This window comes from Haliotis rufescens, unplaced genomic scaffold (assembly GCF_023055435.1).
Source record: "Haliotis rufescens isolate VD_foot unplaced genomic scaffold, xgHalRufe1.0.p SCAF_23, whole genome shotgun sequence".
In the NCBI taxonomy this organism is placed as follows: Eukaryota; Metazoa; Mollusca; class Gastropoda; order Lepetellida; family Haliotidae; genus Haliotis; species Haliotis rufescens.
This window is the reverse complement of record NW_025963924.1, coordinates 5907915-5965708: the sequence shown is the minus strand read 5'-3', so window position 1 is coordinate 5965708 and position 57794 is coordinate 5907915. Positions and strand designations below refer to the sequence as shown.

The 57794-nt window shown below is 39.2% G+C and overlaps 2 protein-coding genes across 8 annotated transcripts; one reads left to right on the top strand and one right to left on the bottom strand.

Moving 5' to 3' along the window:
• Positions 1–1530: 1530 nt before the first annotated feature.
• Positions 1531–53501, bottom strand: LOC124146578 (orphan steroid hormone receptor 2-like). Of its 7 annotated transcripts, none has more exons than XM_046516923.2 (14): positions 53361–53501; positions 29594–29815; positions 26114–26275; positions 20756–20885; positions 20005–20184; positions 17464–17517; positions 16212–16345; positions 13603–13771; positions 11722–11906; positions 10969–11065; positions 9371–9527; positions 8710–8867; positions 5867–6004; positions 1531–4646 (listed from the first exon to the last, which is right to left on the bottom strand). In XM_046516923.2, exons 2-14 carry the CDS (start codon positions 29792–29794, stop codon positions 4213–4215), a joined length of 2199 nt encoding a protein of 732 aa, XP_046372879.1. In that variant the 5' UTR covers positions 29795–29815; positions 53361–53501; the 3' UTR covers positions 1531–4212. The 7 variants fall into 7 exon arrangements, with proteins under 7 accessions (XP_046372879.1, XP_046372878.1, XP_046372882.1 ...); XM_046516922.2 differs by having other exon boundaries at positions 53366–53499; XM_046516926.2 differs by having other exon boundaries at positions 13603–13732; positions 53366–53499.
• A 2616-nt stretch (positions 53502–56117) lies between these two features.
• LOC125383496 (caltractin-like) lies at positions 56118–57453 on the top strand. The gene is made up of 3 exons (XM_048401817.1): positions 56118–56280; positions 56990–57027; positions 57205–57453. The coding sequence occupies exons 1-3, from the start codon at positions 56118–56120 to the stop codon at positions 57337–57339; spliced, it is 336 nt and encodes a 111-aa protein (XP_048257774.1). The 3' UTR covers positions 57340–57453.
• The last annotated feature ends 341 nt before the right edge of the window (positions 57454–57794 follow it).

Genomic DNA, 57794 nt, shown 5'->3' with positions numbered 1-57794 from the left:
CAAGATGGACAATTGATGGCAGAATATTCAATTTTAAACATTTAATGGATCAGCCTCATTCATATCTAGCATTGGATCGACTTCTGGGTCTATAAGTATTTTTTTACCTAGACCTAAAGAAAAATTAATTTTATTATTAATCAAAATATTTATATTAATTATCAAATTATGCATACTAAAACTTCCAATCGTTTACACCCCGAGGACCAAGTCACATGATACTAAATTACCGTAGTGTCCTGTTTTCACTAATAACTGCGTGTTGTCTTTATGAAGCCTAGTGAACCAGTTAATGCTCCATTGTGGTGGAACACTGGTCCCTTGATGTAACCTGCATGGGCATGTAATATGCTCAAGTCTTTGATTTAGAAGTTGGTAGAACATGAATATTTAAACTTTAATTGCTACAACTTCTCTATTGTTTGTAAGGACGTTGCAGGGCTCAATCTTGCCCCTTCACAAGGTGAATGCTACTTCGTGCCCCTTCACCAGGTGAATGCTACTTCGTGCCCCTTCACCAGGTGAATGCTATTCTTTCCCGTTTATCAGGTGAATGCTCTTTCTTGCCCCTTCACCAGGTGAATGCTATTCTTTCCCGTTTATCAGGTGAATGCTCTTTCTTGCCCCTTCACCAGGTGAATGCTATTCTTTCCCGTTTATCAGGTGAATGCTATTTCTTGCCCCTTCACCAGGTGAATGCTATTCTTTCCCGTTTATCAGGTGAATGCTCTTTCTTGCCCCTTCACCAGGTGAATGCTATTCTTTCCCGTTTATCAGGTGAATGCTCTTTCTTGCCCCTTCACCAGGTGAATGCTATTCTTTCCCGTTTATCAGGTGAATGCTATTTCTTGCCCCTTCACCAGGTGAATGCTATGTCTTGCCCCTTCACCAGGTGAATGCTCTTTCTTGCCCCTTCACCAGGTGAATGCTATTCTTTCCCGTTTATCAGGTGAATGCTATTTCTTGCCCCTTCACCAGGTGAATGCTATGTCTTGCCCCTTCACCAGGTGAATGCTCTTTCTTGCCCCCTCACCAGGTGAATGCTATTCTTTCTCCTTCACCAGGTGAATGCTATTTCTTGCCGCCTCACCAGGTGAATGCTATGTCTTGCCCCTTCACCAGGTGAATGCTATTTCTATTTCTCGCCCCAGGTGAATGATCAGGCAAGCAGTAGCCCTGAAACATTACAAACATGAAAAAAGATGTGATTCATAAAAGTTTCAAGTCTTTACACAGTATGCTTTCTGCATAATGAGAGTCTACACTCAGCCAATCAAAACACTTCTTACAAATACAGTCTGTGTCTCCTAGGGTTGGAGTCACTGAGTGCAGGGAGCTCCAATCCAAGATGGCTGCCATTCATATGACAACCCGAACAGACTGATGACAACTGACTTTGAAGGTATTCTAGAAGGGTCGTGTAAGGACATCTTGTTTGTTTGTTTGTTTGTTTGTTTGTTAAATCCACAAAACATATATATATATATATATATATATATATATATATATATATATATATATATATATATATATATATATAAACCTATGAACCCCAGTCTATAACTAGAATAAGACTGATACTTTTTGACATTCTGGCCTGTGTCAAAAACAGCTTTATTATTGTGTAATATCAAAACTGAATTAGAAACCTGCTTTCAGGTTATTGTGAATAAATATCACATAATATCATGCTATGGGCAATGGCTGCAACCCGTGAAACGAGTAATGGTTGTCTGTCTAAAAATGAGAACTATCGGATGAAGTGATTTTCTGCTGCCTGTCATACAGTTTTATGATATGGAAATATGTAAGTGCCTCTGCTTTACATGTCATGGTCAGAGAAAACAACCTTTATATTCAAGCTGGAGACAAAAGAAATTGAGAGTCTTTGCTTTCAACACATCAACATATAAGGTATTTACAGTGTTCTGAAAAGACAACTCACGGCCCCTATTGAAAAAAGACACAAGAAACCATGATAATGTCACTTGAAATATCACTACAATCACATTATAAACTGAACTGGCGAATCTTGACAAAAATAAACCGAAAAATAAATTCAGTGTTAGAATTAAGGGAAATCTAAGGGTCCTTGTCTAATTTGGCTGTTGTCGTTAATCTTAGGACATGTGTTAGACCTAAACTTCTTTATACCTAAACTTCTTTATACCTAAACTTCTTTATACCTAAACATCTTTATACCTAAACATTAACTTGTAAACTGCAAACCATGTATCAGTTAATTATGCATATGTATCGCTATGTCTCTCTCTTTCTCCCTATCCAACTCCCTCTCGTGCTTATCACCCCCTAGCCCAAGGGTTTGACAGTGCATATTATATATATTATATATTTTGCATGTGAATAAAAAAGGAAAATGTTTTTTGAAAGAATTCTCCTCTGGAGTTTTTTTTGTGATTGTAAAAAAACTGAAGTAATCATTTTGTTGACAGGCTCCTCACAGCGATTGCCTGTTCGCTCCTCACAGCGACAGCCTGTTCGCAAATTCTATACTATCGCTGCCACCCATCACAGCTCCCGACTGTGCAAGGCAGCCACAACCATGCATGGAGCTGACCTCGCAACCACCAGACTGTTATGTTTACAAACAGGTGATGACTGTCGTGACACTGAATACTCTTCACCACTTGAAATATATTGTTTGTTTATCAATTTGAATTTCTATTTCATTTCAGTAAGTAGCATAAGTGAATATGCAGGGGGGAAAGGTCGCTGTTCCCTTGCAATCTCCAACCAGCCAACAAATGTAAAATGAGGGAAATAGTAAGTCAGTCGTAAAACCTTCCCAAAGATATACCAAAAAAATACATGTTACTACATTTGGGTTAGGAGGAACATGCTCAAAACTTCTGAAATGGTCACTTGCACCCTGGTGGCAGCGATGATACCCGAATGGTAACGAAGGTGTCACACGCTGCGAAGGAGCTTGGATTAGTAACCGAGAACAGAGTTTTCCGCTGTTAGCAACATTCCAACATAATTACAGTTGGTGCAGGTGCATCAATAGGCTTAATACACTGTACCCATATGGGTAATTGAACCCATGTCTTAGGTCCTACCTACGAAAACCTTAACCATTAGACCACCCCATCAGTCCTTACACTAGTCGAAGAGTCAACAGAGATACAGCTACAATTTCAAAAGTAGTAACATTTTCATCTATACATGTTTGGGGCCAGAGGGTTGAAAGCCTGGCCACAACCATGGATAATGCAGTAAATTGACCGCAAAGACGCCCAGTGGATATATAATACATTGATATGATTCAGTGCAATAACCATCAAAATAAATACTTAGCCATGTCTCCTCTCAAATGCTTAGTCCCTAGTTGTCTCCCCTTGACTTGGTTTCTGATCCACTAACAATCTTGGCAGTAGAGATCAAAGAAAATCTCAGACCCGAGGTGTTTATAGTCTGACTCTTCAAAATATCTTAGCAAAAGCCGTATAAAATTGTTCTTAAAATTCGAATTCAAATGATTTTACCATATTCCAAATCCTGAACAGGAATTCAGCACAATGACATTTCAAAAGATCATAAAAGTATGGCCATCTTATATATCTTACTTCTCAGACCATCCAAAAGATCTTAACGACCCTTTCAATAGGAACTTTGACCCTTCAAAGGATCTTCACAATGTGATCATTCAAAAAAGCTTAGTAATGAGATAACTTGTGGAACAGAAACCAAGAATCACACTGAAGATGATAATGATTATTTATCTTCAAGATAATCACACAGGCAAAAAATCAAAATCAGGTTCCGCGCGTCTGTAGGTGTCCCTCGTGTCAAACTTCACCACCAGTAGATAACGTGTTCCAGATCACACGAAAAACAGAGCATGACTTATTCTCACTGGCAACGCAATATCAAGTATTCTACAACATGTCACAGCACCAGGGTATACGTTAATAGATCCAAGCTATCTTAAATAATGAACAGCCTCATCTCTCATGCTGTTGTCAGTTGCAAGAAAGAATCCAGTTAATTGTCTGTTCCATAGCACTTTATAATGGAGTTGCAAATCCTGTCAAAGGTCAAGGACGCCTCCTTTCCAAAAAAAACCAAAAAAAATATATATTAAGAATTGATCATGCTCACATCACCTGCTGGTGAAAATAAAATGTCAGCTGACTTTAAAAATGAACATCACTCCTGACCAAAGTAACTGAGGTCAAGGTCATGTGTATGTCACGCGCTTGTCCCCGGGGTTATTGTCTGTGCCTGCAGGACCTGGGCAGCTGGCCCGTTAATCACTGAAGCGTTGAAGTCTTGCAAGACGGTGCCTTGTGCGGGCAGACCGTTGACAGAATGAATGCTGTATTCCGTAGCTTGTCCCTGGGCGGGTGAGAGAAGCTGCCCTGTCATCTGTAGGTTGTACTCTGCAGTCTCCATCCGCAGAATATAGGGAATTATGCTGTCGATTTGAACGCTGCCAATCAGTCCGGAGAAGAACAGCTCTTCCATTGTGTTTGGGCTGAATGTTTTGAGTGGGGGAAGACGCAGCAACAGTTTGGCTATTCGCTCAGAGGAGGATCCCATAGCCTGGACATGCTGCACAAGCTCCTTACTGGTCTTGTCCTGGAGCTTCTCGATCTGACGCTTATTCCGGATGTTGGGGTTGTCTGAAGGATGAATACAGTTAAAAAGTGAGTGATGTTGTTAAATGTTTCATTCAGCTAATTCAAGCAGTATCACAGCGGTCTGTTATTTGTATTGGTTTGTTCGTTGTTTAACGCTGCTCTCAGCAATATTCCAGCTACATGACAATAAATAATCCAGTCTGGACAAGAAAATCCAGTGATTGACATTATGAGCATCGACCCACGCAACTGGAAAATGATGGCATGTATCAACCATGTCAGCTAGTGTGAACACCCGAACCGTTAGTCGCCTCTTACAACAAGCATAGTTGCATTTTACGGCAAGCATGGGTTGCTGAAGACCTTTTCTACCCCGGATGTTCAGAGGTCCAAGACAAGTGAGTGAATGAGTGAGTGAGTTGGGTTTGACACTGTCTTAAACAGTATTTCAGATATATTATCACGGTTATGGTGCTTCAGCTTAATGTGAGAGATGAGTCAATTGTTATCTTCTGCCACTTTGGTGACACTCATGTGTGCAGGTATGGTGCTGACAAACCAAGAGCCATTAAGACTTCAACCCCATGAGTAGCGGATCCTGGCATGGCTAAGGGACACAAACCCAGGTCGCAAATTCGAATATGGTTTAACGTCACATTAAAAAATAATGCACTTATACATTGACATCCATGGACGTGTGTAGTTTGTACTAGTCCGGACTAATGCCCCTTTTATAGTGCAATCCCACTGTGGTACCATGCTGCAAGGAGGCACGGGTGGCCCAGTCGTCTAAGGCGCTGCGATTTGCTGTGCAGAGTTGTGTCCCTTGGGCACACCAGAAACCTATGATTGTGTTTTCGAATCCCAGTTCGCCCCGATTATGTATCTAGGTTTGTCGGCACCATACCCGTGCTCGTGGGTTCTACAGAAGTGGTAAACGTCTGAGACCTGTATCACTTGGGGCTTTCCTCCCACATTAAGCTGACACGCCGTGATATAACTGGAATACAGTTAAAAACAGCATTAAAACCCCAACTCAATAGCAACTGTTCAATGCTGCAGTTGAACATGGATACCCCAGTTACACACAGTATGCCAACTGACTGTCCTTGTTTTATCCCCTTAATGCTGAGCGTCAACAGGGTAACAACAAGAACCATCGTAAACGTCTTTTGGCATGACGTGGCCGGGGATCGAACCACTAGTCTTTCATTCTGGGAACATGTTTAGGGAACCGAAGCCAGTTGAGGAGTGGTTATTACCTGAGAAGAAGAGGACCAGAGTCTTGAGATAGGCGTACTCAGCTGAGGTGACCTGGAGCTGGGACATGGCAGTGATGTAATCCTGCAGGCGAATGATATGCTCGATCACAACCTTCACCTTGTCTTGGTCGGCTTTCTCTGGAAAAGGAAAGTCAGAGTAACAACAAGAACACAGCATTATCACTATCCCCTGCCATGGGGCACATTAGAATGAGGCATTTACATCAATACTGATTTTCTAAAAGTATGCATTGCAAAAGGGATGCACAAAATCTAAAGCAGGAGAAAGGGGGGTAACTCCAGAACAAAAATAATTACGGTATCAAATGCTAAACTTGTCTTGACAAGTACCTCTTAGATAAGCTTGCAAAGTTTATTTCATGTAACTTCATTAGTTTCTGAGGAAATATGTCCCCATTGCAGCAATTATGCACTAAGTCAAATAACATAGAAAAACAATTTTACAGCACTAAAAGTTTAGCTCAATATTGACAAGTATGTCTTAATAAACATGCACACTTTCATGTAGTTTTGCATAAAACTTGTCCTCATTGAAGACAGGGCCACAAAATAGACCAGTAGCAAGGGAAAAAATAATTTATGGCACCAATTTTTGAACTTAGTCTTGATAAGTATCTCTTAGATAAGCTTGCAAAGTTTCATTCACGTAACTTCAGCAATTTCTGAGAAAACTTGTCCACCTTGCAGACACTATCACTAAGTAAAATAACATGGATCAAGGGTCGTAACTCTCATTACTGTAACTTCAGTAGTACTAATTTGCACAAAGTTGAAAAAACATGTAGCAAGGGCCATAACTCTGTAAAAAATGAATAGAACCAATTTTCGAAATCATTTAAGATCATGAACAGTACTGTAATATCAGTGTGTAAAATTTCATTTCTCTAACTTAGATAGTTTTTGAGAACCAAATCCATTTAATTTGTGTGAGCGAGTGAATGTTGTTTAACGATGCAGTCACCATTATTCCAGAGATATCACATAATAATTAATAGGTGAGGTGAAATGGTGTTTAAAGTCGCGTTGTGACTGCCTCTGTGGTCTAATGGAAGAGCATCTCCTCAAAGAGCGGAAGGTCTGACGTTCAATACCTGTCCACGTCATACCAAAAGACGTTAAAAGATGGTACTTATTAATCTGCCTGGCATCGGCATTAAGGAGCTAAAACAAGGACTGGTCAGCTCAGAGTCAGTATACTGTGTCTGAGTGGGGTATTTATGTTAAACTGCGGCATGGTATCTCAGTGGGTTTAGCACCATACAATCTGCATTAGTCTGGACTAGTACAAGCAGCCACACACATACATACACACACACACGTCACTATATAAGCGCAATAATCTTAGACGCAACATTAAACCCTTTTTCACATCACATTATAGTCTCGTTATATAATAAATAACTTATATGGTCACAAACGTATGTGTGTGGCTGCTAGTACCAGTTTGGACTCTGCCTTCCAGTCCACACTGCACTTATTTATCCATTTTATGCCGAGCGCCAGGCATGGCAACAACAAGTGACATCTCTTAAGATTTTTTAGTATGATGCAGAAGAGGATCAAACCCTGGACCTTCTGCTCTCTGGGCAGATGCTCTCTCCACTACACCATGGAGCCGGTGAGCACACAAGTAATCAAGACGGCCACTGATAGACTTATGTTGAAATTGAGAAAAATACATTGACAAAGCAAAAGCGAAAGCTGACAGCATAACAAACAGTTCGCATCATTGGCAAAGGAAGATGCAGAAAATTCAGAGCGTTAAACTATCTGAAAATATAGACATTAGGGGTATATTTCGGATTTTCAAGTTAGTCTCAGTGGTATGGAAACAGGAAACAGTTACTTTATCCAAAATTGGGAATAATTTCTGAAACCAATTATTAAACCTTTTTGTCTTTAAAGGCCTGGTTATCAATGAGACACAATCTTTGCAGAGTAGTTTTAATAAGCACCTCTTTTCCCATGCTCCATCTTACTCTGACAACAGATATAACTTGCATGTGGTCTTAATAAGCAACTCACTTTTTATAATTTTCTGAGCACCCAGAGTGTTTATTGTGGCAAATATGGTATGTTTAGAACATGCTCCAAATACTCTGACAACAAGTTCAACTTTCATGAGGTCTTAATAAGCACCTCCCTTTTCAATTTTTCTGAGTGCCCAGAGTGCTGCTTATTATGGCAAATACGGTAGGCATAGAACATGGTTCAAAGCTGAGAAAGGATGCTTGAAGCATGCAGGAACACAGCTAGTCATGCTTGTCAGGAGGATGACGTGTGAGCTTACTATAACGGTAACGCTATTTTTCAGGGCATTATCATTTGCAGAAGCCTGAGGTCTTCCATTAACTGCCCGACGAAGGAGGGCAGTTGAAAAGACCGAGGGCTTCTGCAAATGATAATGCCCTGAAAAATAGCGTTACCGTTATTATAGCTAAAATGGATGGAATTTGTTATAAAATAAAAAGAAACAACAATATCGGTTTTGAAACATTTACTACAATCAACACCAATGTCACTGACCAACTTTTACAAATATGGAAACGTAATAGAACAAACCAGATGACGTCACTATTGAACGTGAAGCCATCTATCCCTATCCTATGACGTCACCTAACAACAGGCGTGATAATGGCCCGTCGTCAAGCAATATGAGGGCATTATCAAGTTACAGTGGCCCGCTCATTTTTGATAACATGCGGGCGGTTAAATGATAATTCTATCCATTTCAGCTACAAAGCAGATTAGTGCAAACGTGCAGATGTGGCAAGGGCATGCAGCGTACATGGAGACAGAGAGTGTTAGAGAATGCCCCGAACCTGTGTTAGTGTTTGTACCTTGCTGCAGGCTGGCCTGGAGATGGTTCAAGATGGCCGCCAGGATGGTTGACAGGCACATGGTGTTGGAACACTGTGCTAGGCCCAGGCAGAACAGCTCACTCCAACACGACCGCACAATTGTTGTCTGCAGGTCAGGGCTGAAATAATCAAAGATGGTTACAATAGTAATCTGACTTCTGGTCTGGTGGCCATTGTATATTTGGATTAAACCACTGGTGTGTATTGACTACACCTCTCCTTTCCTTCTTCTTATTTTCAGTTGGCTTAAAAACATTTCACATAGGGTTGAGAGCCCATTAACTTATTTTATCTGAAATAAAAACCCTTATAAAAATATAATATCCAACAAGGGGCATAATATTACTCCAAAAAATTCAAAACTCAAGAATGGCAGTGTTTGTCCCCCTTGAAGATTAGAATTGGTCTTGAACAACCCATGCTTGTCATAAGATGCGACTGACAGGATCAGGTGGTCAAGCTCGCTGACTTTGCTGATGCATGTAATTGTGTAGATCGATGCTCATGATGTCAATCACTGGATTGTCCACTGGTCCACACTTGAATATTTACAGAGCACCGTCATATAGCTCGAATATTGCTGAGTGTGGTGTTAACCAACAAACAAACAAACAAATCTTACTTGAGAATCTGAAAGGCGTTGATTGAGCGTGTCCAGTGCATGGAGAGAAAGAGAAGGCGTGACGCACTCTCACATATGTAATGGACATTCAGGTACGCGGGCATGGGAGATGGAGTCGTCAGGTTGAACTGGAAGTTGGATTCGGAGAGAATAGGACCTGAAAACAGAACCATTCATCATGTACGCATTTTGGCCAACATAAAAGTTGCCAGATTACCTAAAAAAAAAACACAATTATAAAGGGCCGGACAATTCACCAACTGTGCGATCCGATACATATCAAAATACCTAGCTCATGATCCGATACGTATCACGATACTTGCATGTGCTCTTATCTGTGTGCTTTAGTAATGAGTCCAATAGGGTGACAAGAGTTGCCCCCCTTTGACCAGCCTACTTCCTCAAGTATGCAGCAAGTATCACAATATCTTGCACTGCATCTTGGCAATGCTTATATAATGTCATGCAACAAATGTACTCTAGGGTTTGTACTGGATTTCTGTCACAAAATATCAGGCACTTTTCAAAGTATTACCACAGCTCCCTTCCCAAAATAACGGCCATGCAACAGATGCATATGGACATGATATAAGCTTTGGCCCTCTTTGTCCTATCTGCTTGGATTCAGGCACATTTGACTCTGAATAGCAGCAGCAGATCATTGAAAGGAAGGTAACTCTATGGTTACTAACCGTAACTAAATAAAAAATAACAAAGGTTTTGAAAATACCTATTTGTTTTCAATCAAATAACATCAGTTGGGCGTGGAAAACTCAAGGCCTTTGTGATTTATTTATTATGTGATATTTATTTATATTTCATGTTATAAGGCACTTAATTTATTTATATAAGATAATTAGCGATAAATCGCAAAGAGCTATGAAGATTAAACTTGTAGTTTATTTCACGAAAAGCATTGTTCTATCATGACGTCATTTCTGAAGATTCGAACATGGGCTCGCAAGTTGATGATATCGTATACTGGGCGACTTCATTTTTGAGAGTGAACGCAGATAAATGTGATGGCCGAACAATCGCATCCAAAAGTGGGAGAGATATGACAATCGGTAATGGGAGAAAAGGTACATGTAATCATCGTGAGAATTGTGAGAATATGTGGGAAATATCCACCTATGCATAAATGGACTTGTTTGACATTGCTGAGGCCGGATTTTATTGTGGGAGTAATCATTATTTAATGAAAAACTTGAGTAAATATTTTTAAAGCTTCTAAATTTTATCAACATCCTTAAAGAGGCTGTAAATAATGTTGATATCTCATAAAAGAAATAAATGAATCGTGTCGTTGTTTATCATACAACAGTAAAACACTGGAGGTAGAATAAACCACTCAGGGATGCGCCCCTCATGGTTTATTCTCCCTGCAGTGTTTTATTGTATAATAAACAACTTCCACTTCCATTTTTTTCTTAATTAAGGCTTTTTGATGGCATAGATATGTAAAAATAACCTTAGATGTATGACGTCATAGCTCCTCTCATAAAGATGGACATACTCTCATATGGACATACTCTCATTATTTATTAAGTAAATTTATTTATTTTGATGATGTACTCAACTGTCATTTTTCGACTCACCTTCGATGTCGATGACGAAGCTGCTATCTCCTGACTCCGTACTCATGCCAGATTCATTGAGGCTGGTCTCTGACACCGACTGGTCCAGCGTGCTGCTCTGTAATACAGATTCACGATCAGCTGGCTGATGGACATTCGCTTATCAACTTTCATCCAATCTGTCAATGACCAGGGCCCATCTGCACTATGGCGATCATAATTCCCATACTTATGGGCTCAGGGCTAAGATTGATTTGTGCAAGTAGGCCCTGAACGGTAACCTTCACTAAGGTACACCTGCCCATCTACAACCTTAGGTAGATCGTCTATACTGTGTCAGAAACACGTCCATCTTCCCCAGGCAAGGGTGTTAACTGACTATAAAAGTCCAGTTTCCACCCTTGCCGAACTAGGCCAGAATTTCTGGGCTCGATCATAGCACCACCTGTGGATATTATGTGGACTTATGTCCCTTTGATGTCCCTCCTATTGACCAATCAGATTCCACTCCACCTCTCATATCACTTGTATTTGCTTCAAACAAAATGGTGGCACCCAGTCAAGATGATATGATTGATAATCAAGATCTATATTTTAATAAAACGGGACTTACAAAGCGCCTTAGACGACCTGGCCACCCGTGCCCCCGATAGTAGGTCAGAACGTGCATGACCACATACACATATTTAAATGGACACATATGAGCGACTGCTACAAAAAACAAGTCAACTGCCACTACCGACTGCTAAGTTGTAATGAAGGCTGTTCTCCTACCTGATTAGACTGAGGCTGCACAGCCTTGGCAAGAGTATCAAATGCCTTGGCCACTGAGTCTGTGTTGGTGTCCACCTCCGAATCTCCGTTTGACGGCGTGAGTGGGTCGCCACCTTGGCTCTGATCCCCTTCATTCTTCCCCATGTTGGCCAAGGTGGTCACGACGCTGGCCAGTGTACTCAGATCTACAACAGAACATTTCCCAAACTGAGGCTTGTATATCTTGCCAGAGATTAACTAGTATTCCTTGGAAGGCAAATTGGGATATCGTAAAGTTGTTATTTTCCAAAATCTAGATCATTTTAACATTGCATTTTGTGAGATAATTCAAAACTAAGCATTAAGGTTCTTCCTTTGTATTGGTTCTGCTACCAGTGAAATACAAGTCACCTCAATAAAGTCATTACATGAATATTAACATGAATTGGGATTAATTATTAATTTCTAGTTGTGTGCTTGTCTGTTGTTAAACATTGCACTCAGCAATATTCCAGGAATATGACTGCGGTCTGTAAATAATGGACCAGACAATCCAGGGATCGACATCATGAGCATCAACAGGGTTAGAAACTAACAGTTTTTGTCCACGAGTCCTTATAATGATACCATATAGCAAAACCCTTAAAATGGGCCAATTTTTACTAGTCCTTAGGATACCTTTACTATTGGGCAGTTTGGTAAGGACTACAGGACTAGTGCCAATTTCTAATGCTGATCAATCCACAATTGTGATATGATGACATGCACCCTATCCCGTTAGTTGCCTCTAACGACAGCATAGTCGCCTGTTACAACAAGCATGGGTTGCTAAAGACCGTTTTTCAACCCAGATCTTCACGGATTCTATTAATTCCAATTTTTAGACATTCCTGAAGACATTGGGCTGAATATCGGTCTCTGAGATTGAGATAAATCCCTGCTTTGTACATACAATGGTATAGACTGTATAGATCACTGTGACACTGGCATGCCTGTGCATGGGTGGTTGGTTGGTTTATTATTAAACGCCGCACACAGCAATATTCCATCTATATGAAGGCGGTCTGTAAATAATCAAGTCTGGACAAGACAATCCAGTGATTAATATCATGAGCATCAATCCAAGCAATTGGGATCGATGACATGCATCAACCAAGTCAGCGAGCCTGACCACCCGATCCCGTTAGTCGCCTCTTACAAGCATAGTCGCCTCTTCACGGGCCCTGTGTATGGTATATGATTGGTAAATTGGTTTCTCAACTGCAGAGTACAATTTGTTTTGTTTTTGTTTGTTTGTTGTTTAATGCACTCAGCAATATTCCAGCTATATGACAGCGGTCTGTATACATGGTATATAATCAAGACTGGACCAGACAATCTAGTGATTGAAGTAATTAGCATCAACTACCGGTAAGTCACCGATCCTGACGACCCAATCCTAGTTGCCTCTTATGACAAGCTTAGGTTGCTGGGGACCTATATTCTAACCTGGAATCCCCTGGTTAGAGTACATTTTGAGAATGATGAATGGAATCTTGTTCTTATTACAGAGCTAAGAAATTCATGATAACCTTACAATCTATAAATACACAATAAAGAATAACTTATATAATATTGCAAATTATAGGACATTTGCTGATTGACATGACATGCGAAAAAACAACTTTTTCCTTTTTAACTACATAAACAAACATTTCCTACTATCACGATACCCATGTAAACATGGTAACTGTCGTCATGGCAACCTATCAAATGAAATCTAGCTGCAGTGACTGACGACACAAAACAACCAGTGTCAAAATAATTACAAGACCAAACATTTTCGATTATCACAACAGTTAACATGTCCAGTTAATACACTAGTATAACCATGGCAACTGTTGCCTAGCAACACAGACTGACCTGTGTTTGCAGTGGTGGAAGGCATCTGGGAGCTAAGAATGACCATGCCCTGGTCAGTTTGGATGACCCTCTCCTGCAGGTTGGCCAGTAGGCTCCCTCCGACCGCCTTGGCCGTACCATCCTCAGGGCTCTGGAGTTCATAGTAATCTTGTTGAGGGGTCGGTATAGGCTAAATCATATCACAGTCATACTCTTTGTAAATCAGTTGGCACATGAAAACATACATCACACTGCAGCTGTTGATCCTTTGATCCAAAAAGCAGTAAAAATACATAAATGACAACAAAAAAACAACACTGTAACCATGGTAACAGTTTACGAAACAGAGCAAAAGAAAACTAATCATGAAAGCCAAAGAGACACAAACCAAAAATTGAAGATTAAAGTGTCCCCTACATTCAAATACTGTAAGGGTTATGCTATTTTTCAGGGCATTATCATTTGCAGAAGCCTGAGGTCTTCCATTAACTGCCTGACGAAGGAGGGCAGTTGAAAAGACCAAGGGCCTCTGCAAATGATAATGCCCTGAAAAACAGCGTTACCTTTATTATTGCTAAAATGGATGGAATTTGTTATCAAATGTAAAGAAACAACAATATCAGTTTTGAAACATTTACTGCATTCAACATGAATGTCACTTACCCACTTTTACAAATATGGAAACGCCATAGAACAAACCAGATGACATCACCAATCCCTATCCTATGACGTTACCTAACGACGGGCGTGATAATAGCCCGTCGTCAAGTAATATGAGGGCATTATCAAGTTACAGCGGCCCGCTCATTTCTGATAACATGCGGGCGGTTTACTGATAATTCTATCCATTTTAGCTATAATACAGAATAAAACCCCTTAAATTATCAATGCATTTTCATATTTGTGGTATGATACATGTCAACATTAGCAACAAGTACCATCTTTAGGTATGATGCGGCCGGGGATCAACCCCCGGACCTTCTGCTCTCCGAGCAGATGCTCTACCACTAGACCAGTGAGGACAGTCAGGACACCTCCATAGAAGATTTTGTCAGGTGAACTTTAATATCAGCCAATCAGTGTTAAGTCTTCTAATTTCTTGATACAAGTAAGTCAAGCATTCTGGCTTCTCAGAAAACAATTTAAACAAGGAGTTCTTATTCGAAGAAAAAAAGCTGTGCTGTTATCATTATAACCATGATAACATTGATCTGGATATTTAATACATCCTGTTGGTTCTAAGCTCCATGGCATCCACACCCAAGAGGATGTGCCAGAGGGTATATATTGGTTCTGTCGCGGATCAAATTTACGAAGAGAGGTGGTAATGAAATAAAGCCAAATCATTTAAGAAAGCTGACATCTGATTGGCTCAAGAACCGACACGACCTTCATGTAGATTGGGCAGTCAAGTCTGCTCGGGATTCACCTGACGCGACCTCCAAAGGAGGTGACCTCTGGTCTTCATACAGAGAGGCATCATATCGGAGTAAATGTTTGGATTCTAATGAGATTGAGGGCTTTAACATTGTTTCCGAGTATTTCAGGTGTATCACTCTATTTCAACTTAATGTGAAGGACACAGGCTGTGGACAATCTAGTAGCACGGGCATGGAGCTGACACACCACAGTCAGAGCCAATTTGGCATTTGAACCCACGCCCTCCAGTGCACCGTTCCACAAAGCGAACGCAGAGCTACGACTGTTGTAAGTCTATGTTGGTTGGTTGGTTTGTTGTTTAACGCTGCACTCAGCAATATTCCAGCTATATGGCGGCGGTCTGAAAATAATCGAGTCTGGACCAGACAATCCAGTGATTATAATCATGATCCACGCAATTGGGATTGATGACATGCATCAACCAAGTCAGTGAGTCTGACCACCCGATCCCATTAGTCGCCTTTTACGACAAGCATAGTCGCCTTTTACAGCAAGCATGGGTTGCTGAAGATCTATTCTACCCCAGATCTTCACGGGTCTGTAAGTCTATGTTAAAACATGGGAGTTACGATCATCTTAGGGCTACAATCACTTTGTGGAACAGGGTCCAGGGTGCCGTTGTACGAAGTGATCTTAGCGCTAAGGTGATCGTAACTCCCATACCTTAACATAGACTTACGACAGTTGTAGCGCTAAGGTTGTTTTGTACAACGGCGCCCTGGTGAACAGTTTCTGACATGATCCACCATGGATACCAAATCCTCTATATGGACCCCTATGCAATAAAACTGAGCCCTTATTGAGTATTATAGAATCAGTTAGAGAGGGGATGGAGATTCACTTAAACATTAGAATTTCTTAACAGTTTTCTGTAAGAAATTGACCCTAAATATTCTAAATCTCCAAGGTATCATTTATGTAGTATCCTTTAGTCACTTACTTTACACAATTTCAAATATCAAAAGTTAAAATCATTTCAAGTGAAACTGAGCCATTCATCAACAATGATATCAGTGATCCAGTAACCATGGTACCCCTTCTTCAGTCTCATTTTCAGAATTTCAATAAGTTTCAGTCAAGATTCCTTGTAACAAATACATCATCCTCAATAAGGGCTAGTAAGCAACAAAACTGGGCCCTTATCCAGCATACATATAAATAAATTATAAGTAACCAAGATATGAACTCACTTTAGCTGCAAAGGTAGGGATTGCTGCTGAGGGACTATTGAAGTCCTTCCGGATGTAAATCCTCTGCGTAGACGTAGCAACAGTGGTCTGTATTTTATCCTTCTGGTCCGGAGGCTTGCGTTCCTGCTGCACGGCTGTACACAAAGAGACACCTGAGTCAGTATGGGCTCACAAACAACACGGCTTTTGTACACTACAGAAACATATCTGCCCAAAGGTCAATCCTAGGAAGGGGACACCACTCTTGCTGTGCATCCTTAAGTACTGACCTCATTTCAGATAGTCATCACTTAAATGTGAAAGAAATATTTCTTGATAAAATGTTAGTGAACGACTCAAGAACGTGAATAAACATGTTTAGTGCAAGATGTGGGCATTCGTGAACTAGCTTTAACAACAGCCAAATATTCCAATCAATGGCTTGAGGTGATGACGGGGGACTACAATTTAATATGTGTCAGTAATCAAGGCAGTGTGTGAAATTGTCCAGAAATAGTGGCCAGGTGTGCTAGCTCTCCTTAAAAGTTACAAGCCAGTTCAAAATTTCACTAACTTACATATGCAACCCTTTTTCCTTCAGAAAGATTGATGCAAATATTATGAAGGGGGATAACTCTGATCTCGCAACCTCGATTTGTTCCGGATATTAATTTGAATTTATGTTTTTGATGGTTGTTTTGATCTCCAGATGCGAAAAACTCTTTTCTTATTGATCCATCTGAGGCGCGCATACAAAAAAATCACCGTTAAACTTTCAGTAGCCAGTCGGGCTAGGGACATTTCAGAATCTTTAGCCCAATCAAAAGTTTGCTAGCCATGGGCAAGCAGGCCAGCGACTATTTCGCACACTGAATCAAGGCATAAATTGGAATAATCTGGCATTGTTTTATTACCGTTTGAACCAAGAGTGACATAGCAAAATCATGTTGCGACAATTCGAATTTATTCTTTACCGTGCTTCCTAAAGGGACATTTCGTAGCGGAACACCAGAGAAACAAGACATGGCTTTGTAGTGGAACTGTCATCAGGTTTTCAGGTCTAAGCACGGACATATGACAGGTTCTAAGCTAATCATTGTAAAGCAGCGGGTGTGTGGCGAGCATTTACACCAGAAATCTGTCAACATTTTTCAGTGCACGAGCCAAACAATAAAACAACAGAGCTTCTGTCTTACCAAATGCAATTTTGAAAAAATAGCTGGTGGCCAATATATTTTGTAGTGTACAGAAAGCCATGAACATCGACTCTTACCCTCGATATATGGAGGAGCCTGAACTTGCAAATCTGCTGACTTATCGGCGAATGCTACAACAGTAAGTGATATCTCAAATAACACTTCAACAAGAACATCGAAAACCTAGAGGAGGTCACAGTTTCCGACTCACACTCACAGCCCTCTATCAGCATAGAAAACAACATCAAGAAACATGCATTTTGATGAGTGAGTCACATCGGTTATTAATTGCAAAAGGACCTACAAATATTTATCAATTTTCAATAACCAACTTTTTAATTGATTGTGATTTTCTTTTAAAATTATCTTTTTGCACAACCCTCAATTCTAGTTATAATGAGACTCAGAGCCTGTTTGTACTCTAGTCTCAATAAATTTCCAATACATCGAAACAGTATTAATGCTCTTTGTAAAATGGCCCCAGTAAACACATGGTAAACAAATTTCTGCATCACCAAATCAGGGGTATGGAGTAATGTCCCTTTGAATATATAAGGGATGGTCTTCAATCTATTTATTTTCAAGTCCAGGGGACTAACAGAAATAATTTTGGTGGGCCCAAGCAATGAACCTGGGGCCCCTAGCTGGTGCTTCACATCATGTCCTAAAAGACCCATGAAGATCCGGGGTAGAATAGGTCTTCAGCAACCCATGCTTGCCGTAAAAGGTGACTATGCTTGTCGTAAGAGGCAACTAGCGTGATTTGGTGGTCAGGCTCGCTGACTTGGTTGATGCATGTCATCGATCCCAATTGCGTGGATCCATGCTCATGATATCAATCACTGGATTGTCTCCAGACTCGATTATTTACAGACCGCCGTAATATAGCTGGAATATTGCTGAGTGCGGCGTTAAACAACAAACAAACAAACAAACCAACCAACCAACCAACCAACCAACCAATCATTTCCTAAAAGATTATTGATAACAAATATATGATATGATTACTATTTATCACTTGTTTATCACATAATTCCTTTCCTACATATTGATATATTATTCAAAATTCTGTTTAATTTGAGAAGTTTGAGAAAAGTGTGATCTCCTCTAAGACTGTCACAAAGTAACAAGCACAAAAAGAATACCAAAATCTTGCCAGTAGTAACCATGGTAACTAGAAAATCATTTCTGAAAGCTGAATCTGCATGATCTAACATGCATTGCAATATTCATGATATTCTTATGCAATAATTTTGAATTTTTTTAAACAGTTACCATGACAACCAGAACTGCTGACAAGATCTTTAAAGAATTCATACAATCAGTCATGCGCTAACATCTGAAATTAAAAGTTAAACAGCTCCTGTTTACAGAACAAAATTCATCCTGTCTTGCAATGTTTCAGCACTGTATTACCAAAATGAAGACAAGTTCAATTAATTTCTAAGGAAGAAGCCTTGTGAAATTCTTGACACAGTAGCTAGCCATAACATGGTATGACCCCTATCAATTTCATCAGAAATTCTTCTCTTCAACTCAAGCAACTTTAGCTACTAGTCCAAAGTCTGAGTCTAGTAAAAAACTGTTCAGACTAGTAGTGAGTGAGTGAGTGAGTTTAAAGCCGCTTTTAGCAATATTCCAGCAATATCACGGTGGGGGACACCAGAAATGGGCTTCACACATTGTACCCACGTCAGGAATCGAACCCGTGTCTTCGGCGTGACGAGCGAATGCTTTATCCACAAGGCTACCCGACCGCTCCTGTTCAGACTAGTAAGACAAGCTTATAATAGTCAATGTAATTATACTAAAATAGACTGATAATGATGTTAGGAGGCAAGTTTGGGCTCGTAGACCCTAAAGTGTTTGGCACAGACTGCTACTGTTTTTACAACATGCTTACTGGTCCAAAATCAGATGTGCAGATTATCTTTCATTTTTTTCACATTACACTTCCCAATCATGCCAATGCGATGATATTTGGCCCCAAAAGAGGCTATTCCAACAGGTATGCTGGCAAATTGTATATCAGATTTGTTAATGAAAAGCATCTCTTCATATAATAAAGGTGACGCATTGCAAATACAGCCAAGAACCAGATCTAAATAGGAAAAGATTCATTTCAGCTCCCAACACATTTGGTAAGCTGATAGTGGAATGTGATATGATTGAACGGTGCACACGAAATAGTGACATCACTGTTGACGGTTTAAAAACCTTTAATAGTGTGTAGATAATTTTAAACAAAAATACAGACCACAGAAGAAAATTGCAAATCGCATGTCACACCAATAGGATCTTGTCAAAGGAGCAACATTGGAAAAATTGAAAAAAAGACAAAATTTAATTGAAACAACTAAAAATTGAGACAATAAAACATTTCTTTGATTTTCAGGCTGCAAGTAATACAGGACTGCTATTATCATGCTTCAACTCATTGGCAAATGCATAAATATTATCCCCAATGTCAGCCCTTTTCCCATCTGAAAGCAGACAAGCAAGTTTCATGATGTGTATCTTGTAGTTTGCAAATGCCTGAGAACCAAGAAATGTTTTTTTAGCCTCAATTCTGATAGAGTTCAAAAGCACACAAAGGGAGACAACCATGTTGGGCTTACACTCTGATCTCATTCCCACAGCCAGGCATTTTTGTAGTCGACAGTACTGGCATCGGTTACGATGGAGTTTCGTGACGGGGCAGTCTCGAGCTCCTCGACACGCATACCCCAGCTGCTTCCTGATGCTCCGCTTGAAGAACCCCTTGCACCCCTCACAGCTGATTGCACCATAGTGTCGACCTGTCAACACAACATTTATAGGTTGTTGATTGTTTCATGTTTGACACAACAAGCATAGCGAAAACCAAAACGTTATCATCACAGCACACAATGGAATCACAAATTTCAATGTTCGCGAAAATATTGAAAATGAGTTATGAAAGTGCAAGGTCTCCGTGAACTAACATAACTATTTGCTATTTAGAATTGTTATATCATCACTAGTTTTACTTGGTATTCAAATTAATAATCATAACATGCAAAGACTCAAAGCTATCTGAATGAAAAGGCATTCTATTTGTGAAAATGGCAAACATAAATTAGGAATCACCATGGTTACCATAACCTTGACCTTATACGAAGGTCTTTCACAACATTTTCCGTTTTCCCATTGCAGCCTTCACAAAGAATGACAAGAAGTCTTTCACTGACCTAGAGTAAATGCTTTTGAAACAGACAATCACTTTTTTAGGCTTTGACCTTGACCCTAGGAGTATGAAGGGTTTATCATGTTTATACTTCATGATATCCAAGTCCATACATCGTTTAGTTTCAATTTGTTTGTGAGATTGTTACCAACTGTACACACTACCTGAAGCACGGTCGCCACAAACAACACACGGCTCGTATTTCGCCTCGAACTGTTGTTTCTGTGTGAGCTTGTCCCGGACAGCTTGTTGCTCTTCCCGCAGTCGTTCCAGTCTCTGGGCATGCTGCAACTCCTGCAAACAAAACATTAAACTACATTAAATATATTTCTCATTTTTACCATAATTTTTACCAACTGTGGGGAATCCAGGTTAGCATTGACACCCAGCAATGCTGGTTATAAGAGGCGGCCAAATGGATCAGGTGGTTAGGTGCATAGATTTGGTCGATGGCATGTCAACGTACCCAAACATTTGGATCATTGCTCATAATATATTGCGATACATATCACCATAATTTTGCTGTATAATTCTAAATTTTAAATTCAGAAGCAATCTGAAACATCAGTGTATGAAATGAAGTTCATAAATAGAAGAAAACAAGATGTTGGTACAACATAATGTTTACTCATTCAATAAACACGATAAACATGCAGCCATCTTGGGTACATGCCCTGCGGCTGCAGAGGTATTGTGAAGGTATTTGTCAAGTGTACAAGAAAAACACATGATAAATATCACTATTTGAAATCACCTGATATAACAAGCATTTAAATAAGACATTGTGAAAAGTATAATGGATGAATAAACCTCAATTTACCGATATACTTGCAATACCGCGCACCCTTTACGATTAGCCTAATAACCTAAAGACAATATGTCCGTTTTAAACTACAAGTTCCAGGCCCTGATCTGACATCGTAACTCTAACTCTCGAATGTCATGGCGTTACGAACATTTTGTGGATCAGTGCCCAGGAAAACCAACAATGATGAGAACAAGAGCATCGCATAAGACATCATTGCAATGGATTTCCAAGGATCTGTTGCCATGGTTACAATAGTCATTAATAATTATAATGATTATAAGGACTGATCGATTGCATGGATGGCTTATAACACCTCATATATTATCCAACCATGAACCAATTCACAAGTAATGAGAACATTGATTAACACCATCAGGGCATGGTGACACTAAATCACTGTTTGTTTGAATTAATTTCATCGTGGACTGTTAGTTCCAATTTCAAACAAAAAATTCATCAGGAAACCGGAGACTTTCCAATCATAGTGGCCAACTGATTAATGTTTCAGTCTACATTCAGATAGTAAAGAGTCTGATATCAACCTGGTTGCAAGTAAAGTGTAACGTGTTACACTTTCGATAGTTGCGATGGTTTCAACAGTCGCAATAAGTTATAAATAAAACATAGATTATGTGTCAGACAACTCAGTTTTTACACAGTCGAATTTCAAACCTGAAGAGTGTTGATTAGCTAGGATTATGTCAACTTCAGATTATTAGAGTTATTTCCCTTTGGTTTGAGTAGCAGCAGGGAGAAAAATGGCTGACTTTGAGACTGTCAGCAATACTTTATTCATTTCTACCACATTGGTTAAATATAGTTATATACTTGATAAATATGTAACCCACTTGGCAGCCTTGATTGGATTATTTACAAGTTTAGCCAGAGCAGAAGCGTGTTAATATTAAGTATCGGCGACCCCAAACAAGTTATGGCTACACAAGTTCGCCAGCTACATTACGTGTTGAACACACAAATGTATAAACAACAAAGATTTAATAACTTTACACTTTACTAAAATTTTAATAGATCCAGCACTTATAAACTTTCTGTCTAAACTATTGCAGCGACTATAATTACAAGTAGTCCCCCCTACCATGTATCCAACATCTTTAGTGGTAAGAGTAGGGAGAGTGTAATGTATACTTCAAGACATTCCACATCAGCAGTCGTCTAAGGCAACGCAAGTTGCTTCAAAGAGTTGCATCCTTTGGAGACACCAGAAAACAATGATCGTGGGTTCGAATCCCGGTTCACCCAGATTACGTTCCTGGGTTTGTCAGCACCATACCTGTGCTAGTGGGTTTCACCAAACTGGTAAACGTCTGAGACCTGCATCACTTTGGGCTTTCCACCCACATTAAACTGACACGCCGTGATATAACTAGAATACTGTTCAAAGCGGCATTAAACACAATTCACTCACTCACTCCACATCTACATATTCATAAAGCACACTTTTGTCTAGCTTCTATAAGCTTTTGTTTGATGTGACGTTATATAAATATGATGACATCTAAATATATCTGATACATGTAGATGTAATTAACCCGGTGGACTGGCAACTCTAAAAATTACCAGTACCCCCTAATTTTTGCTAGTCCCATCTATCAACAAATAAAAAAATGTATGAAAATTATTTGGTTTTAATTCTTTCAACATCATGTTCAGTGTTAAGATGTAATCTCTGAAGTAACTTAGTTAGATCTTTACGTCATTCACACAAACTTCAGTCACAATTTTCTCTTCTTTTTTTTAATATTTCGAGACGAAGTCACTACAAATGGATATTTAACCTAGAAATAGACAAGGGGAAACCCTGATGGTAACAGACAAGCTGACTTTGTTCGAAAAATGTACTTAATTGAATATCACCGATGTTTTGTTCAACAACAAAGATTTATAGGTACTTTATTTGCCAGTCCACAGGGACTGGGAGTCACATGAATTACCGGTCCATGCCTAATTTTACAGGTTAAAAACTGGTAATTACCGGTAAACGGAACGCTGATAATGGCACTTGACCGAACTTCATGGAACAATGTCATCACAACACTTGCTTATCACCTCCATGGCTAATACCGATTTGATGTAATAAGCGCCCTGCTCTAATAACGCCCACGGCGATATTTGCAAATATATTGGCTACTGAACAATTCCAATTCCTTCCGATTGATCAATGTACACAAGACTTATTTATTCGTGTATAATACGCACTTATGTGTTATATATATGCACCCTTAATCATTGGCAATTCTGGGAAAATATATCTGTCGTGTATAATACACACTGACTTTTCTTTTGTATCACTTCAGACTGTCAGCATAAACCATGAAATTTACGATCTTTCAACTCTGTTATTTTTCACAAAAATTTTATTCTAATAAGAGCCCCCTATTTCTAATTTTGAGAGCGCCCTGGGCGCTTATTATGTATACAGTATGTTGAATTTACTAAAGGGCTCGCAGAGGTTATCGAAACTGTTAGTATGGCAGCTGGTTATGGCTAGCTGACAGTGAAGAGGACATTTGTGAAATGACAGCTGAGACACAGCTTTTCTGGCACTGACGTTTGTTTGTTGATTATCGCCGCACTCAGCAATATTCCAGCTATATGACAGTGGTCTGCAAATAATCGTGTCTGGACCAGACAATCCAGTGATTGACGATATGCGCATCCATCCACGCAATTTGGATACGATGACATGCATCAACCAAGTCAGCGAGCCTGACCACCTGATCCCATTAGTCGCCTTTTATGACAAGCATAGTCGCCTTTTACAGCAAGCATGGGTTGCTGAAGACCCAGCGTTAGAAAGTGGCACTAGTCCTATAGTCCTTGCCAAACTGCCCAATAGTTAAGGTATCCTAAGGACTAGTAGAAACTGGCCATTTTTAAGGGTTTTGCTATATATTATCATTATAAGGACTAGTTGGCCAAAAATGTTAGTTTCTACCCCTGAGACCAATTCTACCCCAGATCTTCACGGGTCTCCACTGATGTAATAACATTTTGGTTTCATAAGATTTTCAAATACCAGGGTTAGAAATTGGCACTAGTCCTGTAGTCCTTGCCAAACTGCCCAATAGTTAAGGTATCCTAAGGACTAGTAGAAAATTGCCATTTTTAAGGGTTTTGCTATATATTAACATTATAAGGACTAGTGGACCAAAAATGTTAGTTTCTACCGCTGAAATACTATTCAAAAGACACATAATAGATGTTCAGCCCATGCAAAAGGTATTTAAATGAAGCACTATGCTCACAGATTTGTTTTATTACTATCCATGATAGATTATTAATCCCACACAGACTGTTCAAAACAAATGACAGGGTTCAAAATTGAGCGAGGAAAGTAGTTCACCAATGTCCACACTCAGTGGCCTTGTCATCATCTTACGCAACATAGGAGGCACTCCTATTAAAATATATGGACCAAGGTCTGCCTGTTATTCTAAGCTGAATAATCAATAAAGAATTCTATCAGTTTCCACAAACTAATCATCAAGACACCAGTTATGAGTTTTCTTCTACTTATATCAGGCTATTGTCGTCACAGACTTTGCCAAAAGTCTTTGAGTCTACAAGCCTGAAAATGGCTCTTAACATGATATGTTTCAGTTGATGTTAGTGTCCTTAATATATGGACTATTACAGGGGATGATTGTACTGCTGGCCTGTTGGCCCGTGGCCAGTAAGAATTACAAAGGGCTTGCTGAAGCGTACAGTAGATGGCCTATCTGGAAAGTTAAAATTTCACCCCTTCTCCGTGTTTGTTTTATTTTTTTAACTGGATCATCTCAGTAGAATGACAACCGGCCGCCATTTCGTAATGTTATGTACAAAAACTTTCTTATTTGCTCATAAATCTCAAGAAAAAGAGGTAAATGGAAGCCAAGAAGAAAATATTTTCAGAGCCTTCTTGGGTGGCTACGCGTCTTCAGGTTCAGCTACTTTGCGGCCTCCACAATTTAGTTGATGGCCAGTTAGTGTGGAGAAGGGCCAGTAACTTTTAAAAGGAGCAAGCCCTGCTGGCTACATCCAAATTTGTTGTTAAATCTACCCCTGTATTAATAGCTGAGCAGACTAAACTCAACAGAATTTTACGAGACTCAGGCTTCGGACTTCTGGCTAAAGTTGCAGGCTGTCTTTAAGGGAGAGAGAGAGTCTTGTGGTTAAAGCATTCTTTTGTCACACCCAGGACCTGAGTTCTATTCCCTATACATTATGTCTGGTGTCAACTCTCATGATTTGCTAGAATTTTTCCAAAAGTAGCATGAAACACATTCCCCGGCTATTGTGCACACAAGTCTACCACAAGAACCAATAAGAAATTGGACAATGTTCTAAGGGTGTCGATGATTGGAAATTTAGTATCCATAGATCAACTTAGGAGTATTACAATATATCAATTAATAATAAGATCAATTATTCTGTACATGTACAGACAAAAATTACTTTTGTAGACCAGCAATTTCATGCTAAATATGAATGAGGCTGATCCATTAAATGTTAATTTTTTTGTCTTAACCTCTTAATAAATGTAACAGTTTTTGTGGCGGCGAATTAATAATTTGGTAGCAATATTCATAAATTTGTACCGATAGAGTACCGACATAAAAATACTACTGATACATCAATTTCACGATATACGATGACATCCCTGCAAATTATCTGAATTAATTTTGCCAAGTGGAAAAGAATTGTTCCCTACCTTGAGTTTAGCTGCCCAGTCAACTGTGGTGAGGGAACCGGCAGGGACCTGCACGACCTGCGTGGGAAGTGAGCCGTCCTTTAACTTGGCGGCCAGATCAGCAGGAGCCATAGTGGACACTACGACCTGTTGAGTGCCGTTAGCTTGTATGTTGGAACCTCCCTACAAGAAAATATCATTAGGATAATCAGTTCTAAAGCAATCTCATTAAAATCAGGGGCGGTCGAGTGCCTAGTGTTTAAAGCGTTCGCTTGTCACGCCGAAGTCCCTGGTTCAATTCCCGACATGGGTGCAATGTGTGAAGCCCATTTCTGGTGTCCCCCGCTGTGATATTGCTGGAATATTGCTAAAAGGCCTAAAACCATATTCACTCACTCACTCATTAAAATCAGACCTTAGTTCTCTACCGCTACCGCTAAACAAAGATCTGAGGACATCCCATTACAGGTCACGTCAGACCGACCTTGCTCAAACTTTGACCGACCAATAGAATGACCAATCAGAAGGCAGCTTTCTCGTGCTTTACGGCACTAATTTCAAATTGGCGACTACACTTCGAAACATATTTTGACAAATTCTCGATTACAAATTTGAAACCTAAACAAAAGAACATTCTGGAATGGCTAATAGATGGTCTAGATTGTATGGATTCAGCCGTTAAACCCTTAACTATTGTTTGGAATACCCCGTGTTAACATGGTTAAAGTTTTTGAGGTTGTATGATTAGAAATCACATTCCAACTGTGACTTTCATGATCTGGTAAGCGACGCTCTCATTGGTCGGATGAAAGGACGTTCTGACGTGACCCCTAATGGGATGTCTTCAGATCTTTGTTTAGTGGTAGCGAGAACTAAGGTCTGATTTAAATAAGATTGGTTCTAAAGGGGAGACAATCTCTCATTAGTCAAGGAAGGTATGTGGATGATGGCGATTTTTCCCTTTGAAAATAAAATTTCCCCTTGACAAAATATTTTATATTCTTCACCGCTTCGTGATATTCCCCAAGTATGACATGAAATATGCTTAAAACAACACTGCCTTTTGTGTACACATTGTTTGGGCACTTTACCATTTTACAAGCATACTGAACACCCTCTGGGCACAGGTGGCACAGTCGTCTAAAGCGCCGCAATTTGCTGTGCAGAGTGATGTCCCTAGACCTTCTTCATTACAAACAGTTGGTTGGACCGGTATAAAAAATGGTTCCTTTCTCTGGCAACTAAAGTTCGTTTTGGGGCGTCATTAGCAGTAATCTGACCGGGGTTGCTGTAACTAACATTGAGTTGTGCGATCTACCGATCACTTCGCACATGGTTTCGACGAAATTAATGTGAACATTTTTGAATGAAATTTTGAATAAAATTAATAAAATGTATTACAAACATAAGTCCAGATATGCAATAAACACCTTTTTATAACCAGATATTATAATAATAGTGGGATTAAATTGTGTATTTCAGTTCTGATTTGTTGACTGGTATTTCCGGTGTTATGTGATCACAGTGATCAGCTGATAATGTTTTTTTAGATGGGGAAAACATCGTGTCATTTGAAAACTTGAGTTCATTAAAAATGGAAGTAAATTTTGGGCGCCACGCATTAGCGCGCTATAACCGAGTTAGCGCTATATTGAAGAGCGCAATAGCGAGGGAACACTGTATTTCAATTAGAGACTTTGAACATTTTCTGCACAATTATCTCAGAAACATTGCAAACGGAAACAGAAGCAATCATTTCTAAGGGACAAAACTCCTTAACCATTGTCTATTCTTCAGGTTGTTTATGAGTTTTTTCTTAATTGGCAATTATTTCAGGTCATTTGGGTTGAAACAAACAGTCAAGGGAAATAATAGAACCTTTTTCTAAATAGTTGGCAGCAAAACTATAGTCCTGGATTGCAAAATAACTACCAGTTTACCAACTAAGATTGGGAAAGATAATATTTTGCCCCACGTTGGATTTTCTATATATGTCCTTAAATTCATATATTAAATATTAATATTGTATTCAACTTAATGTAAGTGTTGTAACTAGAAAAACATTTCTTCTGTTAAAACAGTGTTATCAGTAAACCTAAAGTCATAAAAGTCATAATTTGAATTACATGAATTTGAAAATGAATATTTCCCGTTTGGGAATTCTTTGACATTTCATGCAGACTTGGGTTCCTGAACAATAAACCGTACATAAAAACAAGTGTTTGAGATCCCTTATCTACAGGGTAAGAAGTGGGGTTGGATTACAGACGGTGTCAAATTCTCACAACTGTTTTCAAGCTGACCATGTAGATAAACACATGTGCAAGTTTTTTGTTAAAAAGAATGTCACTGCCATGGTAAAAATGTAGTCTTTCACCAAACCATCCGCGAAGCCTTATTCAAGGTCCTTATATGGAGGTGGTATGCAAGTATGTATATATTCGGGCCCAATTCTGCAGGAAATGTCAGCTGAAAATCATATATTGGTATTCCAAGTTTCCAATTCCTGATTATTACAGCCAGAACTAATGTGATGGCATGGCAGAGGAGACTTGTATTTCACAGATAACAGGAATAACTGTAAAGAGGAAGATGTTATAATTTCCCTTATTGCACTGAATGCAATGTTAAAATATCTTTCAACTTGGGTATTTAGTTTGTTTCTTGGTATTATGCCACACTCGGCAATATTCAAACTACATCATGTATATGATGGCGGTGCGTAAATAATCGAGTCTGGACCAGACAATCCAGTGATCAATATATTGAGCAATGATCCAAGCCGTCAAATAATTCAGTCTGGACCAGACAATCCAGTGATCAATATAATGTGCAATGATCCAAGCCGTCAAATAATCGAGTCTGGACCAGACAATCCAGTGATCAATACAGTGAGCAACGATCCAAGCCTTTTGGGTATGATGACACGCTATCAACTAAGTCACATAGCCTGCCCGACTGATCCATTTATCTGCCTATTATGACCCGGGATCCCAATGGAGTATCTTTGAACTTAAAAAATAACTTTACTAATAGCGGAGGATTAAAATTATTTTATTCCCAATTCCCAAGGGCTCTTAGTTTGGTATCCTGGATACATCTTTTTGCATATTCATATCTTACATGAATAATTGTGATGAAATAAAGTTTAAATTTACCAAAACAGATTTGTTATTGTCAATCATGTCAGTTGCGAAAGACAGAAAGCAACTGTTGTTAAAACTTAAATGTTCCCAGAGTAATCCAGGCATAAATGTGTCACTACTCACCAGTGGCATGAAGTGTGTGGATTTCTTTCGGACTTTTTTGAATATTTGCTAAAAATTACTCCTCCGATATTTATCGAAAACTGATCGATATTTAGTTAACGATTATCGATCTCTATGATCTGTATCAATAGCCAGACATACTGAATGTATCTACCAAATGATCCCTATATGCTATTTTTGTTAACACCTACATAAATCCTGAAGTCCGCAACACACGGGGTCTGTGACTTACCGGGGGTCCGAGAGTAACAGGAATTGTGAGGTTGCCCGAGGCCAGTGCAATGGTTGGGAGTGTCATGGCTGTAGAGGACGAGGCAGCCGAGTTGACAATATGGATGACGTTGTCAGTGCCACTTTCCATCGCGATGAGGGCAGCTTCCGCTGCATTTTCTGATGCAGAGCTGGTCCGGTGAACTTCCTCTAGGGAAGCCATGGCCAGGTTCACCTATGGACACTGTGGGCAGAAAACATAACCTGTTGATGGACATACACACGATATTATACAATTATATAAGATAGTTACACGATAAACCACAAAGAACAATGAAGAACGAAGAGTGGTTTATTTTACGACAAATCACTGTTCTATCATGACGTCATTTCTGAAGATTCGACATGCACTCTGCGTGTAGCTTGGCATGCGCTTCAACATGTAGCTGGGCAATGCTGATAAACATGATAAATGTGATGGCCAAACAATCGCATCCAAAAGGGGAAAGATATGACAATCCGTACTGGGTGAAAAGGTACAGGTAATCGACGTGATTGCCGAGGTCAGATTCTATTGAGGGAGTCATCATTATATAAAATCCGGGAAAATATTTTTAAAGCTTATATATCTTATCATCATCCTTTAATAGGTTGTACAAAAATGTGGATATGTCATATAAGAAATAGAAATAAACGACTTGTGGATGTTGTTTATCGTACAATAAAACACTGCAAGGAGTAAAAACCACTCTGGGCTGCACCATATGCACCCCTCATTATGCTCATGGTTTATTCTCCCTACAGTGTTTCATTGTGTTTTACTCCAACTTGCCGTCAACATGGTCAATGGTACCTGTTTTATGAACCTGAAAAAGCAATATTGACAGGGGACAGAGTTTTCAGTAAAACTTCTCATATAACAATAAAAGTCACAATCATAATAATACTATTTGTAGTTTGCTCGCAACTTTGGAGCCGACAAGCCTGAAATAACTTAATAGACAGACCATGAGTGAGTGAGTGAGTTGGGTTTAACGCCGCTTTAACCAGTATTCCAGTTATATCACGGCGTGTCAGCTTAATGTGGGAGGAAAGCCCGAAGTGATGCAGGTCTCAGACGTTTACCACTTCGGTGAAACCCACGAGCACGGGTATTGTGCTGACAAACCTAGAAACATAATCAGGGTGAACCTGGATTCGAACCCACAATCATGGGTTTCTGGCATGCCCAAGGGACGCAGCTCTGCGGCGCCTTAGACGACTGGGTCACTTGTGCCCCCACAGACCATAAGTAGCTGAGCTTACAAGATATGCTAGAAAAATATAAATGTTGACGTGACTAGTGGCAGATATTACCATGCAAAAGGGCTATAGTGTAAATACAATTTATGCTAAAATCAACCTCTGGCTTAGATTGTCAGTTCCAAATAAATATTAATACTAAGCAACATCATCAAATGTGAAAACATCATGTTTCGGTCTGTGTTGGAAAACCCAGTATATACTACTCACAAGAAGTTAAAGAACACCAGATTTTTTTATGACAATATTTAATCTGTTATGGCATGACCGATTTCTACAGTCTTATGAAAAAAAATGTATGTCCTTTAACATGTTTAATTTCTTTTGAGCATCTTCCCAAAGTAAGGGAGTTAAAAGTCCAGTTTCCATCCTTGCTGAACTAGACTGGAATTTTGGAGTTATGTTTTGGCTGGACTAACAAGTATATGCATAGTCCATTTAAAGTTGCGTAATGAAATCAATATGTGGTTCGTAAACTGACATGCAGCTTTATGGAGATTGCAGGACTTGCAAAGGATCTGTACCACCAACTTGGCGTCTACAGATATTTTCCAAATCCAAAGGTGCTCAAGTAATTTGATGCATTTTGCTTGGTAAGAGCCATTTTATAACAATATAGATCTTTATTATCGATAACAGTGCCTAGAACCGGGTGTGGCCATTTTGTAAGTAACATGAAAGTAAAATATCAATATAATCGAGCCACGAATTCCTGTTTAGCATCTTTAGTTCCGCAAGGGTGGAAACTGGACTTTTATAGTCAGTTACCTCTTTTGGCTCGAGAATATGCTTTTGAGTCCTTTATGACAAATATAATACAGACCAAATACAAAACATGTGCTACAGAAATGATATTAAGTAATAAACTGCTGATTTTATATTCCAGTATAATAAGTACTGCAGGTTTATATTCCAATGTGAATGCCAAGCTAGCACAAACTTATACCCATTCTGGAATCAAACCCAGTCCCCTAGATAACAAATAAACAAACATAACCATTTCAAAAACACTATTTACAGTTTGTTTGTTTGTTGTGTAGCAATATTCCAGCTACATGACAGCTGTCTGTAAATAATCAAGTCTGGGTCAGACAAACGAGTGATTGACAAAATGAGCATTGACCTACAATGTCTACACAAGCGGGATCGATGACACGCATCAGCTAAGTCAGCGAACCTGACCACCTGATCCTGTTATTCTCTCTTAAGACAAAAATGGGTTGCTAAAGACCAATTCTACCCGAATCTTCTTTATTATATACATATGAAGTCAAACCTTGCTTATACAGACACACACATTTTTAAAGCAAATGTCCGGATAAATGAGTGTCTAGATGTCCAAATACTTCAACTGACCAGAGTTACCAAACTAATCATTTCTTCATCATACTCGTGAAGATCCGGGTAGAATAGGTCTTCAGCAACCCATGCTTGCCGTAAAAGGTGACTAACAGGATCAGGTGGTCCGACTCGCTGACTTGGTTGATGCATGTCATCATATGCCAATTGTGTCGATCGATGCTCATGACATCAATCACTGGATTGTCTGGTCAAGATTCGTTAATTTACAGACCGCCGTCATATGCTGGAATATTGCTGAGTGTGGCATTAAACAACAAACATTTCTTCCTCAGCGACAACAACAGGCTTAATAACACAAGATGCCATTTTTCTTCTGTTTTAAGATGCTCTTTCTGCAATGCCAATGAACTCACACAGCAGACAGCACTGATAATCACACAAGACAACAACCTGATCTGTGACCAGCCTTAGCCTAGTTAGAAGACCAGACAGTGGAATCACACACTGTCTCTGTTGGTGCACTTCCTTATCAACTACCAACAAATCAACATGGAGCTTGTCTTCACTGACAATGAGTATTATGAATGATTATGAAAATCCCTATGACTCCGGCATGTCAGACAAATATTGACATTTAATACTTTTCTTTTGCATCTATCATTTTTATCCTGAATTTGCTGTTGGAATAGTGTTAAATATAGACATTGATAGGGTTCAATGTAGCTGAACCTACGTCAGACATTGGAGGCAATCTTCTTAAAAAAATGTACATCCAATACATGATTCTATAGGACAGCCTTTGTTTTTTTGTTGATTTACAGATGTTTTTTCCGGAAAGAATGAGGTTTTCAGCTTTAAAGGTCACTAAACACTGCTAAAAACACCAAAAATGTTTCTTCTTTTCCCTCAAAATGTTAAGTAGGCAGGAAAGAATAATCAGTCGTTAGAATTGTTATAAGTTTTTGAGTTTTATAATACTTAGGATAAAATTTCAACAAGTTATTAATTATAGTATTTTTAATAATATATTGATATTGATAGCGACAGACATTTAGTGTTTTTTAAACTATTTCAAGTTTTTAATACGAATAAAAAATCCACTGCTTTATATTTATACAGCAGGTTTGTAAAGTCTTAAAAAAATGTCTGGCCCTACATTCACATGCCATTGTGCACTTGTGGTTACTTTAGAAACTGAGTGAGTTAGTGAGGAGGGAGCACAACGATATGCCAACACCATGGGGGCCCAATGATATGCCATCAACAAAGTCACCGAGTCTGACCACCTGATCTAGACAACTCTTAGGACAAGCACCTGCTACTGGGGACCAAGGCTAACCCAGACTTCCCAGATGGATGTCTGTGAATGACATGAATTATACCACGCCATGTCTAGTCAGTGTGGTAGGGAAGCCATAGTGATTCAGGTTTTAGTTTGTTTGCTTGTTGTTTAACGCCGCACTCAACAATATTCCAGCTTTATGACGGAGGTCTGTAAATAATCGAGTCTAGACCAGACAATCCAGTGATTGATATCATTAGCATCGATCATCTCAATTGGAATACGATGCCATGCATCAACCAAGTCTGCGAGACTGACCATCCGATCCCGTTAGTCGCCTCTTACGACAAGCATAGACACCTTTTACGGCAAGAATGGGTTGCTGAAAACCTATCCTACCCTGGATCTTCATAGGTGGATTCAGGTCTTCGAGGTTTATTAATTCAGCATGTACAAACATGTACAATACTGACAAAGTAAGGATGGTAACTGAGATGAATTTAGGACGCAGATCTTTGGGAAGCAGATCATGGCCCACCTAAGGGGCACAACTCTAAAATACAAAATACTAAAAAAAAAAAAAAAAAAAAATAAGGCTCAATGTAAAAAAAAAATTCAACAAAATATTGATTACATGACTGAATGGTTACCATGGTGACTGAACAGAAACTTTAACTTCAAATATACAATGCCGACAGAAAATTCATCCTGAGAAACCCAAACAGTGTTATTTATAACTCACTAATTCACAGGAACAATCCATATTTCTTCAAACACGGCATTACTGGTATGACCATACAAATCAATGATAAAACAGGACATCAGTCTATGGTAATAGGGACAAAGGTCATATCCTTTGACCTGTGCTTGACCTTTCAACCTTTGACCTTCCTGACACTAGAAATAGCCAGCTGCTCATTGATCCGACCATGATATGCAACACAGCCAGTGATATATTGTAAATGGGACTTGCCAAGCTCGGGCACATAGCCTATCATTTTCCAAATGTCTATCAAATAAATTTGACATCCCAAGGCAAAAAAATATGTTTCCTATTTCTGCCCATTCAAAGGTTAGAATTGTTTGTTTTTTTATGACTCTTATCTTGTTTTAAAAACAATATGCAGTATGTCAGTAAACAGTAAAACGTCCTTTAAATGACAATTATGACTGATTTAAAAAAAATAAATTTTATATTCCTGAATCCCTGTTACAGATGTGTCTCTGCAGAACTACAGAGCTAAACATGAGAAAATAAAAAACATGTAGCACTTCAAATCAAGATACAGGTTTTTTTTGGGGGTAGTTTTTTTACAAGACATCACAAGGACAGCATTCACTCACCGTTCATACATATTAGATCAGTGCTAATTCATATCATAACCATGATAACATTATAATGTAACTGTTGTAACAACTTCTTTAATAAAATGTTATCTAGTCTGTGGATCTGATTCAAATAAGCCATGATTCATTGCCCATTTTGTATAAAACTCATTAAGACCATTTACTAAAATGAATAGTCCTTTCAACATAAGTGAGTGAGTGAGCGAGTATGGTTTTACGCGGCTTTAAGCAATATTCCAGTAATATCATGTCAGGGAACACCAGAAATGGGCTTCACACATTGTACCCATGTCGGGAATCGAACCAGGGTCTTCGGCGTGACGAGCGAACACTTTCACAAGAAGGCTACCCGACCGCCCCTTTTCAATAAAAGTCTTTGAAGGGCATTTAGTTATTTAGAGTGAGTGAGTGAGTGAGTGAGTGAGTATAGTTTTACGCCGCTTTTAGCAATATTCCAGCAATATCACGGCGGGGGACACCAGAAATGGGCTTAAGACATTGTACCCATGTCGGGAATCGAACCCGGGTCTTCGGCTTGACAAGCAAACGCTTTAACCACTAGGCTACCCGACCGCCCCTAGTTATTTAGAAGTGATACACATAAGGAAGATAATTTAGGGATGTCAACTTCTTTATTATGAGGAACTCAACATTTCGGGGTATATACTTTCTCCTTCATCAGGTGAATCATTCACCTGATGAAGGAGTAGGCATATACTCCAAAACATTGTGTTCCTCTTAATAAAAAAGTTAACATCCATAAATTATCTTCCTTTTCAACAGTATCTCATTTTTAAATGGTCCTAAAATTTACAAAACATGGTAGGTCATTGTTTATCTTACATTTATACAAGAAATAGTTTGCTGAAGTGATGAAGAGATCAAACACAGCATCAGTCACAGCATCCTTTTTACAACCAAACATTATTAATTCTAATGTAAGATTAAGATTATGAATGTTATTACATCCTCCAGACAACCATGTCATAAACTGTGTCAAGAAAGTTTGTACAAAGTCACATTCCAAATCCAAGTGTGAGTGAGTGAGTGAGTGAGTGAGTGAGTGAGTGAGTGAGTGAGTGAGGTTTATCGCCGCTTTTAACACTATTCCAGTTATATCACGGCGTGTCAGCTTAATGTGGGAGGAAAGCCCCAAGTGATGCAGATCTCAGACGTTTACCACTTCAGTGAAACCCACAAGCACGGGTATGGTGCTGACAAACCTAGAAACATAATTGGGGTGAACTGGGATTCGAACCCACAATCATAAGTTTCTGGCGTGCCCTAGGGACGCAACTCTGCACAGCGAATCGCAGCGCCTTAGACCACTGGGCCGACCCCCCACCCCCCCCCACCCCAAAGTGTGAGATGGACTCTCTCCTCATTTCTTCATTAAAAAGTGAACAAGCATCTGAGTCCTTAACTTTGATTTTGTAGAGAAAAATGTCAGTTGTCAAAATTCTGTGGGTTGTCCTGCATTGAAACCACCTCAGTTTTGTTCCCTGTTTGATTTAAAAGGGTTGGAGAAAATACGACCAATCAAGATCAGATAATAAAATAAGCTAGCCACTTAGATTTATCAATACAATTACCTTAAGATGAGCATAGAGTATAATAATATGCTTTTGAACCTTTCTTTAAATTAATAATGACTGATTTATCAAATTTGCTCTTCTGGCATTTAATACTCACAATACCTAAAGATGATCATCAGATGATACAAGTAGAATGAGAAAAACAGTTCTGCATCCAGGGCTGCAGATGAGGGTGGGTCCGGACTCAGGAAACCTGAAGCCTACATTTGTTCCTGCCTTATTATAACCACTACCAGGACCAATCATGAAACAGAAACCTACTAGCTGAAGCAGAGATATTGCATTTCACTTGTTCACATAGAAATCAAGGCTCCTGAAACTGTCATAATACATATGTGAGTGTTGGCCACATTTCTGAAAAATACTAACTTGGGAGTTGTGTAACAATAAGTTTATCATGATATATACATGATATATAAACGATAAACCTATTGTTATAATGTCTTACACAATATCACTGCATCAATGCAGGGCTTCAGACCAGTTCGTGTTCAAGGACAGTGACCAGCTGCTGCACTTAAAAAAAGTTATCAAGACTTTCCTTCAGAAAAAAAAGAAAGAATCAGCTCGGCAGTGGGAAAAAAACAAAACAATAAAATGGTTTATGGAATTCCACACACACACAAAATTCAGTTGTGGTGGCGTGGAGTGGAGTGGAGTGGAGTGGAGTGGAGTGGAGTGAAAATTCTGACATGACAAACACCTGTATCATGTGTATTGAGACTTTGACTTTTAAAACTGTGACAATGGAACTTACCAGGTGGCGTGAAAAACACAAGTTGTGATGATCGATAGACAAATGCAAGATTGTAGAAAAATATTTGTTATACTATTTTTTTATTGGGTCGGCACTGATTTGATACTAAAAAAATAAAAAATGTCATTTTTATTTTTCTCTCCATCATTGTCCATGTTCTCAGTATTTTGGGTCAGTGGAAAAACTATAAAAAAAAGATGAAAAGCCTAACTATTGTAATTACACTTAACATGAAGAAACCCCATCAGTTTTTTATAGAGCATACTGAATGATATATATGTTCTCAGAGATTAATATATTGTCCCTGAAGTAAAGTTATGAGTAAATTTTAGTTTCTAAATTGCAGTGCTGAAATCGGGACAAGAATAGCATACTGATGCTGAGAAGGGGATGAGATTCTCAGATGAAATGATTAAAGGTGGGCGGTATTATCGGTACACCACAATTTGAAATACTAACGAATGGGTATCACAATACATTGGAAAAATACCAGTTTCGTAACCATGCATATTTTCATCTTGATGGCAAAGTTTTACATAAACTAATGATAAGTGACAAGTCAAATTGAAATAACAAAATTCAGAAATTAGCAACTGACTCCTGTGATTGAAAAAGCGAAACTATTCGCGACAAACTTCCTGTATATAAAGTGTCTATTACACATGCGCTACCCAACAATATCCAACAAAATGGCAGACGACAAAGTTGTCAAAATGGGCAGGGCAAGCCCGATGTATGTTTTTTTCGGTTCAGTTTCGTAACAAATTACAGATGAAAGAATGAATAAATGATGGTACGCATCACAATACAAGAATCATTATTGCGATGAATTTCAATACGAAAGTCAGGCAAATTCCATCACTAGAAATGGGTGTGATTGTTTAATAAAATGTATGCTCCAGGATGTGTCAGAGAGACTAATTTTCTCCAATAAACCATTTTCTTTATTGAATATGCTGACATGTTTTTGCAGAAACTGCTTCATTAAGGGCGTCCTCCCACATTCAGTTGCCCTGCATGGAATGATATAACTGTCACGCTGATCAAATACCGTATTCTCCATATTAAGCGCCCTGGGTGCTTAGAGTGAGTGAGTGAGTTGGGTTTAACGCCGCTTTTAACAGTATTCCAGTTATATCACGGCGTGTCAGCTTAATGTGGGAGGAAAGCCCGAAATGATGCAGGTCTCAGACATTTACCACTTCCGTGAACCCACGAGCACGGGTATGGTGCTGACAAACCTAGAAACATAATCAGGGCGAACCAGGATTCGAACCCACAATCATAGGTTTCTGGCGTGCCCAAGGGACGCAACTCTGCACAGCAAATCGTGGCGCCTTAGACGACTGGGCCACCCGTGCCCCCCTGGGTGCTTAGAACCATTCACAAAAAGTGTTCATCCAGTGGTATCAGGTAATTAACAAACTTATTCAAATACTGATGAAACTAAATGGTTTTCGATAATAGAAGGATCTTATATCACTAACCTGGGCTGATTTGTCAAAAGAATGTGTACTATACCCCAGAAATTATGGACTGTCCTGTAGTTTTTGGTCTTAAATTAAACTGAGGTGTTTATTAAAAATAATTAACAGACAGGTTTTGAAGTTGGTCAGGGGTTGCTTAGTGGAACAAGGCATTAATACAGCAATCTCAGTTGATGCAAAACCATTGTCGGAAATACTAACTATAGTCAGACTGAAAGTTAAAAACCATAATTATCAAAGTTTGAGATACATATCATGCCAGATTGGACTCGTAGAAACAGAGTCATGTAAATAGAATATTATTCAAAAGATTCACTGGCCAAAATATGATCTAATCTGTAATCATCTTCTTCGTCACCTTGGGCACCAGTATGCCAGTTGCCATGGTGATGCTCATAATCATGTTAAACCTATTGAAGCAAACTGTCAAAAGATCCCTCTTGAGCTGTAGTTATAGTCATGATGTTATAGTCATAATTCATTCAAGAAATTGATGTAATGACCCTTTCACAGCCACCTGTATGACACAGCAATGATTCTCTTCAATGATTGCCAAATACAAAGTGTTTAAGAATTCTTATCTTCTAGCTCAATTTTCACTAGCATATATGTGGTTATTTGTATCCCGGTTACTAAAAGGAATGTGAGATTCAAGGTTTTTCATCACAGCAAGGAAAAGACAGTGAGTAGACAAAGAGAATTTCACTTTCATTAAAAATATGTTAAACATGTTAAACTCACTCACTCACTCTATAATAAGTTCAGGGATGTGAGCGGGTTTTTCCCGGAAAAAAAAGAGAGGAAAACTCTAAGGGGGTCTGGGGGCATGCCCCCCGAAATTTTTAAAATTTACATTATCAAATCAACACGTTCACTCCCAAAACATTTTTGTTAGCATGTTTTGTTTGTTTTTTGCTACCGGTATATGGCGGCGATCTGTAAGTAATTGAGTTTGAACTAGACAATCCAGTGATTGACATCATGAGCATCGATTTACGCAATTGGGATACAATGACATGCATCAACTAAATAAGCGAGCCTGACCACTGCTTGTAGTATTTTAGGGGGTTGCGTCCCATCCAGGATTCGAACCCACACTGCCAGAGAGAGGCACCTCATCCCCAGCACACAAAGTCAGCGATCTAACCCACTCAGCCACCGAGGCTTCCACAAAATAAAAGTCTGACAACTGGTAGTCGAGATCATGTACTTTGTGTACCCCTCTGACAAATGAAAACTGACCAGGGTTCCTGGGTGCCATTGTACAAAGCGATCTTAGCGCTAAGGTGATCGTAACTCCCATACCTTAACATAGACTTACGACAGTCGTAGCGCTAAGGTTGTTTTGTACAACGGCACCCTGGTGTTTGTTGAGCTACACAATTTCAATGACTGGGATGGCACCCAGCTTGCCCCCTCATCCTCAGATTTTTTAATCACAATACACGGTTTTTCTGTCTGCTCAGTTATAGCAAGAATCTTAACAACATGTACCATGTCTTCAGTTGTCTTCCTGACACTCATTCATTGTGTGCAGTTATAATGAACAAGGGCAGCAGATGGTTCATGGTGCCCAAACAGGATGTTGTTCATGAAAAGCTAGTTAATGATATTAATTGCTATTTTCATTATTCACAATGTCAAGATCAAGGGTCGTTTCACACACTCAACAATGTATGCAATGTTGTTATTTTGTAGTATTAACATATACCATATTCGAAGTATTAAGCGCCTGGGGTGCTCTCAAAATTGGAAATAGTGGGCTCTTATCAGAATATATTTTGGTGAGAACAAAAACAGATTTGAAAAATTGTAAATTTCGTACAGTAGTTTATGCTGACAGCCTGAAATGATACAAAAGAAAAGTATGTACGTATCATACACGACAGATATATTTTACAGAATTTAATTGCCCACAATTAAGGGTGCATATAACACACGAGTGAGTATTATACACCAATCAATAAGTCTTGTGTACATTGATCAATCGGAAGGGGTGCTAATTGGGATTGTTCACTAGCAAATATATTAGCAAATATCGCCATGGGCGCTTATTAGAGCGGGGCGCTTATTACGTTGAATACGGTACATCAGCTTTAGAAACTGACACTAGTCCTATAGTGCTTGCCAAACTGCCCAATAGTAAAGGTATAATCATAAGGACTAGTAGAAATTTGCCATTTTTAGGGATTTTGCTATTTGTTATCATTATAAGGACTAGTGGACTGAAACTGTTAGTTTCTACTGCTGTACATGCTATAAGGGACCGGTCATTTATTATAAGAGGGAGGGGGAGGTGTCAGGGGGGTCAGAGGAGAGACTTTGACGGAATCAAGGTAAGGGCCACAAAAAGGGAGAAGTCATAAAAAATAAAACACATATTTGGGGAGGGTCGTGAAAATAATGGACATTATATAATAAAGTGAGTGAGTATAGGTTTATGCCGCTTTTAGCAAATATTACAATAATATCACGGCAGGGGACACTAGAAATGGGCTTCCCACATTGTTTGTTGTTTAACGCCGCACTCAGCAATATTCCAGCTATATGACGGCGGTCTGTAAATAATCGAGTCTGGACCAGATAATCCAGTGATTGACATCATGAGCATCGATCCACACAATTGGGATACAATGACATGCATGAACCAAGTCAGCGAGCCTGACCACCCGATCCCGTTAGTCACCTCTTACCACAAGCATAGTCGCCTTTTACAGCAAGCATAGGTTGCTGAAGAGCTCTTCTACCCAGGATCTTCACGGGTCTTAAATCAAATTGAACCCGTGTCTTCAGCGTGATGAGCGAATGCTTTAACCAGTTCGGCTACCCCACCGCCCTTTCATAATGAAATATCAAGTGCTTTTATATTTTCTATTTCAGGGAGGGTCATGAAAAAAACGTACAAGGACACGGGGGAGGGTCATCGAAAATATGACAAGCAATAGGGAAGGGTCAACATTAGTGCATCAAAAAGCCGACATCCGACACCCTTTGTAATTAATGACTGGTCCCCAAGGTCCTACTTATCAATACAGGAACAGTCTCAAAGGAATTATTTATACACGCAAACCTTTGTTCACAATATAACGACACGTATATATGTATCCCGAGAAAATTTAACATTGTATGAAATTTGTATCATAAAAGATGATGTTTTGATCAGGGATTCGAACCCAACACCATAGGCTCATAGAAGGCCTGGAGGGTGCATAGCAAATAAGGAAAACTGCACCACCTGTTCATCAATCCATGTGAAAATCAATACGCAAAATAGAAATTTTAGATTGGGAGGTATTGATTTTATTAATCTTTTGGAAAGCTGTGAAAAATGTAAAGCATGACTGACAAAACAGGCCTACCAGTCTCATGTTCCATTTAATTCATGTGTTTGTTTGTTATTTTCAACGAAAAATCATTTTCTCAAACTTCCTTGTTTAAAGACGACGTTACTTTCGTTTCCCATTACAATCTAATTGATGCTCAGGTTTAAGGTTGGCATTTCATGGGTTTTAATTATCATTGACCCCCAGGGGTTGCCAATTTTCAGTGTATTTAGAACTAAATGGAAATAAATTATCTGGGCAAGATGGTATTAATTATAAATACTGCAGAGCTGCCTCTAGACTAACATCTAGTCTCTGAAATGAACATATCGTACAGAAAAAAGCAGTTGTTCAGTTATCTTAATAAAAATATAATAAAAAGGAGACCAGTGACTCTCTTCATTTTCAGATACTGCAGTGATCTAGACTTGCCAAACATTATAGACTTGCATGGGCTGTATTTGATATATATTTGTATCAGGGTCTGTAAGACAGACTAAGCTGCTTCTGGAAAGGTAAAGTTTAAGGCACAAAAATATTAAATGCTTGTTTCCTAACTGCACGATTGGCATTCTAGAATTTGGCAAATAAGTACGAAAAACATACAACTTTATGGATAACAACTTCTGGTTTATTGCATATAGCGATGTTTCGATGTAGATTCGTATACCGTTATCAAGCTGCTACAATTCCATTAAGAAATATACATCATATACACCAACTCAAATTGTACTTCATTTCAGGGTTGGGGGGCACGGGTGACCCAGTCGTCTAAGGCACCGCGATTCGCTGTGCAGAGTTGCGTCCCTTGCGTGCGCCAGAAACCTATGATTGTGGGTTCAAATCCCGGTTCGCCCCGATTATGTTTCAAGGTTTGTCAGCACCATACCCGTGCTCGTGGGTTTCACCGAAGCGGTAAACGTCTGAGGCCTACATCACTTCGGGCTTTCCTCCCACATTAAGCTGACACACCGTGATATAACTTGAATACTGTTAAAAGCCACGTTAAACCAAACTCACTCACTCACTCATTTCAGGATTACAAATTCCTTGTGTTTTAGTGTTGATGACACTGTTAAAATCGCAATGACACAGTTGAAATAGGTTCATGGTCCCTGAAGGGTACACCCCATAATCCTATATTTTAACAACAACCTAGTCACAATGTTTATCATATGAAACAACCGATAAACATGACGAACACTTGAAAGTGATGACATATAAACACACTTAATGTAAAGCATGATTCACAAATACATTTGGGCATACAGACATGAATTTGTTTGTTTGTTGTTTCATGCCACCCTCAGCAATTTTCCAGCCAGATGATGGTGATCTGTAAATAAACAAGTCTGGACCTAACAATCTAGTGATTAGTTTAAAAGCAATTAAGAAGCGTTGACATCCCGTCATCCAAGTCACCACCCGATCCATATGTTATGCATCTACCCGTGGCAAGAGAGTCAACTGACTTCAAAAGTCCAGTTTCCACCCTTGCCGAACTAGGCTGGAATTCCTGGGCTCTATCATAGCGCCACCAGTGGTTATTACGAGTTATGTCCCTTCTAAGCCTCTCCTGTGGACTAATCAGATTCCACCTCTGGTATCACTTGCATTTGCTTGAAACAAAATGGCAGCACCGAGTCAAGACGATCTGAGCGATTATCAAGATCTATATTGTAATACACGGGTCTTACATCGCTAAGTGCATCAAATCAAGTAAGCACCTTGATTAAAAACATGAAAAGATTTGGAAAATATCTGTTGACAAGTTGGCGGTGCGCATCCTGCAATCGACCAAAATCTGCACGACTGTTTACGAACCGGATTTCGGTTTCGTTGCACGGTTTTGATTGGACTATTCATAGACTCCTAAGCCCAGCCAAAATGTAACTCCATAATACCAGCCTAGGGTGGAAACTGGACTTTTATAGTCAGTTAACTCTCTTGCCTTGGAAATATGCCTCTTATGTTAAAACATAGGTTGCTGTGGACCTATATTCTTTTCAAGAATCCCCTAGGTGAATGAAAAAGGGAATTATCAATCTCAATACCGCCTCCTTGGTCAAGAGGTAGAATGTCTGCCTAGAAAGTGAAAGGTCATGGGTTCAATCCCAGGCCACATCACACCAAAAGACGGCCACATCACACCAAAGACGTCAAAAGATGGTACTTATTGCCTGGCGCTCGACAATAAAGGGCTTAAACAAGAACCTCGTCGGCTCGGAGTCAGTATACTATGTCTGAGTTGGGTATTCCTGTTAAACTACTATGGTATCTCTGCTAGCTAGCACTCTAAACTTAGCGAGGTGAGGTGAAATGGGAAGTTCGGTGGATCAAAATTGTTCTTCAAATTGGCACACTCTTACTCCAAAGGACACACGTCAACATCTTCAGGACTGCCCAGTGGCACACTTCATAAACAATTTTTCCTGTTCTTCATATAAGAATCATTCCACTTGGAATGACCATGGTTGAACATACACTCTAGGAACTACAATCTTGAACGTGAGGTGAAATGGGGTTTAACATCACGTCACGTTCAAGATTATTGCACTGACATATCGAAGTGATATGTGTGGCTGCTTGTACTAGTGCCAACTAATGCCAGTTTTATAACAGGCTAGCACTGAGATATCATGCTGCAAGTTACCATGGATACCCCAATCAGTGAGTGAGTAAGCTTTTACGCCACATTTAGCAATATTCCAGCAATATTATGAATATCACGACGGGGGAAAACAAAAATTGGCTTCACACATTGTACCCATGTCGGGAATTTGAACCCGGGTCTTCGGAGTGACGAGCGAACGCTTTAACCACTTGCCCACCCGACCGCCCCTGATACCCCATTCGGACACAGACATATGTTATTTATTTATTGTTTTATTCCCTTAATGCCAAGCATCAGACAGGATAACAAGTACCTCCTGTAAACGACTTGTGGTATGATGTGACCGAGGATCAAACCACCAACCATCTGCTCTCTTGGTAGACGCTCTATCCACTAGACCACTGAGGCGATCTACTTGACATGAGAGCAGTTCCCTAAATGAGCTGATTGATGTACAAAGGCAGCAAATACATCACTGTAACAGCAGATCCGCAAACCTTGCTGTCCTGGTACACATACCAACCTCATCAACCATCCAGCTAGAGCGAGAACAGCAGTGATTGTAAGATAAACAGCAGGTCCTGCTCAAGCATGACATTGGACAATGTGGCTATCAACAAACATGTCCTGCACAAACAGGATATGGACACATAAAGCTTTTGCCTGTGTAAACAGCGAAGGCCCAGGTTAGTGAGTGAGTGAGTACGGTTTTACGCTGCTTTTAGCAATATTCCAGCAATATCACGGCGGGGAACACCAGAAATGGGCTCCACACATTGTACCCATGTCGGGAATCAAACCCGGGTCTTCGGGGTGACGAGCGAACGCTTTAACCACTAGGCTACCCGACCGCCCCATGTCCAGGTTAGCCTCCCCCATGTGTAAAATTAAAAAACATGTAGCACTTCAAATCAAGATACAGGTTTTTTTGGAGGGGGTAGTTTTTTACAAGACATCACAAAGACAGCATTCACTCACCGTTCATACATATTAGATCAGTGCTAATTCATATCATAACCATGATAACATTATAATGTAACTGTTGTAACAACTTCTTTAATAAAATGTTATCTAGTCTGTGGTTCTGATTCAAATAAGCCATGATTCATTGCCCATTTTGTATAAAACTCATTAAGACCATTTACTAAAATGAATAGTCCTTTCAACATAAGTGAGTGAGCGAGTATGGTTTTACGCAGCTTTAAGCAATATTCCAGTAATATCATGGCAGGGAACACCAGAAATGGGCTTCACACATTGTAACCATGTCGGGAAAAGTAGGGTGGGCTAAAAAGATCGAAAATCGGAATTATCGTCAATCGGAAGAAATAGTAATGAGTATCGATATGAAAATTGTGTCATTGATAATATCTTACATTAACTATTGTGGTGAAATAAAACTTTGATTAACCGAAGCAGACTTATTTTTGTCAACTGCCGAAGACGGAAAGCAACTGATTTTGTAATATCTGAAATGTATACAAAATAATCCATGCATAAATGTGTCACCACTCACCAGTGGCATGAAATATGTTGTTTTGTCTCTGAGCTTTTTGCATATCTTTTAAGATGAAAATCAGTAGCCAGCCTTAGCTAAAAGGGGTGTGAACCACAAGTCACTTGTTACAAACAGGATATTACTATGCTCCAGTATATCATGGTATATATATATACCCTAGGTATTAGTCATGTTTATCAAATTCCAAACTAAATGCCATTGGCAGGCATATTAGGGAAAAAAATCATCATTTTGCTCAAAACTGTTATCTTTTAAAGTTATTTTCTAAATTCAGGGGGTATTTAATTTACACATTCTGTTTTCACATTGCACTCAATGCAATAATCACAACATTGCAAAATTAATCATTAAAGCATCTTTCTCTTTAGTAGTTCAGTTATTATTAAAATATACAGTATTCGACGTAATAAGCGCCCCGCTCTAATAAGCACACACAGCGATATTTGCTAATATATTGGCAAGTGAACAATCCCAATTAGCACCCCTTCCAATGGATCAATGTACACAAGACTTATTTATTCGTGTATAATACGCACTCGTGTGTTACATGCACCCTTAATTATGGGCATGGAAAAAATATATCTGTCGCACATAAACAGTTCAGGCCGTCAAAATTTATCTTTCAACTCTGTTTTTTCCACCAAAATAATATTCTAATAAGAGCCTCGTATTTCTAATTTTGAGAGTGCCCTGGGCGCTTAGTACATAGAATACGGTAAGTCACATTTACAAAGCCATTACATTAGTCTCAACTATATTAGCCTGAACTAGGAATATTATACATCCAGTCTGAGATTTTGACTGACATTTGCTACAGACTTGGAACCAAATACTGGCCTCTGAGTTGATAGAGCAGGTTTGAGAAATCGCTGATGCTTCTGCATTAGTGGTGTAGTGATATGACAGAACAGTCAGAACATGTGAATAATAACAGAAACTGTTCAACAGCCAGCTTACGCAGATTCTCTCGTATTTCCCGGTTGGCTACAAATAGCATAACATTCACAGTGCCCTATATGTTTCCACCCAAACAATATCCCATTTTGAAGGCATTTTCGTTCTTTGAAATATAAAAGCAAAAGATTCAGGGTTGTGATTCACCTGCAAATAGAAAAAATATCAACTTACGAAATAAAAGTGCTGTATTGGGATATGAATCATATCGCACCCATAGTACAGGGATAAGTATCATATTGTGATTGGAACAAACTGTAATATCTCTACTCCACATGCTGTGCACACCTGTTTTAAATGTCACAGGGTTTTTAAAAAAATAAATAAATTAGTGTACAGAATCAACCAGCAACAACAAAAATATTTTTTTGAAATTAATTCTTTTTACCCACACAATCTGTCTTTACTGGCAGGACTCGATTTAAGGATTTGATCTAACTTGCACTAGGTTTATGTTGACATGAAAACCAAGTTGCACCAAACAAAACTAGGTTGCACTAAACAAAACTATATTGCACTAAACAAAACTATATTGCACTAAGCAAAACTAGGTTGCACTAAACAAAACTAGGTTGCACTAAACAAAACTATATTGCACTAAGCAAAACTAGATCATGAAGATTCCACCCAGGCCCCATAAATTTATCGGAGTTGAAACATAGGCTTGTCGGCTGCCAGTGTCACATCAATTAATAACTCAGTACTGTAAAACGTATTAGGAACCTGTGCACATAATCTTGAACATGTTGAAGTACCCACAGTCTGATGACACCTATAAGCTCGAGAAAGCATGACAAGTTACACGCATGGATTAGTGATGTTGGTAAATAAAACTTTCGAGGTATTGAGTGTTTGTGGACGGACAAGTAAGGGTCAGTCAGACACAAATTTGAAATATTTTACAGACTATTGCAAAAATTGTGAATTTACTGCACTTTATACAGAATTAGCTTTCATTTCCACACCAAACCAACCTGAAGATTGTATGGCAATGAAAAATCATTAATTTTTGAGGTTATATACAACTTTTTATTCAGCTCACGATGTAATAGCATTCACTGAGTTTAAAGATGGAAAACCAGAATTGAATATTTTCAAAATACATCATTTGTACATGTCAATGGAAAGTGTTTATTTTAAAGACTCCTGGTTACATAACTCAGGCAAACTGTCAAAGCACAATGTTACCATGGTAACTCCAATACTGGGGACCCATAACTGTTTATGTAAAAATGATTAAATATTGAACAATAATTCACAACAACATGCATAATTTGTTGTAGCAGTAAGGAATATCTTCACAGCAATTAGTATTTCTAATATTTTTTGTCATGCAACAAATAAATAATTGTGTGATTCCGTTTATTGTTTATGTAATGGCAGGGATCTAGGATTCCCAGCGAAGTATTAAATTTTGGCAGCCAAATTAGGAAAAAATATGTGTCTTTGTTCAAAATTGGTATTTTTTTAAAATGTTTTTATTTTCTAAATTTCAGAATTATCATGACATTGTATTTTAACATTGCATTTAATGCAGTATCACGGATGCACCTTAATGGAAACATAAGCCTAAACATGCCGACAAGCTATTTGAAATGTAACAAAAACACCAAAAAATGACCAAAAATAAGTAAAATGTAATAAAACCTCACTTGCTGACCATGCTGAAGCTTTGAACAAAATTAAATTATTCAAACTACTATAATTAAAACATGTAGAGAACCTATCTTAAAAACTCCAACCCCAATATTTTTGCCACCCCTAATTAACATTTTGAGGAAACAAAAAATACATATTTGGACCTGGAATTCACAAAAAAAAATTTGACCTATTGACCTGAAGTTGTGTGCAAACTATATTTTTTACTCATTTTCCAGAAAAATAGTCTATGGGTTATCATGGTATTAACTCAGAATATTACGGATTGTGTAGGTCTATGGCACCAGATCATTTTTTTAACAATTGAGTATTAACTCACACGTTCTTATTCACATTATAATAGTAAAACCATATTTATAGGTCATAGGTTATTTGTTAACTGGATTCAGCGCTAATTAACTGTTTGCTTCCCTTGTTAACATGGTTAAGTCTCAACCTTTGTTTTCTTATAACTTTTGTTGTTTTTACAGGTAACATGTATATGCTCTACTACTGAGCATCCATTCACTGATGAAGGAGTAAGCATATGCTCTGAAATGTTGTGTTCCCAATAAAAAAGTTGAACTCCATTAAATCTCTTTCTTGTATATCACTTCTAAATGCCGACCTGTGAAGATCCTGGTTGGAATAGGTCTTCAGCAACCCATGCTTGTCGTAAGAGGCGACTAACAAGATCAGGGGGTCAGACTCGCTGACTTGGTTGATCCATGTCATCGTATCTCACTTGCGTAGATCGTGTTCACAACATCAATCACTGGATTGTCTGGTCCAGACTGGGTTATCTACAGACTGCTGTCATATACCTGGACTATTGCTGAGTGAGACACAAAACAACAAATAAACGGAAAATTCTTAATGCCATTCAAAGAATTTATAGGTTTCATCTGGATTGACAATACATTTTTACTCCCTTGGGTCTTTTGGGTAGTTTTACACCAATGAGTAACCAGTTCTGCTTAAATGCTGTTTTGCTTGCTATTTTGCATCTGTTTGTGTGTTGACCCAAGTGTGCAACATGTTGCATAAACTTAAAACAGATGCAGCACATTTTTTATGCATTATACACTGCAGTAGAGTTCATGTGTAATGCCTGCAATTGATTTATATGAGTATGCAAGCTGAAGACGACAGTCTGCAACTTTAGCCACTAGCCAAAAGACTGGGTCTAGTAAAGCTCTGTTCTGTCTAGTAAGCTCAGCTATTAATAATCCATGTATAACACTGAATTGATACTGAAAATTATGCAATAAGTCATGTTAAGACTCGTAGTCCCAAAAGCTTTTGTAAAAGTCCAGTTTCCATCTTTGCTAAGCTAGGCTCGAATTTCTGGGTTCGATCGTAGTGTGACCAGCGGCTAGTATGGATTATGTCCCTTCTTCATCCCTCCTACTGACCAATCAGATTCCACCTCTCATTTAACTTGCATTTGCTTTAACAAAATAGCGGCACCCAGCTAAGACAATCTGATCTATTTTGGCTAAGTGCATCAAATCACGTGAGCACCTAGATCAGAAACATGAAAAGATTTGCAAAATATCTGTGTTAGCAGCATACATGCTTTACAAAATATGGCAATCGGCTGAAATCTGCACGGCCAGATGTCAACTTCGTTACGCTATTTTGATTGGACAATGCATAGACCAGCCAAACTATGACTCCATTGTTCCAGCCAAGTTCGGCAAGGGTGGAAACTGGTCTTTTTTAGTCAGTTAACTCCCTTGCCTCCGGAAGATGATCAGCAGCTGTGTGTGTTCCTCATGAATTAATCAATGCTGAAAGTTTCTTGCCAAGTAAGTTACAAAATGAATTCACTACATATAAACCCAGGCAACTATGCTTGTTGTAAGAGGCGACTAATGGGATCGGTTGGTCAGGCTCACTGACTTGGTTGATGCATGTCATCGATCCCAATTGCGTGGATTGATGCTCATGATATCAATCACTGGATTGTCTGGTCCAGACTCGATTATTTACAGACCACTGTCATATGGCTGGAATATGGCTGAGTGCGGCGTTAAACAACAAACCAACCAACCACTCCATATAATCTGTAATTCCTATCATCAGAGCTCCAGATAAGCTGCGTATCTGCGTGAAATACGCATCAGAAATGCAGAAATACACAGTAAAATATAATCTAAGCGTATCAAATATGCAACAAACATTACAGATACGCTACAAAAATCAAACTTGTGCGTATCATCAAAATATTGTGAAGTAACTCTGTGTATTGGATTAGCAAATCAGCAACTTATTTTAAATTATAACGAGCATTCCGTCAACCTTGCCAAACTCCACGATGACAGTTACATCATGATCATTTGCCATCACACTTTCTTATAGAAGTATCGTGGTATTTTTTAGTCCTATAAAGCTCTCGAACCCACACGACACCAGTTTGTAGGGACTAGATGAATTGTGTTTTTAAATATTTAACTTAAATACCCACATGTGTAAAAACTAGTGGGTAACAGAAATTTGAATACGCAGATATAATTACTGATACCCAATGATTTTAAAATGCATGGGTAAAATACCCACAACACCAAAAGCTTATCTGGAGCTCTGTATCATCCACACAGAGCATCAACGATGAAATGAGTGCCGTGGATGCACTGAAGTACATAAATGGTTAGCTTATTGCTGAACTACAGGAAAAGCAATGCTTTTTGCTGTATATAACATGATAAGCTTACCAAGTTTATATGATTTACAATATGATCATATTTTCCAATATCCTGTAATACTATATTAATATTATGTATAAACTAATATATTATTATGACCATGGTGCCAGACGTCAGCACATGCATCTGAAATGTTTGAAATTAATACTAGCTCTGGCGTCCGTGAGACTTGCTGCAGTAGTATTTGAATCAAGGGACTGGGGCTGGGACGGGTAACTCGGGTTGGGTGGGTCATGAGTAGGTCCTGGGTACCCACCCAAAGGACTATGGGACCCTTGGTTAGTCATGTAATATTTTGTTATACAATACAATAAAAGGCACTTATGTTTGCATATCTTCCTGACTGTGCACGCATTGTTTCAGACTTTATACGTTTGAGTAATTATTTAACTTCAGTCGACTTTCGTTTATGAATGATCCGGTCATTTTATACATGTTTGTAAACAGCATTTGCCAGGGCTCCAGTAAAACTATTCCCAATCGGACATTATGTACTCAACTCTTGAGACCTACAGTGGGTACCGGGTAGGGTCGGGTAATCGGGGGTCAATCACCTGGGTCTTAAATTTAGACTCAAGCCTGCTCTACAAGAGACTCTCTAAATCTTATGTTTTTATCACGAGGGCTATGACAAGGACTCCATGACTTTCATCCATTAGTTCGATGCCATAATCAAGGTCCATGCACTCATCTAATTCAAGTATTATGATACTGCAACCGAAACACAATAACAATTAAGACAGTGCACTATTTTTAGATTTGTAAACAACAATGACCTTGAGTACAAACCATTTCATTATCTCAAAATTGGTGTTTGTTTACAATGCTCATCAAACACGCCAAGAAGTCAATGTTATTATCACAACAATCACCATTTCTGACTATTCTATTTTAGGTAGAACCACGTCAGCTGGATAATTCTACTCCAACAATTTATATAAAGGTTAACAAAAACAAAAGTGGTTGTGTATACAATAATTATTACATTCATCGCTGGGCATAAATTCATTTCCATATTAAGTTCAAATCATGCCCCAAACTCCATTCAAGTTTGCATTGACATTTCACAAGCAGGGATAAATAATCTATTTCAAAGCACTTTTGGAAATTTCGAGATTAGCCAAAAATCACCGGAGCAACTGAGCAGTAGGGTGGTGCATACAAATGCATTGCAGTCTTATGCAGACAGCATGACCTATTTCTGCAGGCAAATCACGACTTCTAAAATTATCCCGTTGCAGTCTCCATACTTGCAAACTGCCTCTTATTTCCAAGTCCGTAATTTAGAAGGTTTACAAGACGATTAGTGCTCAAATGTTAGGATTGGAGTAGTCTTTCATTTCGATGACCTTTCAGTTCAACGAGGAAGTACCGCATCCTTTGACCGCTCATTTGCATAAAATATGCACATAACCTACTTCTCGTGAGACCATATGCTAAAGGACAAAGGTCGCAAAAATCGATACGTCTCTTCGACAAATTGCGGGAAATCAGTCTAGGGGCGATGCGCCCGTTGACTTAGATCAACAAAACAAAAACCATAGATATAAATACAGCATGTTGTTTGTGTTGACAAATGTCTAGAGCCAGCTAAAGACGGGTTTGAGCAAGTTGACCGTGTCAATGATATACAAACACCCAAAGGTCATGCACTCAACCCATGTGGGTGACTAGCCACAGGGTTATGTTTACAACATGCAACGCATACCACTGGGACCATCTACATCGTCCAGTATAGTCCCCGAGAGTTGGAGCAATCGTGGGAAACAGCCCACAGTAGTCCGTGCAGCCTGAAAATTGCGTTGATATTGTGAGATTCATAATCGTACAGAAAAACCCGACAAGGAATGGCGGCGACGCACATATTTTCAATCCCGACAGTCGGTCATGGTAAACGGCTCATAGCGACAAAATGGTGGTACACACACTGAACAAAATTATAGCATTTAAATGTTAGATACCTTACCGATTGTTGTTGTCTTCAAACCCACTGCTTAAGTTGCTAAATCCCAAGAAATCCTTCTACGTCCGGGCAGACAGGAATAAAGGTCAGAGGTTGTGACCTATGCTGGGAGACGCAGAGGATACAGAAATGTGATTGGCTGAATCTTACGTCAACCCTTTTGAATCTCGGGTCACCACGTGTGGATTCGCGCGACTTTGTTAGTGCGCGATGATTTTACTCTACTTTCTCCAGTTAATAAAATGTGCCTGTTTGCATTCAAGAGACCTCCACATTGAACTATATAGTGTTCGTCCACATTGTTCATTTATTAAAACTTCACAGAAAACATTATTTGAAAACGTTTTCCTTTACTGTGTATTTTTTAAAATGGATATAAGATTCTACACAGTGCTCGAAGCATCCATAAAATTTGAAAATTACTCATATCAATCATCTTTATTCAAAAAGTAGTGGAGACCACAGGCCCATTCTAATCGTTACATCATTGCTTGAGAGAGTAACAGCACATATACATTGGTACATTGATATACATTTTTCACCCAATTGATTGTCTTATTTGCATTAATTTATATACAAACGTTGCAAGATTTGTAACAGTTTCTTGATTTTTTATGAAGACATTAGTGAGTTAATTTTTTTGTAATGTTGGATATAATTAGTATTTTGGAGGTATATATTAACTCTTGAGATTGCCATAAACATAACACACAAGTACAAGATGGTATTCATCCTCTATGTATCTTTGTTTGCATACATGACATATTCTATCTGATTTTACTTCTTAAACATATCTACCAGTTGCAATTCCGAGCTGGTGTGAAGAACATCTGAGTTGAGCTAATGCTGCACGGAATTTTGAAATGGAAATTTCTTTAATATAGAATCCGAGGCCAAAGGATATATTGAAAGAAGCGTAGGTTACCAATTTAGAACTGAAAAAAATAGTGCTGCATGCCAATCTTGCTCGTAGGATGATTTCGGTCTATATAAAAAACTCAGATATGAAACTAAAAGACATATCCGAAACCAAACTTATATGAAACATATTTAATTTTTGAAGCCCATTTAGGCTTTCCATTCACACAATCTAAAACTAGTAAGTTGTAACATTTCTTCACATATTTGAAAAAAACTTGTGTCAAGTTATTGTAAAATATTTTAGAATGTATATATGTTTGTCCACAATAATACGCCCTTGAAACACACTGCAAGACTGAAGTGAGTATAGTTTTACGCCGCTTTTAACTTTATTTCCGCAAGATCACGACGGGATACACAAGAAATGGGCTTCACACATTGTACCTACCTGGGTAATCGAAACCGCTTGTTCGGCGTGATGTCTGGTCCAGACTCGATTATTGACAGACCGCCGTCATATAGCTGGAATATATTGCAGAGTGTTGCGTTAAACAACAACAACAACAACAACAACAACAACAACAACAACAAAGAAACAAACAAATAACGGTGTAATTATATTATATGTTGCGTTCTTATGATGCCTTCTGCCATACCCCAATACTTGTTTCACCATCTCAAAATTTAACTCACTAATGTCTTCATACAAAAAAATCAAGAAACTGTTAAAATACCTTGTTCCTGATCTGTTTTGCTCGCATTTTTTACGACGCATACGGGACCAAAAATATTAGAACAGTCGTGCTAACATTTATTTTGAGAGATCATATGACCAGGCCAAAGGCTGGAGTCGTTTTGCAACGCGTTTTCTTCTCAATATTGTTCCAAGTAACTAGGGCTGGTAAATCGGGTACCCGGGTCGGGTGGGTACTGAGTAGGACCCGGGCACCCACAGGACTACCCGGACCCGTGGTTAGTCACGTGATATATTGTTTCATGACAAAAAATCACTATAATTATAACTACATGGTTACACGACAATTTTAAATCTCTAATGTTCGAATTTCTTCATGACTTTGAACACGTTCCTCCTGACTTAAATATGTTTGAACAAAACTAAAACTTCAGTCAACTTCAGTTTATGCATGATCACATCATGTATCTAAAAAAACATTCTGCCAGGGCTACTGTCAAACTATTCCCAATCGGACATTTTGTACCTATCTCTTGACACCAACAGCGGGTATGCGGGTAGGGTCGGGTAATAGGGGTGTGGGTACCCGGGTAGTAAATTTGGACTCGTCCCAGCCCTACAAGTAACACTCGTCCGTGAATCTTCGTTGCGTTGGTTGGACAGGCGTTTGTACTGGTATGAAAATGCCATGGTTCGCTCCTGGTGCACGCGAAACACGTGAAACTTTGTGTGTACATTAAAGTGGTGAAAGTGCATTCTCTTATTTATTTTATTCTCATTTTGGCATTTCCAAAGTAGCAGGGGGCACGGGTGGCCCAATCGTCTAAGGCACCGCAATTCGCTGTGCAGAGTTGCGTCCCTTGGAGACGTCAGAAACCTATGATTGTGGGTTCGAATCCCGGTTCGCCCCAATTATGTTTCAAGGTTTGTCAGCACCATACCCGTGCTCGTGGGTTTCACCGAAGTGGTAAACGTCTAAGACCTGCATCACTTCTGGCTTTTCTCCCACATCAAGCCACGCCATGATATAACTGGAATACTGTTAGCGGCGTTAAACCCAACTCACTCACTCACTTCAAAGTAGCAAGTCATTCATTTAAAACTGAAGGTTGCATTCATTTCCATATCACAATATTTAATATTTAATCCTGAAACAGTGTGTACACACCAGACAACGTGGTAACTGATGAACTTTGCTATATGGACAAAGAAACACAACTTATTATTTGCCTTTCTAAGGTAACACGTCGAACCTATGTTCAGATTGACTTCAACGAGTTCCTGGAGACAGTGATAGACCGGCAGGGAGACAACCGAGATGTGTATGAAGAAATACTGAAGGGCTTCAACACGTTCGACACAGGCGAGTAGTCGATATATACGGTTATGCCTCGTTTGTATGGATTGCACAGCGATGTCACATCTCCCGACACGGGCTTTCCACACATCTGTTTTCATGTAATCTGTGTTGTATTATTTGCGTAAGAGAAAACTGCTCTACGTTGACGTGAGGTTTCAAAATACAGATTTGCTCAAGGAAAGTGATCGGTGATGCGCTCGTAATATCATACATTATATGCCTAAGGGTGGTATTGCGGTATTTGATATATGTTGAAACTACCGTGATGAAAGAAATGTATCGATTGTATAAATTCATGGCATGTACGTGTTGTCAGTAGCTTTTTTTATACATTCATCACACAGCTGCTAGTTTTTGTAAAAATTTTCATAAAAGAATGTGAAGCATCCGAACAGTTTGGGATGGGGATGTGTGGTTGAGATCTGCATATTAAAGAAATGTGTTGGAGCTCAATTGTCTTTTCCAACATAAAGATGCATTTTTTAAAGTAAATAAAAAAAATGAACTGTATTTTTTAACACACTTGTCTGCAAGAAGCTTATATTTTCACCTGCAATGCGAGGCATCTGTAATTAATATTTTCAGTAAAACAGGAGTTTAAAGAATTCCGCCCCTCGACCCCCCGCCCCTCGACCCCCCGCCCCTCGACCCCCCGCCCCTTGAAATCAAATAGTTGCTCCCTAATTTCACGTGTCCCCACGCTGTGTTACAGATGGGTCGGGTGCTATCTCCCAGGACAATCTGCGGCAGGCGTGTCGAGTGAGTGAGTGAGTATGGTTTTACGCCGCTTTTAGCAATATTCCAGCAATATCACGGCGGGGGACACCAGAAATGGGCTTCACACATTGTACCCATGTCGGGAATCGAACCCGGGTCTTCGGCGTGACGAGCCAACGCTTTAACCACTAGGCTACCGGACCGCCCCAGGCGTGTCGAGACGTGGGCATCAAGTTCACCCAGAAGGAGCTGCAGGAGATGATCGAAGAGGCCGACGTCAATGGAGACGGCGTTATAGACAAAGAAGAGTTCATCAGGATCATGCTCCAGACCAACCTTTTCTGACCTTGACCTCATGACCTTACATGACCCCGATGACCTTTGTATCTCAACCCCAAAACTGGTGTATCGCCTGTGATTCAAGAACACACCTGACCTGTGTATCACATTACCTCCCATATGACCTTCACCCTGCAGATCATCTGCGTATCATGACCTCACAGGTGACCCATGTATCTCCAAGGTTGACATCAGATGTACAAATGTCTCCAGCAGCGCGACCCGACATGGGTACATTGTGTGAAGCCCATTTCTGGTGTCCTCCGCCGTGATATTGCTGGAATGTTGCTAAAAGCGGCGTAAAACCATACTCACTCACTCACTCCAGCAGCGCGAAGCAGAGTGTAGTCTCGAACAGTGCAGGGAGCTTAGTACGCCAGCGGTTGTCAGAAGCATGACTGGATACAAGCTCCTCTTCAGCGCCGCCATTGTCACTCTACCTCACTAACCCGGTGTGGAGG

Excerpts from the sequence above, each read along its gene's own strand:
- LOC124146578 (XM_046516923.2), bottom strand. The coding sequence starts at position 29,794 with ATGGCTTCCCTAGAGGAAGTTCACCGGACCAGCTCTGCATCAGAAAAT. Across the intron at positions 16,346-17,463 it reads GGCTCCTCCATATATCGAGG|CCGTGCAGCAGGAACGCAAG; the intron begins GTAAGAGTCGAT and ends CTTTGTGTACAG. Across the intron at positions 9,528-10,968 it reads CTTCGTCATCGACATCGAAG|GTCCTATTCTCTCCGAATCC; the intron begins GTGAGTCGAAAA and ends TTCTGTTTTCAG.
- LOC125383496 (XM_048401817.1), top strand. The coding sequence starts at position 56,118 with ATGGACAAAGAAACACAACTTATTATTTGCCTTTCTAAGGTAACACGT. Across the intron at positions 56,281-56,989 it reads CTTCAACACGTTCGACACAG|ATGGGTCGGGTGCTATCTCC; the intron begins GCGAGTAGTCGA and ends GCTGTGTTACAG. Across the intron at positions 57,028-57,204 it reads CCCAGGACAATCTGCGGCAG|GCGTGTCGAGACGTGGGCAT; the intron begins GCGTGTCGAGTG and ends GGACCGCCCCAG.